Source organism: Ascidiella aspersa, chromosome 7 (assembly GCF_963924565.1).
Source record: "Ascidiella aspersa chromosome 7, kaAscAspe10.2, whole genome shotgun sequence".
NCBI classification, from domain to species: Eukaryota; Metazoa; Chordata; class Ascidiacea; order Phlebobranchia; family Ascidiidae; genus Ascidiella; species Ascidiella aspersa.
In genome coordinates, this window is record NC_139453.1 from 7076913 (window position 1) to 7148482 (window position 71570).

General features: G+C 37.8%; 4 protein-coding genes and 1 non-coding gene across 5 annotated transcripts in view; 2 read left to right on the forward strand and 3 right to left on the reverse strand.

Moving 5' to 3' along the window:
* The first annotated feature begins 2341 nt into the window (after positions 1-2341).
* LOC146137476 (uncharacterized) lies at positions 2342-14270 on the forward strand. The gene is made up of 9 exons (XM_083394025.1): positions 2342-2735; positions 4057-4197; positions 5169-5325; positions 6030-6164; positions 7167-7303; positions 7915-8122; positions 8846-9018; positions 12189-12470; positions 13189-14270. Exons 1-9 carry the CDS (start codon positions 2361-2363, stop codon positions 13399-13401), a joined length of 1821 nt encoding a protein of 606 aa, XP_083250151.1. The 5' UTR covers positions 2342-2360; the 3' UTR covers positions 13402-14270.
* Positions 14271-15640: 1370 nt separating this feature from the next.
* Positions 15641-32904, reverse strand: LOC146137477 (uncharacterized). The gene is made up of 12 exons (XM_083394818.1): positions 32256-32904; positions 30879-30922; positions 29557-30284; positions 28537-28725; positions 25281-25503; positions 24173-24347; positions 22870-23007; positions 21866-21978; positions 20565-20705; positions 19763-19924; positions 16791-16894; positions 15641-15980 (listed from the first exon to the last, which is right to left on the reverse strand). Exons 1-12 carry the CDS (start codon positions 32902-32904, stop codon positions 15746-15748), a joined length of 2901 nt encoding a protein of 966 aa, XP_083250944.1. The 3' UTR covers positions 15641-15745.
* On the reverse strand, positions 27235-27353 carry LOC146137478 (5S ribosomal RNA). The gene has a single exon (XR_014501545.1). It is a non-coding gene; the product is annotated as a 5S ribosomal RNA (ribosomal RNA).
* An 11576-nt stretch (positions 32905-44480) lies between the features above and the next one.
* On the forward strand, positions 44481-49805 carry LOC146137479 (uncharacterized). Its single transcript, XM_083393873.1, has 4 exons — positions 44481-45008; positions 46227-46511; positions 48143-48238; positions 48831-49805. Exons 1-4 carry the CDS (start codon positions 44919-44921, stop codon positions 49113-49115), a joined length of 756 nt encoding a protein of 251 aa, XP_083249999.1. The 5' UTR covers positions 44481-44918; the 3' UTR covers positions 49116-49805.
* Positions 49806-51147: 1342 nt separating this feature from the next.
* The window catches only part of LOC146137480 (protein MTSS 2-like), a 57794-nt gene continuing 37371 nt past the window's right edge, over positions 51148-71570 (reverse strand). The window contains exons 7-16 of the mRNA XM_083393596.1: positions 70354-70514; positions 61193-61357; positions 59854-59957; positions 59253-59328; positions 56486-56692; positions 56043-56172; positions 55218-55610; positions 54782-55015; positions 53273-53464; positions 51148-52665 (exon numbers count right to left, since the gene is read on the reverse strand). Coding sequence (XP_083249722.1) covers positions 52205-52665; positions 53273-53464; positions 54782-55015; positions 55218-55610; positions 56043-56172; positions 56486-56692; positions 59253-59328; positions 59854-59957; positions 61193-61357; positions 70354-70514 — 2123 coding nt within the window. The 3' untranslated portion in view covers positions 51148-52204. The remainder of the gene's footprint in view (positions 52666-53272; positions 53465-54781; positions 55016-55217; positions 55611-56042; positions 56173-56485; positions 56693-59252; positions 59329-59853; positions 59958-61192; positions 61358-70353; positions 70515-71570) is intronic.

The following is a 71570-nucleotide window of genomic DNA, read 5'->3' on the forward strand; positions in this document are numbered from 1 at the left end:
CCTGTATGGCTAATCTGGTTTATTTGTCAAAACAATAATTGCCTGGCCAATTTTCTGAAACATTGAAAAACCTTTAAAAAAATATTTAAAAAATAACATTTTAAAAAAAAATTCCGAAAGATTAAATGACTAACAATAAAGCAGCAACGGTATATTCATTGAATAAAATTTTGCCGGAAGAACAATTTTACAAAAAACAATGCCTGGCAGCACCAGTATATTCATTAAATGGCTACCCTATCCAGGTATAGGGAAAGCGGGACGAAAAAACACGTGACTTATTTTTTAATTAAGTGTGCCAGAGAATTCTTCTCATTTCTTGTCGGTATGCTGGAAGTGACAAACGGTAGCGGAGCGCTAGTGCAGATAAAAGTAAAACAAATAAAGCACAAAACCAGCAATATATCTCCTGAACGAAAACAAAGCGATTGTTGCCATTCCTAGAGGCGACCGCTTAACGAGTCATTGCGATGACGCAATAAAAACGCGTTTGAACTCACACGGCAGATTCTGGAACTATGAAAAACTCGTGCAGAGATGTTTTCAGTTCATCCCCTTGAAAGTTGCGTGCCTCTAAGTGGCCAAAACAAACAGGAAATGCTTTGGTTCGTTACAAAGAAGCAAAATTCTGCGATATTTGTCCCAATATCAAAGACTGGCGTGGCTTGTAAGTTAGCGACTCGCGTGCCAAGACGGTAGTCGTGGGTAAATGTAGCGTGGTGGCGTTTTTAATTAGCGAGGAAAGTTTTCAACTATCAAAACAGCGCTCAGCGGCGGTAAAGCAAAATTTCTGAGTGTCGAGTCGGGTTGGAGTCGGACAGGAACCCAAGCTGATGTCATTTTCGCTTGCTCTCTGACTAGTCCTACATGTTGACGTCGAGTTTTTCACATGGTGGCGTTTGAATAAATCCGCGAAAAAATAAGATAGATTAGGGCTTTCCAAGCTTTTTAATCTGCCGCACCTTTTGATTTAACTCTCAACGGCCCTTTAGGACGAAAAAAAAACATCACGTTTCTCGTTGTTTGCTTGTGCACCCTCTTATTAAAGACATGTGCTACTCAGTTGGGAGATTTACTTTTGCATAAGTTATGGTTAGGAATGCAACCTACACCCCTACATCTCGTTGCGGGAAGGAATTCGAAGCGGTTTTTAACTGTAGACCTGGACAACCTGTGGTGGCACAAAGCAGCCTTCGTGGGGCAAATATAATATAATATAATAATCTCTTTTCAATATGTAAAAACATTTTATTCACAGCAAACTATCGCAAACTTTAGCAAGGCGACAAATGACTTAATGGATTTTAAATAATCATAATTTTCTAACAGAATCTGTCAGAATCCCAATGGTAAAAAACAAACGATTCTGGTTGCACACAGAATCAAAATATGATGATTTTAGTAGCAAAATATATTTATTATATAACATCCCAATAAACTGATTTTCGGTTTACTAAGTTCTGTACTTAGTTTAATCTTTTTCAATTTAGAAAATTCCCAGTAAAAAGCAAGATAACATATACTATTTTGGCAACTTCGAATTTATTTCCGTTATTTCTCACGAAGAGCATTACAAAAACGCCCTGAAAACCAACAACAGAAACTGCCTAAAAATGTAAAAGCTAACTCCCCACCCCCAATAAAATGAAGAAGCTCATTTAACCAAAAAAGAATGAAAAAAGCCCCAGGCTATATAAGGTCGCAAACTACCTTGTTTCGTTCCAGTACAAAGTTGCGACACAACGTGACAAAAAAAAAATGAGGAAAGTTAAAACAAACGAGAATTTTGGTTATAAAAAAATTACAGTGTTCAGCAATTCGTTTAAATATGAACGTCAAAGCCTGATAGGTAGAGTAAAGCGACATCATCTAAATAATGTGTAAAGAGTTCAAACTTATGATAAGAGTGCGTACCAAAACTTCATTATTAAGAACTTGTCGATTTCTTGACCTATGTGGCTTTGAAGTTTGTTTTAACGCTACATTACAGATCCGCCCGTGGTGTATACTCGGCAATTCGTGTTTCAGCACAATTAAGGTCAATTCAGAAGCGTAATGATTGGAGGTTGTAGTAAAACGTAATAAAAATATCGAATGCCATACAGTAGTACGTATCATTTTAAAAGTTTCGAATAAATCTTCGTTGATTTTCGATGTTATAAATGGTTAAAGAGTTCGAAACGTTCGAAATGATACGTACTTCTGTGTGGGCTGTGATATTCTTATAAAGTCAATTTACCTGGATTGTTTAAATTAAGTTTAAAAAGTTAAAATTTTATATAAAAGGCGGCATATTGCCCCGAACTAAACGAAGAATTTTTCTATTTTTTAGCTTTATAACATAAAAAAATTCAAGAAAAATGGTCTCGCGGAAAAGCCTAGCCGTCATTTTTGCCGTGTGCATTTTTCTGACTCAATGCGAAAAGGCGGAAACGCTCCGTTTAAAGCGAACACCGACGATTCCGCAAGAAACGGGGACCCGACTTACAGTAAACAACGCCACACAAACAACGCCGTTAACCGACAACCGGTTCGGACAACGGGCAAAAGGCGGAAACAACGAAACGCGGAACAGAAGGCCGGAATACGGAGCCGAAATTGCGGAAGGGATTTCCGCAAATGAAGCGCGAGGAATGAGAAGATCAAATGTGCCGGAGAGCGCGAACGAATACGGCTCTGTGTCGCGACTTCAGCGCAGCAAGACCTTTGTAACGTGGCTGGCAGCCTTTGTTCAGGTTTGAGTTTGAATTGCGTTTTTTAAACTTCGAAGTTCTAAGTTAAGGTTTATAGCAGGGAGCACATTGTAAGTAGCTCGGTAAAGTTTAATGCAGGGGTAGGCAACCTACAGAGCGCAAGCTGCATCCGGCCCGCCAACTCAAACTGCGCAGAAGGTCAATCGTTGTATTTTTTTGTGTATTTTAACTGTGTAAATGGATAAAAGTTTTTTTGCACACTAAACTAGATTAGCGATCAAATTTATCGCGTTTCTCTAAAGTATTTTTGTTATACCTTTCCATTGTGATAATGGATGACGCTGTGTTGACTTGAGCATAAAATCAAAGAAACGCGTGTTTGTCTTTACAAGTAGGCTAATGAGACCGATTTTAAAATGCAAAAAAAAACTAGCTACGCCCCTTATGTTAAACTAAACGCTTTACAGAAGTATCAGTTAAAATTCATGACGGCTCGCCGGACCTTTCTAAGTTTGGGTCGGACCCGCGACTAGGAAAAGTTTACCGACCCCTGGTTTAGTGTATAGCAGGCCTACACAACACATAATTTACAAAGTAACATGATATGAAAATTCATGTTTTATATTTCAGAATATTTTTCCACTTGCCCGCGGCGTACCGGGAAGCGCAGGCAAATCTGATCACGTTTTATTGTTCAATGCTTTTAGTTAGATTCCGAAAGCGTTTTCTTCTAAATTTCAGGCCGAGATAAGTGGTTCCTAGTGAGGGATCGGTTACAGGATTTTCCGCGGGTGCATTGGAAGTTAGGAAAGCTGTTTTAAAAATATTGCTGGAAAAAAGGAGACTTTTTATTTCAACCACAGTTTTAAAATGAGACATTTTTAAGTTGAATACAGTTTTAAAATGAGGCTTTTTTAATTCGGCTACAGTTTTAAAAGACAGGTAAATAAAAGCGTCCGTTAATTTAACAATGTCTCGTAAATAGGTCAGAGTAAAAAAAAATCGGAAAAGGCTATTCACCCGTACATCTAAGTAGTTCAAATCAGCATTTAATCACTAACGGGTGCAAGGTAAACTTCCTGAGGTTACTTCCCGGCTAACGAATCATTTCAAATCGATTTTCTATGCAAACTCCGAAAAATACAATATGATATTACCACCATCCAAATTCAAACGCTAACCCTGGACCGTATTGGTGCAGGCGTAAAAAAACGATCAGGTCAAATAGCCGTAAAAAATGGGAACCACTGCTTTGCGGCAGATTTAATAAACACGGCGAAAATCACATCAAGGTTTTTTTGCAACGTTTTAAAACAAATTAAATTAAACAATGTAATACAAAAACGCGTACAATAATCCGCAGACCTTCATCAAAGGCATCAACTGCAAAGCGGCGAGACGATATTTCACGAGCGAAGCGCGATGCGAAATGGTGAAACGAACACCTTTCCACAACATGAGGTTCTACGGCACACAACGAGAACTCAACGCGGTGTATTCGGTGGTGAGTTGATAGTGTGATATAATGTAGCAGTAACCTATGCAGCACTTTAAGCTGCGCCAAACTTTGTCCGCAGACACAGATACATTTCGTCACCGCTGAAAAAAATGAGAGACCACAACTATTGCTTCAAACCATTAACTGCTAGTCTTCTGCTGTAGTCACAAAAATAAGACTAAAATACCTTAAGTAAACACTGTCCCATTTGCCCAAATTGCATACCTATACTAAGATATAGTACTGTATATAGTAAAATACGGCAAACTTTGTCATTCTATACCAGGGGTGCGCAATCTGCCAGATGCGGCCAATGCAAATTATGCGGCCTGCGACCTATTTTACAAACAGGTCACTACGCCATTCTTCATATTTTTTGCCTATTTCAACTAGTGAGAAACAAATTTCTTAAGTTTTGTTCCTGCATCGAGTGCAAGTTGTACTTGGACAAATTTTTAATTGCAAAATACGCTAGTTTTATACCTGATCAACAGTCGTTGTTGTTATAACAAGATGCGTGAAGTCTACAAAATTAATTTAACAGATCTTTCTGAGTTCAAAAAATGTTCTCTATAAACAGCAAGACTTAAAATGCACTTAGAGCGACTCTATAGATACCTCTTCGATAACTGCGCGCGCCTTTGTAAAATTAATTTAATAAATAAAAACAGCAAGACGGGCGTAAAAAAAATTATATTTAATTTGCTAATATTCGAGATCAAATAGCCACACAGCTTGGAATACAAAATCAAAGACGTTGGTTGTAACTACATCTGTTAACTTAAAATAACTTTTAATCATGTTTTCTTTACTTATTTTGTCAATCTACATCAATCAATTTCTTATAAAATCTCATTTTAGGCCCTACACTTCAAAAAACTGTTATTTTTAAATAAGTTGGACCTAAAAAGTTAAAAAATATCGCTGCTAAAAATTTGAAAAAAGAAGCAACTGTCACTCACTTTTTCTTATTAAAGGCGATTCCTGAAGGTCGTTTGCGCGACCTTGCATCTCACCACGCGGTGGCAGTAGTGGATCCCTTCCCCTCTGCCAGCTTCGGTCACTTGGTTCTTGTTTTTTACGTCGACGGAATGACAAAGCTGGCCTGCTTCGAACGAAAGGGATTGTACATGGGTAAGGTTAGGCTTAAACATTGGGGCAGCTAAATGAATGTTAAATTTTTACATTGAAACTAGTTATTTGTCGATATCTCACAATTTCGATTGCGCGTCTTTAGTTTCTTGGCCAACCATATAGTTAACTAGTTACTTGCAGTCAACGAAATAAATAGCTTCGAGGGGCACGTCACCATTTCAACCTATACATTAACAAAGAATATAGTCCGTACAATTATTTAGTTTTAAAAACTTTTAGGCTGCAATCCCCTTGACAAAATTTAACAAAACTTGCGCACCCTTTTCTAATATTATGTTTTGAAGCCACAAGGTGCACATCATGCTTGTTACTTTCCGTGTAGAATGATCTACATTATTCTAGCAGTGCTTACATTAATATAAACATCGCTAAGCGAAATAGGACGCTTAAATGTTAAACTATGAAAATATGCAAAATATTGGTAGGAATATTAAATCCGATACAGAAGTCGTTCTTATGTTGAACGATTCGAAAATGATGATACTGGAAACGTTCAAAATGATACCTACTTCTATATCGGCTTTGATATTCTTACTACGTCTTACTACAATATGAAAAACATGTTTGATATCTGCGGCTTACATTTTTTCATAGTTGTCTGCGATTTTCGTCGGTTATACGTAAGCCTAACACCTTTTTGCTGACCTAATCGCACGTCAAGTAACCCGAAGTTGTTCGTACAGGCGACAACCTGTGCATCAGCCAAGCGCGAAGGTTCAGATGTCGCAATCACTTCCGCAACCAACTGACGCCCGACCAGGTCGCCAAGAAGTGCGAGATCAACTTCATACCGACAGTTTACAACACACAGGAGGAAGGTATGTAAGCTTAGTACGTTTTGTTGCCATACCGATACCCACAAATTTTGACAAAATCCGATCAGACGCCAAATTTCGTCATATGCTCAAACGTAAAAGATAGATAAAATTAAAACATTGGAAATTAAAAAAACACCTGCGTTGCGAAAAATAGCGAATGATGGCAGAAAATTTTGTATTAAATACCACACTAGTATCGGAAGAATGGCGATACTACAACTTGGTTTCGGGTATATGTATGACCTCCGACCCGATATTATAGGACATTCCTATCTGAAGTGACTATAACAGCCCCTTGTAACCTAACAGTGGCACATAAGGATGGTGATTTCAAAGCGTCCCTCAGCATGATGTTCGGTAAATCATAAAACACAAGCAACGAAACAGAAATCTACAATTTAATAATGGTTAATCTAATGCTTACGTGCACCAACAATGCCGTGTTTTAAGTAATGCAGCCATGCTCAATTGTATTGCGGCTGATCGCAATTGCTATTTTAACAACAAATCACCAATTTACATACTTTATTCGGCATTAACTTTCTAAAACAAATTATCTTATAATTATAAATTCAATAAACACCCAATAATAAAAACATTACGTGTACATTACATGTACATTGTCTGCCTTGGGAATTTATTAGTGTGAAATAAAAACAATTTTCGGAATAATGAAGTGTGAATACAACTGAACTCGAATGTTTTGCAGTGCTTCTTTCGAGCCTGTAGGCAGTGACCTTACGCAAGTAGCATAACGTGTACCATTTAAAAATAGGAATTTGCCCCACCAGGCAACACAATATTGGTGTAAAAAAAGTTATTAAACGACGTCTATTCATCAGGATAAATAATTAAAACGTCGGTTATACCGCCGTTTAGATCAAACGAATTCTATCTATTTACACATTTTGGTTTAATATATTATACCAGTTGAATTCTCTAGAAGGTTCATAAACTCAAATTGTGATTTACATATAAAGTAAGCTGTTTGTTCTGTCATAGGCCCAACAAGAGTCCAACAGCTTGAGTGTATTCCTTACCTTGCCGGTTTTGGGTCATGTCCACTGCAACTTGCTACCGAATCAGAGATCATTGAGAACTGCGAGCTTCAAGCCAACTCAAAGAGGTGCTACGTTAAGGTAACTTCGCGGACTTGTGACTCTTCTAACGTTTCTAGTAAAACTGTTTATATTTTAACCTCAACCTTAGGCGGCTTTTGACAACACTTGATAAGCTTAAGATGATTTTTAATTTCGGATAATTTTTAAAATGCGATTTAAATAGATAAAATTTTGCACTAAAAACTTTGCTCTACGAAAAAAATAATCAAAACAAATTACGGGAAATACCCGTTAAGATAGAAATGGACAATTAATTAGTATAATTTTATCCAAAAAGGGGTTACTAAACATTCCAACAACAGTCAATTTTTCCGAAAAATAATTTCATTACATTGTGAAAAAATATGTATAGATAAGTACTAAGTACATAAATGAAAATACAAAGAATTTCGTGAAATTTAGAATTATTGTTATAACTAGCAAGTATTCAAGTCAAACCCACTAATGATAACAAGACGATTTTAATCAAATTATCAAGGGTTTTTCTGACAAATATGTATTCAGCGCCGACGTTTCTATCATATAACAGGTAATCTTCTTCAGGGCAATAAACTTGTAACTTTACAGAAGGGTATATATACAGTGAGTCAAACGACCAAAAACAAAATAATTAATCTTGTTCTGTTCAGGAGTCAAAAGCCCCAGAAGCGAGGTTGCCGCTGTGTCGTCTCTACGCCCGGTGCGACCACGCCGTGACGTTGTTCGGAGGGTGGAATGACGTCACTATGTTTACACGTCACGAGGATCACCTACAGCGATTTTACACGATGCTGAAGAGGAACGGATTCAAGAAGCAGAATATACAAGTGTTCTATAACGGCAACGGCAATGTTCCACGTGGGTTGAAATTAAATTTTTTTAGACTTGACTTCGAACACAATATAAACCAGTGTCATAAACATGTCACTTTGAAATGACTTAAGTCCAAGTCAAGTCATTTTAAATAAATACTTAAATAACCCAATATATATTAAAAAAACACTTAATGAAAACCCTTTATTTCAACCCAAGCCAATTATCTTAAAGACTAAGTCTAGTCAAGTCATTTTGTCTAAAAGACTTAAGTCAAGTCATTTGAAACCAGTGACAAAGTGCACTTGAGTCAAGTCATTGACTTAAGTCACTACAACACTGATATAAACTTATATTTTTTTATAATATGACATATGACGCTTAAGAAGATAATTTGCATGGAAATTATTTACGTGCGATGTCCAAATACCGTGTTTTGTATGTTGTTAAGATTTCCTCTCGTTGAAACAATGTGACCATGAGAGTTTAGAACTGCCACACTATCGATCACTATTTAGGCATGCATAATGTTTTGAAAAAAATTGCAAAATTTAAATAGTTTTTCTTGGCCATTGCGGTTAAGTAAAGGCAATTATTCAGGGATATTTGCTGTTCCTAAATTGTGACAAAAACTGTTGGCAAAATTAGTTACATACTGCACAAAGGGTATTATTTGCATTGTCTCTAGTCATACAGATTTTTTGTTGGCTACTTTCTTGCATAACACTATTGAAACTGATCCTAAAGCCGAGCTTCTTAAAATCGCAGTGGGTGACTCCTACCGCCATGGATTACCAGCAAGCAGCAAGAACGCAATCCGTAATCACATCACCACTCTTTGTCGCTCTGCTGTCTGCGTCGACTCGTTCGTGATTTACCTGAACGGACCTACAACGTCGGACGGGTCGATTCTGCTGTGGGACAATAACGGAGATGGAGAGGTGAGAATGGCAGTGAATTTTTAGAGTGGGTGGTCGGCAGAAATGCACCTTTAGTGTGGAACGTTTTGGAAGGTTAAATTAGAAGGTAGTCTGGCGCTGGTCTCAAAACCTACCACATCTTCGTCTGGGGGTTTATATTGCTAACATGATTTGGGTTTTGCAGCGAGTTGACCATTGGGTTTGGGTAAGTCTCGTATTAGTATTATATTTATTCTCCCATATTTATTTCTTCCGTGTAATTTTTTCGGCGCAGGTCTAGAATTCTACCACATTGTGGTTCGGGGGGTTATATTGGTAACATTCTTTGGGTTAAGGTGCGAGTTAGCGTTTGGTTTGGGTAAGTAAACAAGGGTAATTTGATTCCGACATATTTGCAAACGGAAGGCCTTCAGTTCATTCACAACACTAATTACAGCAAAGATTATAAGTGTTTTTTAAATGATCCTTGGGGACCACATGGTGGCCTATTTATAGGTTCATGTATATTTCTTATGAAGTTATACTTTTGTTGCTGAGTAGCAATGATGTTTTACCGTTTCAAAAAAATTGTTGTAAACACGTCATTTTAAATTGACTTCAATTGAAGTCAGGTCATTTGTAAATGTCCCAGTCAAGTCATTTGTAAAATAACTCAAGTCCAAGTTATGTCCTTTTGCATAAATAAGAAGTCAAGTACTCGTTATTAGAGCAGAACTTCGACCAAGACAGGAAAGTCTGAAGATTATTTGCCAAAAAGTATTGAGAAAATTAGCGTCGATCTCGGGACGTTCTATACGTTCCAGGCACCGAATGATGCATCGATTAGAAAGTGTACATACACACAAAGTCACGCAACCCTTAGCGTTATCTTAACTTTCTCCAAGCCTTACTTACGCAATGGGCCAGCTAACAGCCTACAGGTTGTGTCTGTATATGTTTCCCCAAACAAGATATTCCTGGAATACGTCAGTCGTCAGTGCACGCGCGCTCGAGACTGACATTTCGTTGTTTAGCTTTAGCGTCCGGTCACGCAGTAAGGCATTTACAGAGGGATACAGGATCTTCAGAAACCAATTAGTACGCAAATATGCAACTGAAGTTGGGTCTAATCGCGAAAATAAGCGTTTCTTTGGTTTAAATTAGCTTTTTCATAATTTAGGAGACGGGCGCATAGGGAATAAACGAGATTAGCATATTTCGCAATAAAATGGCATTTGTAGATCAATTTAGCACAAACCGTGTTTTTGTAGAGTGTATAAGTTCACACGCCGCCTTTTTGCTAAAACCTTTGGCTAATGACGCTTTCGGGTCGTGACCTATAAATCTAGGGAAAGCACATCTACATCATTTTGGAAATAATGTTGCACTGAATATGTGATTTTTGGAAATCACCTTGACCTGTACAAGATGAATGTTGACCCCAATTCCTAATCAGTAACAGCAGAAGAGTATTCTGTTTGAAAAAAATATATTGACGATGCCTTTGCTGGCGAAATATATAATTATATATGTCGTTTAGTATCTATCAATAGTGTCTAACCTGAATAACCAGGCTTAAAAGTTTGTTAACAATATGTTAAGCTTTGGGTACAGTGCGAAAAATGAATTCCGTGGTTCTGATAAAATCTTGGACAAAACTGGACAACCACCAGATTGGAAAATACTTAATCAATAGGAAAAACTTTAAATCACGTGTGGATGAAACAATAACTACTGTTAGTTAGAATAAAAAAATATTGAGTCCGCGAGAAGTCAAAAAAACATTTGCATAGCCTACACAAAGTAACATCCTAGATCATTGGTTCTCAAACTTTTTAAAAAACAATACGCAACGGTCCTCTAGCAATGTTTCAAATTGCTCACGGTCCCCTTAAAAATATACACAATTAAACACCAACTAACACGTTGTTTTTAATGGTGTCAGTAGGCTTGGTCATACCGTATTTAATATTGTAACGCTAACTAAATCACTTTACTTAATAGAAGTAGTCACGAACAGTTTTGAAACAGTGGTCTCACAACCCACAGTGGCAGCACAGCAAGCTGTAAAAACGTAATTCTCATTAGCACAACACAATACTATAAAAATTTGTTAGGTGCTTTGCGGTCCCAGAAAATTGTCTCGCGGACTCCAAAAGGACTGCGGACCCTAGTTTGAGAACCACTGTCCTAGATCCATATATTGACACGTATCCCCGAATGCCCGTCGTGCTAACACGTTGCACGTTACGTGTGGCTCCTGGAATGTAGATTTTTGCGATACGAGGATTGTTTAGGGTGTTGTGGTACAGTCGATGATTGCCATCGAGGTCAGATATGGCGAAAGATAACCAAACAGGTTGTAGTTTGTTAAGCGGGAAATTTAGTTTGGCTACGTTATACAACATTCAATCACAACGAAAGGTTGGCACGACCTGTTTAATGGAAGACTAAAAGGCTTATCCCCATATTAACCACCAGTGTAGCCATTGTGACGTCCAAGTCAAGTATTTTTGAATGGTTAACAAGTTAAGTCCCAGTCAAGACATAATTAAAACAAGTCAATTGCAAGTCAAGTCCTTGTCCAAAAATGAAACGTTAAAGTATTAAAATTGGCAAGTTCGTCCCATTATGAGCAATAACTCAAGTAAAAATGAAAGAAAAACACAACATATAGCAAGCAAATAGCTCAATGTGCAAAACTTAAGATAAATAAGCCAAATTTATAAAATATGCTTAACGAAAACATTTCATTTTCAAGTCATTGGTCCAAAAGGCTTAAGTCAAGTCAAGTCTTTTAAAAACAGTGACTAAAGTCAATTCACTGTCTTAATTCTTTGCAACACTGCTAACCACGCTTCCTTGTTTATCTAATTTAGCACCAGCCTATGCAAACTAGTTTCTATACAGAGAGGCCCGCAGACAATTTTCCAGGGGGGCAATACGAATATATACACACAATTTAGCTTAAATATTACACATATAAACAATAATAATAATCGCATTTAAAATTCCAGGGGGGGGGGGGGGGGGGCAAGTGATTAAAGAACTTACAAACACTGTTTCTTGTTTAGAAAATACAGCGCTCGCAAAATGCGTAGAATGCGCCTTGCCTGTCAATCACGACATTCAAGCCCCGCCCTAATTTGCGTTCTAACCCAATTTTCTAAAAAACAAACTTAACATCAATAATATTTTTCCCACAAACTCAGGCCCAACCGACCGAGGCCTACAGCGTCGACGAGTTCCTTGATGACGTCACAGACTGCGAGGCCAATCACTTGTTTGTCTTCGCCGAGCAGAGCTACGCCGGAATTATGACGTCACGTATGCGCGCCCGGATCCAGAACCCGGTGTACCCGGCCACAAGGGCCTCGTGGTCCCGCGTTGTGCTGCTCTCTAGTGGCGGAGAGTTCGAGTACTCGTGGGGCGATGACGTCATTAGGCACTGGACCGGCCTCTCGCCAATGCTGCCCGTGTCATGGGCCTATGACGTAAGAAACTGCTTGGTTATATTTTTTAATTTTTGAATTTCAGCATTTTGTGCAGAAGCTGGCTTGTCTCATCGCTTTAACTTAATGTTAAGCTGTTCTCCCGGATTTTACCTTGACTGTGGTTATTGGGAAAAGTTTATTATCTTTAATATGAATGTAATTTTAAATTATCAATTCATATTAAACTTAAGTATAGTAAAAATTATACATTTCCCGTGGTTAGTGTTTCATGCTAAAGATAATAAATTAAAACGGCGCTTGTCTAGAATCCGAGCACTTTTTAACAGTAACGAAACGAGCTGTCAAAATTGAAATTACAAGGAGGAAATAAATATGGTGGAACAAATATATTAATATTCCTTGACCCACCCAAACCCAAACGCTATCTCATACCCTAATACATATAATATTAGCAGTGTAAACGCTCGGACGAAAATGCTAGCTTTTTGGACCGAGATGGTTTGGATGAAGTCTGTTATGTTACAATAAGAAGTGTAACCCGATTAACATATGCAAATCAGAATGTATGATGATTTTGGTTTGTAAACCAGCGCCGAATTTCTTTCATGATCTGTGATAGGAAACACACAGCACAGAAAAATATTATATCTACTGTATTTAAATTAATATACTTAATTTATAAATTAATTTATACAGCGAAAACTATAACTCTTGCGTTGTGTTCTAAAGTAATTTATAGTTTCCTGCGAATTTTCAGAACATCGGCTACACACACAGCACCACCAATATGCTGCAGAAGCGACGGGCTCAGGAGTACACCTTGTACGGGGCTCCCATCATTTACGGGTTACCCGTACTCGCCGAAAATCCGACTGAGTTACGACGCGAGTACATGGGCTGCCAGGATCTACCCGCCGCTGAGTGGATACTCGAGTTCAACTCGGAATTTAATGAAGCGAGTCCCGAGTAGACGCGAAGCGATTTTCCGAGTTGCTTTATAAACAAGGACACATTAATGATCTCAAGAAGTGTTTGTCAACATAATTTTCAAGGCAACTTCAATGCTAAGCGCAAATTTAAAGGCGAAGGTTTGGCGACCATATTCCTTTTACTGAACTTTTTGTAAGATTAGAGTTAACAAAATACACAAAAATAGTTAATAAATTAAAATTTAGTTGGTATGAGTCATATCTATGTTTTACTTTAACCATGTGAACTTTTGTCCGATTTCGGGCCGCCACTCATATATGGTCAAGAAACACTGATCATAAGGTATATTCGCTGTCGCTTGTCTATAATATTTTTATAACTCTTTCACTTTGGTTTCATGTTGAACGAAAATAATATAACCACATAATATTCTAAACTTTAAAAACATTTCGAATAAAGAGCGAATGCGTATAACTTTACCATGAAGTAAAATCCCCAAAAGTGTTGATAAAAAATTGACAACCCCCTTATTTTGCTTCAAAAATTACAAAATTAAAATATCCTAAACTATTCCATTAAGAGATCTTAACTTGTATTTGTGTTGTTATTTTTTGTTGTTCGTTCTATTGTTTCAGCCTAGCGTAAAAAAACAGGTCTTGTTTTCAGATGTGCCCAAAAATTAAACAGCCCTACTTTTAGGCAAACAGAACTATTTTCTAAAATAGTTGAGACATGATATCTTTTTTCTGCTTAATCACCACCCACAAGCCAGTTACGACCGATTTTTGTCTTCAATTTTATCTTATCGTTTGTACAGTTTCGTTTTATTGTGGATTTTTGCTGATATTTATTTATACGTTCGTCGTCAACTTTTTAAGGCTATGTTTGTTTTTCGCACCTCTGCTTTTCGTGACCAATAAAAAGCTTGTGCCGGACAAGTTGTATACAAACAAAAGGATAAATATACTGTTGCTACCTGGCATATGGTATACTAAAAAGAAGCTTTAAGTACCGACAGAGCTTCTTTTATAATACACATTAGGATCGAATGAAAGTTAACATTTCGGAATGTAAGAGAGGATTTCAGTTGCTAAACAGTTTTAGTTTAAGCTGACAAATTGGACTTTTTGTCTATTGTGAAATGGCAGTCTAAAAAAACAACGCGTAAATTATGAGCTTGTATAGTATACGTATTCACGCGATTGTATTTCGTATTCACCATAGATAAAATAGAAAAATGCAAAAAGAAAGGGAAAAGAGGAAGGCAGTTATAAGCAATATACGAGTGCTAAAAACACAAAACGAGAAACCTTAGAACATTATCAATTGCACCGTAAAACCGTACCCTACAATTTTCCAACATAATCGTTTTTGCAAAATTGACAAAATATTCGACAACAAACCACCGAACAGAAATACTGTCTCATTCAAAAGTTCGTAAAGCCAAACACGCATCTACCGCAAAGTTTTATCATAGGAAATTCACAGTTTTCGTCGCCTGAATGCAAATTACAAATCTACACCAATAATTCGTAGTAAAGAGATAGTCCTTGTAGATTGCAATATTTCTTTGACCATAAGCAACAAACTTAAATATTTGAAATAGTTTTAACATCTGCCCTTATTCTGCAATATATATCAACTTTATATTCATCCCTTAAAATCTTAAATGATTATAAACTTGATTTAAAACAGGAAAATTTAGAATTTTGTTTTATCTGACACTCTTTAATACTTTAAGATAGCAAAGTCCGATATTTGTCTGATATTTAAGGCAAAACGCGCTACCGACACTATACCAAATGACGTCATTACTACATCAAACAAGCAATATTGGTCAATATGAAATGTTAAAACGTGATGTTTTTGGGTGGTTGGACCAAAAAAACTTTAGCGCTAATAAACTTAACTTCAATGTGAATATGCTATTGTCAAAATAAATATTTGAAGTTCGAGAAAAATTAAAATTAGATGGCAAGCCATGCCTTAAAAGCAAAAAAATAATTCGGTATCGGATGGGCAACGATACCACCCTAGTATCGCGCGAGTACCACTTGGAATCGGGTATCGGCTGCGATCTGACAATATCGGACATCGGTATTTTGTAGGCTTTTAAAGAAATACGCTCAATCCTTAGCAACAAGATAATAAATAAATAAGCAATATCGAATCACGACCAGCTTGTCAACTTGTCTTTGTCCATGTAAGTCTTGGATGTATTGTATTTATAGTTTTTTATAGTTTTTTTTTTTCTATTAAATTGTACAGATAAACTGGTGATGCCATTTACTTGGCGAAATGCATATTTATATTAAAAGTTTTCCAACTTGCTGAGTGATTTTTGTCGAAGCGGTGCGCTTCTCAAGCTTTTATCGAATCGCGAACTATCTTTTCTGGTTAAACTTAAACGACTTCCCCTTTAAAATCTCTTTGATCGACGGCTGCTTGACCGTCTTTGGTCCCGGTTCCGGAGTATAGTAGAAGTAGACCCCACAGGGGTAAATGACCCCGTCGTCCCTGACCAGTAGTAGGGGCACTTTGATGGTCTTCTTCACGTATTTCCACCCCGGCTGGATCTTGGAAATTCCCGGCACAAAACAGACGAGACAATTCGCGCACCTGAATATGCAAAATGTTATTTTTGTAGTTTAAATATACGATACACTGACAATGAGTTCTTCTGGTATTTAATTGTTTAAACGGCGTTTTGGTTAACTATCCAGTAAGCCTTCATCAGGAAATGTAACAACACCATGATTAAGGCATCCTGGATAGGTGAAATGTCGGTAAACAAATAAATACCAGAGGAACTTATTTTCAGGGTATGCTATGTGCCTGGTAGCAACAGCATATTTTTTTAGACGTTGTTAGATTGAAATTAAACGGCCACTGAGCAATGGACAAAAAGAAAACATATCGGGGTAAGTATTTTAGTTAAAACGCAAAAAAACAAGATTTTTTCAGTGGTGTTTCTGGAAACCACTTTAACATTTCAATTACAACTATAGAGTTTTTTATTTAAGCAGATGTTTTAATGGTTTAATTTATTGTTTACTAAATGGTTCAATCTTATTGCCCGAATAGGTGGACGTCTTATCGCATCCCTTAAAAAAAAAAAAATAGAAAATGTTTGGCAAACTTAGACTGTCCAAAGTCATAGTTTCAAACTACACGTGAATGTTTTCGTTTAAATATAAAACCTACATCACGTTTTGGTGTAAGTTTAAGACGTAAGTTTATGACGTAACTCGTGACCTCACGTTTTCCGTAACATTGTAACGTTATCCATGAAAAAAGTTCTTTGCCCCTTCTTAACCAGAAATATCGGATCCGAAAAAATCCGTTTGGAAATGTGGATAAACCTGCCCCCCAGTAGCCGAGTATAGTTATATTGGTTTAGTTTTTCTTTGTTGCCATTAAGGCAATTACCTGAACATTGTGTCCGCCTCGACGTCGGCAAACCAAACCGTCATGTTGGGGGCAAAATTCTCCCCTGCCAGTTCCACCATCGCCACTTCGCCGCCACCATTGATCTAAATACGCACAAAAAATACCATTTAAGCTGGGAAATTTCTGTTTACTCGGCTTAAAAGGGTAACGAGTATCCCATCATAACCCGCGCACTGACTAAACATCTAGATTTAAACATATTCGGAACAACGGTATACACATCAAAAAAAAAAATGATATAAAAGAAGCGGTGGTAGTTTCCAGGGTGCGGCGAAATACTGTTAAGTCATTTATTCAGCTGCCGTCTGGTTGAGATTCCATTCGTGTTAGGCATTTTTTACAAGCATTAAAGGCGAAACAAAATTCATTGAAAAAATAATTAATCGTAAATACATGACAAACAAAAAAATGCGAAACACATAATATTAAACAAAATTAGCGTTAGATTAAAAACATGCTTAACATTTTACCGCTAACCCGGCGACCCAACGATATTTTTTAATCCTTATAGGCAGAAAGTAAGTATGTAACTCGTCGCACGGTTAATCTAGAAACGTCATGATGTTTAGGTTTTCTATGACAAACGTAGAGAAACAGTGGTCCAAAAAGTTGCATAAATTTTTAGGTCCGAATGAAAAATGTTTACTATCACAACAAACCTTGCTTTACATAAGTGAGTGTTTTTTTTAAACATCGGTCTTTGTGTAGTGACGTTTTACAATTTCAGGCTATTTCTATTTCAAGTTATACTTTTAAGATAGAAAATAATTAAAAAAAAAATTGCAAGGGGTTTTATTTTTCTATTTTCGTTGAGTTTGTATGTCTCATTAATTTAATAACAAATTGGTACAATATTGGTCTCACATTTTGCGATGTTTTAGCAATTTAATTCCAGTTTTTGAAGCAGATTAGTCTTCAAGATCACGGGGAAAACAAAAACAAAGCAAGAAATAAAAGCACGAATTTTCAATATAATCGACATCGAATTTTTTGTTTTTTTACGTTAATTTAAATTGCTACGAGGACACGTGCATTATGTTTCGAAGTACAACATAGGTATTTAAAACAAAGGTTCATTTGAATAGCGTTGGATACATTGTCATGTGTGCTTTTTTCCAGTGTTTTGCCAAATGATTCACTTGCCTTATATCATCCTAAAACCGAACACATAAGAGAATCTTGGGTTAAAATGCGGCCAAAAAGCTGTTATTGTGACAGACATATGTTAACGGCGCAAGTCGCACGACTCGACTGTAATGGTAAACACATCGTTTTGTAACAAAAAACAAGCGTCAGATGTGGCCCGAAAGTGCGTCACAACTTCCATTTGACGAGTTACGCCGCTGAATTTCGGTTATCATTCCAGGACACGGTTGTTGCTTTGGCAGTGACGTCTTGTTTTTTTCTTTCGACGATATGTTCCACCATCCTTTCCACAGCCGTGACAGGCTGGGTCCTGTCATCTCGCGTTATATGGTGCACTTATCAACACCTTCACACCCCCGGGGTTCGACTGAAGTATGCCGACTTGTGGACCCTTAGATTGCGGGTGGCCTTGGCTTGTTTTGCCTCGCAGTACAAACACAGGTGATATGATTGGGGGATGCAAAGCAACGGAAAGATACATTACTGGAGAGCTGTGTTGTTACAACATTGTTTTCGGCGACCTGGACATCTTCACAAGGTTTTCAAACTTTCAGCGACTAAACTCCATTAGCGCTTGTTGATAATTATGGGTCGCACAAAACGTAATATTCTTGGTAAACTTGGTAAACTTGTGACAATCGGCAACATCTCAAACGACACGCTAACGTAGTGCCACAACAAAGATGCAAGGTATATAAAGTTTTTATGTTATTCCAAGTCATGGACTAATGGATTTGCGAAGTAAATGGACATATTGCAAGGCAAATTTACCCAGTTAGAGCCGGTCAAATAACCAAAATTATTGATGAATTTCAAAGCCACAAATGTAAGTAGGTCGACATCTTGATTAAGACGTTTCGATACGAACTTCATAAAATTAACTGAAACATTAACTGAAGATGATGCAAGTTCGTACCAAAACGTCTTAATCAAGATGATGTCCATCTACTTGACCTTTTTGGCTTTGCAATACATTATCAATAATTCCGTGCATAGTGTACCTAAAATTATTGATGCTGAATATAAAAATTTGCATTTTTTGTATAATGGTCACGATCTAAATTTGACGTCACGTGTTTTATCCTTGTTTCCGCGGTTAAAAAGCCCTACTTAGATTAGCAACGCCCAAAAACGTTGTGACCGACTTGGGTGTGACCAGCACGAAATAGGCGAGGGCATAAAAGTTAAAAACAACATGCTACGACCAATGATGAGTAGAACACTTTTAAAACTCAACGCTGCACCTTAAAACTGGTCCCGACTAGACCAACATATTTAAAACCACTGCGCCACGTGTTTTAACGATGTCTTCCTTATGACAAGAAACTACGACTAAAATAAAGCACTTAGCCTTAATTTGCGCACGATTGGCAATATGGGCGAAGTTCAGAATTAATGTATTACACAATCCTTAGTACAACGTCTTTAGCTTGATGCGTATATTGAAACGTCTTTACCAAAATGATGTCGATTTTTTCGACATTTTAGGCCTTGGATGGGCAACCTATGGCACGCAGGCCAGATCCTCCCGCCAACGCAAATCATGAGGCCGGGGAAATTAATGCTGCACTAAGATAACAGACTTTAATAAAGGAGATAAGGAGACGAAGCGTTAGTTTTTAACCTTGACTGAAAAAGGTTTAATGACCCGCTCAACATATTTCTAATTCTTTCTCGGATCATAACGACGTGCTTTGCTCAAACAAAGTATACCCGAAAAAAACGAATTACCTCCAAGCTACTGGCAAAGTCGGAGGAAGTTACAAAAATGTTCAGCCGTATTAGCTACAAAAACCGCTTTTTACCTCCAAGTTTTTTACGACAGGTACCGGTGTGACAGGTACGTTGTTGACAAGGTTAAACGCGCTGTCGCTCCAACAATATTCCGACTTCTCAGTGGAGATGATCGTCCAGCAAGCTCCATCGGTCAAGCAATCCACGTTAGGTTCACTCTCGTGGGGTGAGGCCTAAAGGCAATTCAACTTTTAGAACTCAAGAGACAAATATGATTAGCAGCATTTGGATTGGCAGCATTGCTAGTCCAAACTCATTAAAACTATTGACTTGTTCGCGCAGGATCATCAAATTCATGTTTGTTGCTGGTAAATTGTTTGTTTTTTTCAAAAAACTTTGTGTTTTTTGTAGTTCGTTTTTTTGTAAAACGGCGTTGGTATAGCACAACAATATTTGAGTATTTTTGTCCCAGGCATAAGTCTATTAAATGTGCTGGCATTGGCCCACGATAACGGCTTATCACAGTGGTAGTATCGGTACTCGTCCGATACTAGGTGGTAGCAATGAATTATGTAAACTTGAAAAGTTAAATCTATTGAAATTATTGTAGGTTCACAACTGGGGGTAACTAAACTCTCAACCGTAAAGCGATTTTTTGCCTAATAACCTGAAAAAAAAAGCCTTTGAATGTTTTAATCTGGTTTGCTTTTCGAAGCATACTAATGACGTCATTTAGTATCGGATCGAATCGCGATATTTTCGTTCAAAATTTTTTGGTATCAGTATCGGAATTAAATAGCAAGTATCCATCATCCCTAACCACACGCATTTAAAAGTGATAAAGTAGTCAACTCCTAATCCATTGTAAAGTACCTTGTAGACGACTATCTTCTCCTTGAAGAGACACAAATACTGGCGGTCGGTGTCCTTCAGGTAGAGGGCGCACTTGTGCAGCTGGGACACAGGCTCGTCGCTGTTTAGAATCGCGTTCTGTCTGTCCACCTTTCGAATCACCTGTGTGACGTAACAGTAACACTGATTTTTTAAACAGGCGACGTGTAATTATGCAAATGTGTAGCGAGTGTTATAGTGTTGTAAGTCAAGTCGCAGTCCAAATCGTCAATTTTCGAAATCAAATTCCAGTCAACTCATTATGAGCAAGTCAACTTCAAGTCATGTCTTTGACATAAAAACGATAAAAAAATTAAGTCGTCTGTTTATGAGCAAAATCTAGAAAATAACCAAAGCGCAATATATGGCAGTCAAAGTGTTTTACGTGTAAAAATTAAGATAATAAACCCGATCTTAGTAAAAAAATTAATAACAACACTAAGATCAGCCCAAGTTGTTTAACACAATGACTCAAGTCCAAGTCAAGTCATTTTGCCCAGGACACATAAATCAAGTCAAGTCATTTAAAACCGTGACTTAAGTGGTCAAGTCATTGACTGAAGTTAAATTAAGTCATTACTAGAGATCGACCGATATCCATTTTTTGGACCGATACCGATATCGATTTTTTTATACACCTGGGAAATGTTCAAAACTTGAATAAATTGAAAATGAAATCCTAATAATGTTTTAGTTTATACACCTTTATTAATTATTAAACTATTATTTTGCATATTAACTTGGCGTGATGGTAAAAACCAAAATGTTTTTGACAAAAAATTGATAAGTTGTTTGTTGTACAGGAAATATTATATCATATTTTTGTATTAAAATATCGGCAAAAGTATCGGCCTACATTTACCGATACCGATATATCGGTCTATCTCTAGTCATTACGACAGTACCAAGGACCTCGTGAAAACATGTATTTATATTCTTTAAAGGTTTTTTTTGTTTCTTAACAAAATACCGGCACCAAAAAGAGACAAGCTCAATAAGGGGATTAAGTAAAGAGCCATACAACCACAACTAACAACTATAGATGGGAGTAGATAGAACACAAACTAAAACGAAAAGGCCCATAGGGGGACAGACTCCTAAATCTCTAAATCGCACCTAAATACCACTCTAGGTCATGTCTAAAAACTTTTAAGTTGAAAATTTTTAAACGATGTTTACATTTTCTACAAAGCTCCGGAAAAAAATTCGGTCTGAAACATACCAAAGCAACCCAAAAAGAATAACGGCAACGAGATTTCTCCCGAAAAAAATTTAGAACGTACCAGTCTTGGCAATGCGTATCCAGTGACTGAACACACGAGCTTTACTGTGGTTCCGTAATGTATGAATCCGTCCTCAACTTCGAATTCCTCCGCTTCTGGCTGCTGGTTGTCCACTGGAATATTTAGTTACTTATTTTTGTTTTCTTAACAGTTCATCTATATGATTTGACAGCGCATTTAAGCAGTGTCTTGTTGTTGCTAGGAATAACCGATAGTATCGGGATTTACCCGATAGTATCCTAAATCCCGAAGGGAAAAACCGGCACACATCCGATACCAAGTGGAAAAATCGGTACACATCCGATAGGGTGGTATCGGTGCCGATACGATACCAAAATGATATGAGAATTCTAGCCATGATTTGCGTTTCAAATAAATAATTTGCCTTAAAAGGTAAAATTTTCAAACTACGGTACGGAATTAACTTAACTTCCTAACGATAAAGCAAATTTCGGCTTAATAACCCGAAATAAAATCCTTCTAATAATCTAATTTTGAGTTTATTAATGACGTCATTTAGTATCGCATCGAATCGCGATAGTTTTTGTCCAAAATATCAACTATCGGTATTGGAATAAAACGTCAAGTATCGGACAACGACTTGTTGCCAAGTTTTACAGCAGACTGCAAAAAGAGTTTAGCATTTTGTGCGAAATTTACAAAAAGCAACAAACACTAAATCTGTGTCGTGTTTCCAAAAATCCCAGAGGTATTTTACCCTGATTTCAATTCAGATGTTAAGACTGTTTATAAAAACAGATATAAAACAATATTTATTCCAATTATGAAAATGATGATGCCTATTAATAAGGCGAAATTTATATTTCTGTAAAATTGTATTTTTAACAAACCGTCCTCGAACATCATTTGATACGAAATCAAGAATCTTTATTTACATTTTATTATCTTCCGGAGATTCCTTACTTCCAAAAGTTATTAGCTGATTTGAATTACTAACAAAAAAGTTTTATTTTTTCGAAGTTGAAGAAAATAACGAAACTTACGCAGATGGATCGCGAACGCCCCCCAGCGGGAAGAGCTTGCCCTGTAGCCGTCCTTTGTGACGTGTAAATAGCGAGTGGACACGGTCTGTGACCTCAGCCGGTTGAACAGCGACACCTTGCTACCAGATGGGATGCAGACTGTAGAAATAATTAGAAAAGTTGGGGGTAAAACGATAGAACATCGACAGAGTAAATATACAGAGATGTTATGTCAGGTAACTTTCGGTAGCTTTTTTACCCAAGCTAAAAGTGAAGGAAAGCCTGGTTTGTCAAGAATTCCAACAAAAGCCTTAAAGATAAAATTTCCATTATTCAGCTCAAATCTACAAGCAAGTGAAACATGGTACAAAAAGCAAAGTCCCTAGAAATATTAACCCTTGATTTAGTTTCAACATGGTGTGGTAAGACAAACACAAAAAAAATGAAGTTTCATAAAAAACAAGTTATTGCTTATTGGAACACGCAACAGACGTATCCGATGCTTCCTGATTCGATATCAAAGTCTAATATTTCATGAAAAATAGTCATAAGGAGGTGTAAATTTAGTGTAAGGTAATATTAAGAAGTGCAAGGGATTAAATGTCATACACTGCTATTGAAGTACAGAGAAATATTTGGGTTTGTAGTTGAGTATTTAAGTTAACCTGGGTTAAAATATTAAATCCACCTGTTTGATAGCTTGGGAGCTCTCAAATGCTCGTATACCCTATTTTGAATATTCCTACCAGGACTGTGGAGTCGGGTTCGGACTCTGGACTCGAGTAGGAACGCGTAACGTAAGCCTACCAGAGTCCCGAGTCCAACGTGCTCATGCTCAGTATCGAATTCGAAACTGATATGGCCGTTAAACTGTAAACTGTAAAGGTGAAATAGCATATTATGGAATAATTTCCAACCATGTATTGTGGCTGGATCAATTATATGAAACACCTACGAGTTTGGGTTCAAGGATTTTTTTCGGAATCTGGTTCAGTTCAGGCTTCGGTTCGAAGGAATTTAAAAGTTTCAGTTCAGCTCCGGTTCAACCATCGATATTTCAAAACCGGTTCATAAAGTTACGGTTCGGATAAAATATAATTTGCGTTAAATCTCAAAATGTGGGTCGATAAATGTAGAGAATAATCTTTGAATTGTAAGTCATTTAATTTTAGTTTACGTAAAAAGGTGAAATACAGGCTGTAAAGTAGGAACCGGAGTCGGACCGGGTTCATTTTTTGGACCAAGTTGGACTCGGGTTATTTTTAACCGTCTCAGCAGCCCTGGTTTCAATCCCCTAAACAAAGCAGGTCTTGTTCATTCTTACGGTCGGCGTTTTTGACGCTCTGTTTCTTCTTGCTCGGCTTCGAGATAACCTTGATCCTCTGAGAGTGGAAGAGACCGATTTCAGATCCGTCGCCGTAGAACATCTTCACGTGGATGTCAAAGTTCTTTCTCTTGTCCGAGTCGGGAGTGTGGAGAGTCCGAGCCGCCGCGTAGTTCTGAAGCAAACGAGTTAAAGAGTTACTGAGTTAAAGGCCTATCCAATAAATAATATGATTCATAGCCTAGTTCTGCAGCACATGTATTAAGAGTTGTTGAGTTCATAGCAGTGTTGTAACAATTTTGAATTTGACTTAAGTCCAAGCTAAGTAATTTGGAATAAATGACAAGTCAAGTCATAATTAGAGCACTTCAACTCCAAGCCAAGTCCCAGTCAAGTCATAATTAGAGCACGTCAACTCCAAGTCAAGTTCTTATGATAACAATAAAACGTTAAACTAATCAACTCGTCCGATTATGAGCAATAACGCTTCTAAAAAAATAAAAAAAATAAAAATGCAACCAAAAGCATGCAAAATGTTTTATGTGCAAAAATCACATTAGGATACAAATTTTATAGAAAAGGGTAATGAAAACTCCTCACTTTAAAGTCACATGTCGAAACTACTTAGGCTATGTCAAGTCAAGTCATTTACTCAAAAACAAAGGTCAAAGTCAAGTAATTTGAAAACAATGATTTGTCAAGTCATTCCAACCCTGATAAATATGGCTACTTAAAAAAGTTTTTCTAAGTATCAACTAACTCCGTATTTCGGGTAACCCTCACGTATGAATATTTTTTTCAGGTAAAGTAGGCTACTAGCGTGAAGGCAGATTCACACTAGACGCGTCTAGCGTTAACGTAAAACGTTTTTAAAAAACGCTTTCGGTTGCGGAAAAGTTGAAATATTTCAACTTTGACGCTTTCGGTTAGAGCGAGGAAATTTGCCTTTAACGCTGGCAACGCGTTATGTGTGAACTGGACGACGCTAGCGTTGGACGCCAGACGCTAACGCTGGACGTTAACGCGTCTGGTGTAAACCTGCCTTAACACTTAAGTTCGTCTTGGTTTATCGTTTCGGAACATTTTTCGGGACCTTGGAAAATCTCACCTTGGCCGGAAGATCGAGGTAAACCTGCTGGAGGTCGTTATCACCTCCTCCTACTCCCATGAACAGGCACACCTCGGATGCTCCAACTCCGGAGGATGTTGCGCTCGAAGAAGAGGCGGCTGGGGAAGGGAGAGGTGTCAGAGATGAGGAGGTAAGCTTCCTCCGTTGCTTTGTTTTCCATCCGGAGCCCAGGAGATGGACGCAGGGAGGAGGACAGAAGAAGCTGGAGAACAATAGGATTTCAGGAGGATTTAAAACCAGGGAGTCAAACCGTTTAACTTTTTCAGTTCAGGTTCAGTTCGGGTTCAAGGATATTTTCGGAATCCGGTTCAGTTCCGGTTACGGTTCGGAGCAATTTAAAAGTTCCGGTTCAACTCCGGTTTGACTAAATTTATGCTAAAGTGAACCGCTTTTGATAACAGGGTCGGGTTCGGTTAAGGTTCAAATTCTTTCAAAATATTCGGTTCATTAAAAACAAATGGTTAAGGTTCGGTTACTGTTCGGGAAAAACTCTACCAAAATTGGTTCATAAAGTTCCGGTTCGGTCGACTCCTTGTAATAAAAAGGTATGGCTGTTTTTTGTCATGGTAAAATAATCCCTTGTCATTGTGTTTCAAATTTCTAGAAAAATGAGAAAAAAAATCAGTAAAAAGTTCTCTAACATCTTGGCGCAAAACGGGCTACTTAAGCTCTTATACATGATATTATTTTTTAAATTAATGGATCTGCGAAATGGAGGATCTATTTTCAGTAGCCTGGGACACTATATTTGCTCGTTTATAAACATGCCACTTGAAGTATTTTTTGAAGCACTGCAATAAATTTGCTTGGTCAATATTTCAGATGTTTCACTTTAGGGCAGAGGTTTTCAACCTACTAGGCCATGGACCAGTAGTGGGCCACTACGCTGCTTTCAGTGGGCAACAGAGCTTGGCATACAGCGATATCAGAAATCATGTCATTATGAACATATAAGAGTCCGACAGATAAATAGCAAACACCTCGACCTACACTGTTATGCTTGTGAAATTATTTCTTTTTACAGTGTGTTAGATTTCTTGCCTCCCAACGTGTGACACGGATGTCGGGAAGGTTGTCCAAACGTAACAATCGGCTTGCTAACGTATTATTCATTGATACGTTAATTGTTTTGTTTGCTAACAGTAATTTTGGCTAGTTTAGGACAGTGCTTTGTAACGAATGGTTTGCTTGCTTTGCTCTGTAAACAAGAAAATTAAAAATTGCTTTACATGTTCTTGGAAGTGATAGCCTAAATTTGGGTAAAAATTTAATTGACGACAACGTTTAGCTGCTTGGTTGACATTGCTGGTAAGATCTTGTTTAATGCTTTGTTGTAAAGTTATAATTGGAAACTGTGGTTAACCGGTGGCCATTTTGGTCGTAGCTGACTAGAGTAATTATAATGTTTGTGAAAAAACGTTGACGTATTTTCGAATGACGTATGTTGCAGCTGACAAAATACAGCAACAACCCTCTCATTAAATTTGTATAAATGTTTAGCCGATTAATCTTATTTCAAACTTGGTGTTTTTTTATTTAACGTTAATGGGCCAACGTCATTTTTAGTAATTTAGTGTGCCGTGAGCAAAAAATGTTGAAAACAACTGCTTTAGGGTCACAACAAATGTCACTTAATCTACAATGTTTCCGTCTATTAAGTTGTCCTTAACTTTATGTTTGCGAATTTCGACATGTTACCGAAAAAAAACAGGGTTTCAGTTATTTGATATGCCCTTCTTCAACATAGTTTTAAAAACTGTTAGCTTACTGGGTGTTTTGTGTGGTATTTAACAAAAATGTAAAAAAAATAGATATAAACTGATTTCCATGAAGAGCTTTAAAATGAAAATTATTCTGGGGTGCAAACAGTAGTTGCAGCCTAGAATTTTCGTATAACACTTTTCATTTTGTTAAAATGGTATTTGTTTGCAAAAGCCTACAACACCCGGTATTCCCAGGCGGTCACCCATCCAAGTACTAACCGGGCCCGACGTTGTTTAAGTTCCCAGATCGGACGAGATGGGGTGGATTCAACGTGGTATGGTCGTAGGCAACAATGCACGTGAACGATGTATTTTATAACTCGCGCGCATAGCCTAATGTTCATTTTCGCGGGATTAGTCCGATTGTTTGGCTTATATTGTCAAAACTTACGAATTTAAAGGATACGAGACTCCCTAGGAACTTTAAAGAAAATAGCATATTGGTCTAAATCAGGTCTTAACTAACTGGGGGTCACCAGTAAGTTCGTATAAATTTCTATACTGAGTGCTAGTGCTACATTTATAAAATTGTTATTTTGTTTTTGTTTTTATATGCTAATGCCAACCTAATGCAAAACAAAACCCTTAAAATACGCAATACTTTGCTTGCCAAAGCATAACAAGAAATGTTGTGTTGTACACTGTTAAACCTAGGGGGTCGCGGAAAGTTTAAATATAATAAAATGGGGCAAAGACTGAAAAGTTTAGGGAGCCTTACTCTAAATAACGGTATTTTACAGCAATTGCACTTTGTGGAGTTTATAAGTCACATGGCGCAACATGTGATATTAATTGGACAGGCTGAATAGACTCCTTAATACAAAAAACATAATAAAAACTTAGGCAAAAAAAATTTTGAAAAAAATGTAGTGTGGGGGGCAGTTTCTTTAAAAAAAATACCGGATTCTGTTCCAGAATGTATAAAAACTAGTGTAAAACTAACATTAGACGAGGCCAACCATAATTTTCCTAATCCGAAAGAAGATAATTTTGCCAGCAAGTATAGGCTACATTACAAATGGAGTTTGGCATTTAAATAATTGATAAAATTGTTTTTGATAGTTACTAATTACACAATATATACAGCAACAAACATACAAAAAGAGCAACTTTATGTGCCAGATTTAGATCATAAATATTTTGTGGTTTCCTTGAATGATAGGAAAAATATTAGGCCCTTAACCTGCTCCCAAAAAGTCAAACGTTTAACCAAGTCCTTAATTTGAAAAGACAAATAAAACAGTTCATTAGAAAAACGCAAAATACCGAAGTAGAGAACTTTTGGCATTTTTAATAGTGTCCCCGAAGAACCATTCTCTTAACTTTTTAAAACTCTTCTAAAAGAGGACATATTATAGCCCTACTGTACAGCAATTAGCCAAATTTGTAAAGACCATGGTGATTAATGAATCAAGTATAGCTCAAAAACACTATTATAAGATTTCAACGCAACTTAACAAGCAATAAATTACCGCTTTTCGGTGCCGTATGACTTCTGTGCCACCCTGGCGTGCAGAATGACCACCTTCATGCACTCGCGCTTGCGCAAGTATCGCCGCACGATGTCGTGCAGGAGCTTCTTGTCGGGCATTCTTTTTTCCATGGCCACTCTCATGTCGTTACTGAGGCTACTGCAAATGCTGCTACCCACCGAAGCCGCCCTGCAAAGGGTAAACGTTAATAAGGGCTTGACTTGCTATTATTAGGCCTACATCTCTACAGTGTTGTAATGGCTTAAGTCAGTGGTTCTCAAATGGTGTACATTTTCTAATGTTCAAGGGTGCCGATAGATATTTGACAATTTTTAAGAATCTAATTTTTGCTAAATCGGTAAGCTTCTTGATACAACTGTTTATGTACGATCAGAGACCATTACATAAAATTACATTTTCCTACATGTTTTAAGTTGAGTGTGTTGTTCCAGTTCCAATTATAGTGACATTTCAGTAAAATACTTAAACGAAAATTCCAGTCGGGGTGCCGAAAATATATTTATTATTTTTGAGGGGTGCGGTAAGCCATAAAATGTTGAAAATCACTGGCTTAAGTCAATAAGACTTAATTTGCTATTATTTCATATCTAGAGTGTTGTAATGACTTAAGTCAATGACTAGTGCACTTAAGTCACTGATTAACGCAAGACGGTAATTTTCCTAATGTGGATTATCTAGTCTAGACAATAGCATTTCACATTTTTTTACAATGTGTTAGGGTAAATCGCGGTAGTCTAAAGAAAAATTGAAAATAAAGTCACGTGAAAAAAAGGGAATAACTTTGTTGCATCAAGTGCCTTTTAAACTGTACATTCCTCCTTAAGCAAAGTTTTACCTGTACAAATTTAGGAAAAGGCATCCGAATTAGTCCAATATGAATTATTCGTAAAAAGGCAACTTAAAAACAGTAAAAATTGACAAATCATTAAAACACTGGATATTTAGATCCATTAAATTCGCCTTAAAAAAAAAAAAAAAAAAAAAAAGCACGCGTCGTACCTGTTTTCATCTATGTCCGAGCCCGGCGTCATCAGGGGGGTGTTGCCGCGCAGGGGGGTCGTGGGTATGACGTCATCGTCACGCAATGCGTCAAACTGGCGTTTCGACTTGGGGGAAAGCCCGGACGAAGTACCCCGACCTTGAAAATCGGAGTTTGACAGTTTTCTTTTCCTCGGCACATGTTTCTCGGGGTTAGGACTTTCCTGGGGGTACAGTGATGGGGCTTCTGATTGACCCAGGGGGCGGGGATCTCCCAAAGGGGGTGAACTCGACCCTAAAGAGCTCACAAACGCCTGATTTTGCTCCTGAAAATCGATTGAGTTTGAAAAGCTCACGAATTCTTGAAAACACTGAGCGCTATTTTCTCCATTGTACTGCGTCTTGGCCTCCCCGCTCAAATAACCCAAAATTTCCGCGTTCGCAACCGGTTCGCCTAGGTCACGAACCCTCTCCATGACGTCATCACGCTGGTCATTAACAGTGATGTCACAATTGCCGTTGTTGACGGGCTGCGCGAGGTAGGTGGCCAGTTCGTCGTTGGACATAATCGCGGAGATAAATTCGTCGCCTTCCTCCAAATCTCTGGCCACCTCTATACCGGCGTTCTTCGTTGCCAGGGACAACACGTCTTCGAAAGGACCGCTTGAGGCGCCCGCGAGCAGCTGGTCACGTGATGAAGAGTCATGAAGGTCGCTTGGTGGCGCCACGGCGGTTAATGTTGCTGATTTCTGATTCGGTAAAAAACAAACGGTTAACTGTAAATTATCCTACCCAAAAGTAATATAATATCGACTTTATTCCTTTGTGGAACTGAATGTGTAAAAATATAAAGATATCTCCTCGCCCTTACAGGTAAATAACGACAATGACTTCAAATAGGAGCAAATATTCTTTAGACTATCTTGTCTTGGTCAAAATCAGTCACGAATCAGCTCTAATCATTTAAAAGAGAAACATATTTCGCACAAAATAAGGCATCATTAGTCGCTTAAGTCGAATGAATCATTCATTTGACTTAAAAGACTGATGATGCCTTTTTTGTGACAAAAAAAAATATTTTTCGTTTAAATGACTAGAACACCTTAATGACTGATTTAACCGAGACAGGAAAGTCTAAATAATATTCGACATGAATTGCTAGTAGTTATATTTTCACAATTCAAAAAGGTAGCTTAGGAACGTGTGTTTTACAATTTTAAACTTGATACACCTTTTTATTTTAGAAGCAAAACTTTTTGTGCAACACACCGACAACATTTTTTTAAATGTCAAAACCATTGAAAAATCCAATCAAAATCAAACAACACCTACGAAAGTGTTACCTTTGAATTTATGGAGAGATCCATCTCGTTTTTGTCGGAATTACCTGTGAACAAAAACTACAGTTTGCTGGAAAACCTTGGTATTGTAAATATCAATTTAATAATAAAACTCTTTAAAACTGAGTAAAACCAGGATCAGACATTTTTTAAAGGAATATATATTTCGCCTAAACTGGCACCGGTTAATATATCAGTTAATATAGCGTCAGCGCAACAGTGATCGAGTATAAACCTGCTGTCAATAGTTATGGATTCCATAAAGATACGCCCTTTTATATAAACATCAATTTATAATTTTGTGACAATCTGGCTGAATGATGTAGTAAACGCAAATCGCTTTAAATATGAAAAAAATTGTTCAATCTCGCAAAAACAATACTTATACTTTAATTCTGCAACAATATCAGTTTTTTAATGAGCACTATACCTGTTCGAATGACTGCTTCTCAAATTACTTGTTATCTAACCTAACATAGCAACAACGGACTATGATAAACTAACGTTGTTTAACAAGGGAAGTACTTAACGAGGGGCTCAACAAAAAATGCGTACAATTTCAATAAAAATGTCTTGCGGCCAATGTGTTTTGTAAATGGATTTGTACATTTTTAACCTATACCTTACTTAAGCATGGTTAAAGAGTTCACTGTTTATAATTATTGCTCCTATATTTTTAATCCCCTCCCTTCTAAAAATGTCCTAAACTGGTACCTTGTAATAGGGCCTTAATGCAACGCCCATATATGTGTGTGTGTGTGTGTGTGTGTGTGTGTGTGTGTGTGTGTGTGTGTGTGTGTGTGTGTGTGTGTGTGTGTGTGTGTGTATATTTCTTTGTTGAAAGAGCAAACACGGTAGTTTTATTTTAACTTCGAGTTTGGCCACACTTTTGCGTGCGTGTATTTGTGTAGAGCCTTCGCCGCATATAAGTCAACACTGTTTTAAGGGCTAAGTTTACATGTTTGCACAGTAAGGTGGCAGAGGGGGTAAGTAAGCTGAAGATCGGATAAATAAAAAACGCACTTGGTCACTTCAAGTTAATTAGGCCGCACCCAAAATTGTTTGCGCAAATTTAAGCCAAAGTAAACACACTAAGTGACTAAGACAAGCAAGACAACAGTCTACAGTCTACACATAATAAAGCTCATGGCCCATACAGAAGTAGGTATCATTTTAAACGTGTCAAATATCTCTTCATAAATATTCGAAACACTTAAAATGCTTCCTGCTTCTGTATGGACTTCTTCCTACACTATCCAATAAATGTAAAGTTGACTTTGACTTCAGTAGGACATAGATGCACTATAGTTATCATCAAATAAATCAAACCCAGTTGGTAGTATCTATTACTGAACGATTTTAAAAATTGGCCGGTGTTACCTGCAGTTGAACGTTCCAAAATATTGTGTTGTTTCTCAGTCGTGCCATCTGAAAAACGATGCCCCGTCCCCGTGGAGTGTTTAACAGGAGGTTGATTTATCATCTCCCCACCATCGCCATATTCAGGACCAGCACAAAATCGACCAGAAACACCGGAATCAGGAACAGCACCAAAACGACCAGAAACACCAGAATCAGGAACAGCACAAAATCGACCAGAAACACCAGAATCAGGAACAGCACCAAAACGACCAGAAACACCAACATCTGGACCAGCACCAAATCCTCCAGGTACAGCAGCACCAATATCAACAGCAGCTTCGGCGACACTCTCTAATCTACCGTTGGAAAACCCGCCACAAGTTATTTCTCCATCTTCGTCGTGCAAGATCGGAAAGGGCGTCTCCAGAAACCTTGTACCGGGTCTCGAAGGCATCAGGCGATTTTCAAAGTTGAGTTCCGGGGGTCGCAGGTTCGAACCCGCGCCCGGCGACGGAAGCGATCGAACCCAGGCCAGGGTCGGGTCGTCCTCGTCGGCCACGTCAAACATTGAGTAGCGCTGCTGCGATGACGTCATGACGCCGTGTGACGTCATTGAGGTGGGGAGGGGCGTCGTCGGCGCCATTGGCGGCAGGAATAGGTCCGACATGCGGAACTGATTGAAGTTCCTGGCCAGCCAATATAAGTGTTTAGTTGTTGTTAAATCTCGCACGGGAATCGCAACCTGTGGAAACATTTAAACGGTGAAAAAAAGTTCTTTAAGGGCTGCATTTTTGTTATTAAGGCCATTTTTGTATCGCCCCCGGTTTGATGTGCACAGGTAAACTTGGGAGAAAGGTTTGAAATGCATACCTAAGGTAAATAAGGAACGTGAATGCTTGAAAATTGCGGTGAAAAAAACTGACATTTAAGCTGTAAGCTCATAAAGAATCTTTTCATAATTCCCCCCCCCCCTCTCCTTCTCAAATTTTCAGCCATCTTTTTTACATTTTTTTTTATTTTACTTTTTACATCTAAAGGCCTACACTAAGATAAATCTGAATATGCAGAAAAAACGTATATATAGAGTATTTATTTTTTTAACACCCGCCTAGAACCTTAAATACATGATTTTGATCTCTAAAAGATTTGATCATATCATGCTAAACGTCGCCTGCTACATGATACCCATGCATCTTTACCTTTTTCTAACGTTTTTAAAACTGAGTCGGAAAAAACGATAAAATGCTCTTGGTAATCAAATCGACGTCCTGTAAGGTCTTTTTTACTGGCACACTCAATCAGAAAATCGTTAAAATGTCTACAATCTAACAAATTGATCTTCCCACATTTTCAATTGTTTAATATATATATTCATGCGCTAATTCGAGACAACGACAAAACCCAATAAAACAAAAACTACTTTCCTAAACCTGCACTAGATCCTCACCGACATACAGCCAGTCGCCACAGGAATAGTCAAACAGAGGCGGTCGAGGTATTGTCGAATAGGATACTCTCAATTAAGGCGAGACAATAGCTTCTGAATCACGGAAAACGTACTTCGGGCGGTGCCCACGTTTCTGCATCGGGAACGGGTTTGATTACTCCCTTTCGGCTTGTGTAGGGCCACGCGCTCCACAATAGGGGCAACAAGAGGTTAGAATAACTTACACGGAACAAGGCGACTTGCTATCACCCGATATGGCCGGCGCGCGATGCGTTTGTGCGCTGGAAAACAACAAGACCCTTGGAGTCCTAACGTTTGCGATTTCTCGAAAGCAACTGGTTTGGTTTCGATTTGATGGACGAACGAAATAAGATACTTCAATGAGCCGTTAATCAATAAACCGGATGACGTGTGTATCTGATCATCAAACCTTGATTTTAAACGATGATGTATCAATAGCTATGTGCAGTTATGTAATGGCTTAAGTCAACTATAAAGTCAATTACTTTACTTAAGTACACAATTTTCACTATTTTTAAAGACTTTCTGAGACTAAAAACAGAAATGCAATATAAAACGTAAATTCCATAAACAAAAACAGAAAAACGTGTCTATATGGATTGTCTCAATAACTGCAGACAGTGGTTAATCGTGATTGAAAAGCAATTACGCAATGCTTAACCCGTGCGGCAGAGCGATGGCCGATCGATGCTATATCGCACTTCAGAAAGCCTATTGTTTACACAGCCGTCGGATGGAGTGTCGGTGTTGCCCTTAACTGAATCACGGTAAGCATAGAACGTGTCAAGCAGTATACACTGTGTCTGTGTCCGTTTTGCTTAGTCAAGTACTAGAATGAACTGTATAAATGCCACAAAGGTGATGTGTTTGACGCTATAGGCATTTTATCCGATATCAATAACCAATATTGTGGACAAAATTATCTTAATCAAATTCGATGTGAAATGATGTCATTATTATGCTCAAACAAGCAAAATATATGGAGTTTAAATGTTTAAAGGCATTTTTAAGGTTGTGTGCTTCAGTGTTAAGAAGCTTAGCTAACTTCGGTTGTTCTTACTATTTTTTTATAAATCTATGTTTTCAAGGTAGAATCGTTGCGTTGAAGCAAAAATCATAGCCGTAATGCCCATGTCATTTTGGTATCGGATCGGCACAGATATCACCTTAATATGAGTTCCGATTCTACCGCTTGGCATTGGGTATGGTATCCAATCCGAGATCATTGGACTAGCATAAGTCAAGAATTTTCAGCAGCGCATTCAGGTATATTCTGCAAGGAATGACATATGTCTAAAAGCGGAAATGTAAAAGGTGCTTGCAGATATCGGCATATATTCAGTGCGGCGTTCAAAACTATTGGAATTGTAAATTTGTATTTGACCTACAATAGGTTACAGTCCGGATCCTATGCTAATCAATATTATTTAAGTAGATTATTTTCAGTGGTACTAATTCATATCAATCGCAACAACAAATATCTAACACGCCAGGAGATCTAAGGTTGCTTCATTTTTCGTTTTGAGTCGAATCGCTAGCTAAGGGTAATTCACTTATCGGTTGTAACTCTTTATTCAACGGGACAAACTTTAAACTCAATGTCCAAGGAGCTGTTCTTTTTAACATAAATGCGAATCAGGTGTTTCAATCTACTGAGTGAAAGACAGTTATGTTATTTTGTTCAGAAAGATAGAGAACGATTTACACGGTGTAAAACAGGACCAGAGTAAGCTGATGTCATTCAATAGTAGTACGATCTGACATAGCTTACGTAGCCACCCTGCGGTGAATTAATCAAGTTGAACACTTTTAATTCTTAAAACCTGTTTAATGCGTTTGGCGAAATTAGTGACTAAATATTCAGTTAATACGCCAAACAAAAAATGTAACTTATAAACACCAAACAGGTCCTTTATTTTAGGTTTTAGATTGTACAGGTGTTACCTTCAATGCAAAAGTTACAGCAAAGGTATAGATTCGCGCATAGTGCAAAACGACTTTGTATTGTTATATCAAACTTAATAAAAAAAAGTTAACCTTTTATTTCCATTATTTCATGCGATAAGATGCACGACGCCTTTGGGGCTAATAAGCCATCCTAGAAGCAAAATGGGATTCAAAAAAAGTTTGCATTTACTCTTAAAATAGGAAAAAATACAGTGTGGGGGAAGGCATGACCAAATAGCCCTCTGTGGTTTAAAAGGTTCTGAATATGATTTTATACTACCGTTATGCATCTTTCACTGACTATATGTCTCAAATGTCAAATCGTTTTACAGCAGTTGCAATATCATTTGTCCAATCCTGAAGCTATGGAAAATAGCAGCAAGTCAAAAAAGTGAATGAGGTCTCCACACGGGATACGTGCTGAAAAAGCTGAATACGGCGAATGCAGGAAACTTGCACTGGAGCTTGATTAAGTGACATGTCGTCCGACACTGTATAGCGCGAATAACGGAAATGCAGTTGAGGGCTCAGTTGGGCAGGCAGGGTCATGCTGGAGGACGTTCAACTGCTGTAGCCTACTGCGCATTCAGCCACGAGTATAGTCAAAAGCCACCACGACAGAAATTATGTTGGTTTGTTAGTGTATAGCAGTGTTTCGCAACCTTTTTTTTTAGATTGCAGGACCCTACAGAAATTAGAAATAGTTCGCGGCACCCTTGATCGTATTTTTGCTGAGTGGTTAACTGTAACGTTACAATAAACGAGATTAAAACAGCACATTAACTGTGCAACAATGTTGAAAAACTTTAATTTTTTACACCTTTAACGTACACAGAAAATTGTATCAAGAAGCTTACCAATAGAGCAAAAAATTGGATCGTAAATAAGTTAAAATATCTCTCGGCACCCTTAAACGTTAAAAATGGCGGCCCAGAGTGCCGCGGCGCACCAGTTGAGAACCACTGGCGTATAGCATTATAAATGACAACGAAATGTCATTGAATGGCTAAATTTCGCTCGCAAGTTATCCATTTTATTTTACCCATCGAATTGTTACCAGTAAAGTGGCTATGTTAAAATAAGCTTATAACTCCGGCATGCTTTGCGAAAAACGGTTTAGCGACCTGAATATGGAAACCAGATGACACGTTTAATATGTAACAATAAAAAGTGTTTAATTTAACTGTAACTGTTGTATCTATACAGCAATGTACATACTGTACAGGCTGTTGCATGAATTTGGGTTATGTAATTAAAAAGACTATATGTCGAACAAGAAACCCCGTTAAAACAGGAAATGCGTCAGTTTATTTTTAAATGCGCGAACCCTGTATTGCTAATGTCTTCTGAAAATAGGACGGATTTCGATGTTTATCTGTCGGAAAAGAGAACGAAACATAATAAGGAAATCGTTGCATGGTTTATGATTTAAATTAAATTATTTTTTATCCATTTACAAGGGAAGCTTTAGCCACATAAGCAAGGCATTTCTTCAAATGTATTTTTAAACGTACATCCTTCTCATTTTTAGAAATTGAAAAAGGAAAGAGGCTATTTTAGAACCACTAATGCATCTTCAAAACATGGTTATAAAATGACCTTGTCGCTTTTCAAAGTGGTCTTGTTACGCATATACGTTAAACTGCTAGCCCAGACAGTGTGGTTAAGTATAGGTGTGTTGCAATCGTTTGCAAACAATAAGCGCCCGCCAGTTGATATAGGACAAAGTGCAAGGACCAAATTGCAGCTCGTTATGCATATCTAACATGAAGAGACTTGGTATGGCTGCTTTTCTGTGATGTATGGTTTATATTGGGTCGATATAGCGTTTTGTGCAATGTAATTAACTCTGGCAAGAATATTAAAGCCCATACAAACGTAAAGATGTTGAAAATGAATAAAGAGTTATTCAAAACGTTCAAAATGACACCTACTGCTGTATGGGGTTTGATATTCTTGCTACGTCTTACGACAACCTCCAACCATTATGCCCTAAAATTAGCGGTTGGTTTGACATTTTTTTCTGATTTATAAAGGATTTAAGTCTTCGAACGTGCAGCAGAATGTACTGAAAGTTCAGGAAACAATTAAATAGGATCTTAAACGGGTACAAATAGCCCTAGCTGCTGTTTAGCCTAATTTGCATCAACTGAGATTCAAGATTTGGTTTCATTCAAATTGTTACCGCTGAAGGTACTATTTCGGGGACTCCTCATATATAGCTTATGGCCTACATAGACTACAAGCTAATAGCTTCAGTAAAAGCGCAACAGTACAATTTCCTTTTTCGTTTCAGGTGGAAGACAATTGTGGCTAGTTGTCCATTAGTAAGTATAGAGTTGTATTGAAAGGAAAACTTTTATGTGTTGCTACCTCCCAACAATCGCCCTGTAGTCTTAATCACGACAGGAAATAGTTTGACGAATACGTTGCTCGATTGCAGCGCCGAACAAATGTGCGATTGTGTGTGCTGTGAGGGTATTGTAGCCTAATAGGCAGGCTCTGTCAAAGAAAACAAATTGCCTGTGATCAAACCTGAAGCGTACTACAGCTCTAATGAAACCAGAAAAAGAGAAAAAGGTGATTTTAAATAACCTGTGGTTTCAGAAAACAGTTCCTATTGCCATTTACTTAGAATACCCCGAAAATCTAAGACCAGAAGTGAAGGTAAAACAAACTATGGCAGAAGTTGGCGTTTTTGTTTTAATGAGCCAAAGTTGTTTCCGGTTTTAGGTATCTAGGTTTATAAACGTGGTTTGGATTCAGCTGTTTTTTGGCCGGCCCAAACCCAATAAACCTGTTTTTTAAAACCCAGCTGAAATTAGTTGCGAGCCGTTTTTTTGTATAAAGCAGTGATTCTTAACTGGGGTGCTTAGCACACTGTGGTGCCAATTTTCAAGCTAAGGGTTGCCTAAATGCATTTTAGATTAGATTCGGATTCCAATTTGATTTGAGTATAGTTCTTGATTTAATTGATTGTGTTAGTGCAATAAATCAAAAACAAATTTCCCTCATTTTGTCCAGTAGATGTGGGCTGTTTTTTTTATATTAAGCATCACAGTAAAACTTCTGAGCGAAATGCTAATAAAAGGAGGGTACAACCATTTCATTTTTGTCTGTAGGGTACCTTTCGCCTAAAAGTTGGAAAACCACTATTGTACCTTAAGTGCTAGCCTCACAAAAAATCTCAACTTAGTATGTTTGGCAAAGCAAAGATTCATTTACGTAATGGAAAAGTCAAGCGCACGCCCAGCAAAAGTAAACCGCGAGTCGTCTCAGTCAATAACAAACCTCAGCAAGTCATTTAGGCAAGTTTACGCTTGTGCTGAATGTAGTTGAACAGACCTCTCAGTAGGGCTGATTAATGAATAACTCGCGACGGCTTGCTGCCTGTGCTGAGGTTGTTGTTATAGGGCGCCTGGCAAAAATGTGGGGCGGTTACAACGCACCGTTAGACGCCAATGCTAATTCGCGCGGGCCTAACTTTAGTTTCAAAGGCCATTACTGTAGTTTCGGGACATTTTTTTACTTTGGCCAATTAAGTCAGTGTTTTAAATAACTAGACTTGAGTGTTTTGAAAAAGACTTATGGTAGACTTAAGTCCATAAGTCAGATTTGGGCTGAAATTTAGTGTTTTGATTGAATATTATTTTATAAAGTGGGTATTTTTTACTGAAGTAAATAAAACGTAGTCTCATGACAATATTTTACTTTTGGCACTTATGTTTGGAGACTTTTGGAAAAAAGACTTACGTCAAAATACTTAAGACTGAAATTTAGTAGCTATTTGCATTAAATATTGCTTTATACATCGGGCTTCTTCATCTTAAATTTTGAACGTAAAAAATTTGTTTCTATATGTTGCGTTTTTGTATGTTTTTAGTTGAGTGAATACCCATTATTGAACGAGTTGATAATGTTCTTTTAAGTTTCAGTATTATGTCACAGACTTGCATTGGAGTTGACTTGCTCCTATGATGACTTGCGATCTGTTAAAATTACTGGACGTGTACTTAAGAGTGTTTTTTAATAACTTTTTTGAAACATGGAAAATAAGAAGCCAAATTGATTGATGTAAAATGTAACGGAATTTTTTCAGCGGTAATATGAGGTAGCCAGTTTTCTGTCAGTTTACGTCAGTTTTCGGTATTGAGGCTTTCGCATAATTAGATTTTCTAATGCGTATTGATCAGGCGCCTTAATCGACTGAGCATAAGCCCCCAAAATGAAAAAAATATAGGTTCGTATAATGATACACATAGTAAAATATATTTTTCGTGATAAATCGCCTAAAGCTTAGTGCTGTATACAACAGACTATGTTTTAGTCGACGTTAGTTAACAATGATTTAAATTTTTTACAGGCAGAATGATCCTAAATTTGCCTGCGCAGCTGTTTAGCCATTTTTGGGGCCACATCAAGAGTTCAGTTTACAGATATTACAGTAATTGAAGAGCAATTTCTGTAACTTCTATGATAATGATTAAATAGAAAAACTTTATAGTTCAGAGGTATCCATATAAATGAGCTAAAAAAGCTTCAACGCAACAAAAAAACATTTTTACCGAAAAGTAATTACGGATTTTTCTAGACAAGAGATTCATTTTCTACAAATTGACTTGTCACCGAAACAAGGCTCGTTTTCAGTCACGCCGGTTTTGTTACGTCACGAATGAACGAGTGTTGCCTTTGTTACGTCACGAATGAGCGCATTGTTGCCGAAACCGCTGACGAACGACTAGCTCAGTCAATTTTAACCGCTCTTAACAGCCTACAGTCAGCATCACGATCAACGTGACATGGCACTATGGCAGTATACAAGCTGCTGTCGCATAATCTTGGCGCAGTATTAAGTGTGTCCTAAAGGCAGACTTGTGGTTTCGAGAATTTTAAGTTCAGTTGGTTATCAAGGACGATACAAAACATTGACAGTGGAAATACCGATTTTTTAGAGTTTTCTCGATAACAAAGTTGCGGGTATTTCCTACCTGGCAGTTGGTGACTGAATATTTTGTTAAACTTTGAAACAAAAATTCCACGTGTCTTAAGCTACAGCTGGCGAATTTGTTATGAGGATTTTTTCATTCGTTAAACATATGTGACGTATTTCGTTGTGAAGATATTTTTGTATAACTCGTTACGAGGACTTTTATGTTGTATCTAGGTATGATAAGTTTTTTTCATTCGCTATAACAAGATTAGGTCAGGGCAGTTCTATAATGCCAGCACTTGGGACCACAATATTTTAGCGCGATTTGTTTAGCGGGCTGCACACTATATAATTTAAGCTGTCGTCCTAAAATTTGTTTAAAACTTATTGTTTTAAACATTTTGAACATATGTATTTTGGTTTGGCATTGTTGTTACGCCAACAATGTATCAAGCCTAATGGTACGCAAATGAAAAAAAAAATTGGCGGAACTATAATAAAAACAACTTTTAGCGGGATAAATCAAATGATGTCGGGGATCAATTTGTACCACTCTGATTTCGATTTTAGAATAGAATGAAAACATGCGATAGATTACATACCTACGTGCGATTAACCCATGTTTATATCAGCCAAGACCTTAAGTTAGGTTTCAAAAGCATTAAGTATAGGAAAGTTTGACGCAAGGCAGAAGTGACTGGCCAATAAATAGCCAGGAACCAGTGGACCGAATCGAAGAGAGAGAGAAAGAGAGAAAAAGAGAGTTCGGGCGGTTTTTTAAGCTAGTTGTTTACTTCTAGACTTTACCCGGCAATTCTTGGGGTTTCAGTGTAAAGTGGACAAGGCTTTTATTTGTTCAGGCAACTAACAGGCCGCGATTTTTAAGGGTTCCCAGAGACAAGGAATTGCACTTCAGCTGACAAAGGGGGCTCCTTATTGCTTGGCTGGACGCGGTTCAATTTCAAGGGTTTCTGATGGCCTATTCTTCTGGGCTTTGTACTTAACTGCTGGCAGCATTCATTGTGTGGGTTTCAAAGTGCAGCTGTGTTCGGTTCGCGTAAACGATCAAGTGAAATTGGTGCTGGTTGAAAAGGGAATAGTGAAATTAGTGTTAGAAGGTCCTGTTCAGGCTTTGTTCCCTTGATAAATAGCTTTTACAACAAACTATAAGGTTTAAAACACGCTTAACTCGCTACGATTATGAATTGTTACGGTTGATGTGGTATGTATAGCCACGCGTGGAGATTTGAAAATAGTTTTACGGTTAGATAAATCACTTAGTCGGGCTACACGATCAGTACCAGCATAATGCTCTAGCGAAGCTAGCAATACAGGCCAGACACTATTAAAATAAGGTATTCTGCTGAAGTGTAAAACAGATTAGTTAAAACATGTAGGAGAAAGTTGTGGAAATCGCGTTTTTAACACCCGTACTAAATGTTAAACAGCAGTGTTTCTGACACCACGTTGGCCTTCTACGTGTTACCTCAATAAATTCAATCGCATTTCCCAAACTCTTACTTATGTGTGCTAACTTTTCGTGTGGAATACATTTTTCGAAGTGGGCATATAGACGTAAAGGAGTTTTCGATAACGCTACGGGGTTGCTTTTTAAAATGCCGTGTAAACCAATCCTTAAACACACGTGTTTCATTTTTTTTTCTTATCTGCTCCATTTATGACTTGACTAGGTTAAATAAAACTAAGTGTAAACACAATTTTCTTGCTATTATTTGTGCTGTTTTGGTTAAGTTATTATTCATAATCGGATCAGTTTACCAATTTTAATAGTTGGGACTTGACATGTAATTTATTTAAAAAAAACCTGACTGGGACCAAGTCATTTCAAAATGGTTTGTTTACAACACTGGTTAAATTTGCTAAAGCGCCTTGCTTAATACAAGTCCCTATGAGTATATGAGTTCACAATTGCCAGTTATGTGGAGTGACGTTCCTCGAATTAAACGCGGTAAAGCGAAATCTGCAGGTCACGTTGTTGTTTTAATGCGCGTCAAGCATGGCGCCATTAACTCGTAAAAAGGCTAATTAACCAGTTGAACGCAGACTGTTTCAGCCCGTGTCTTTACCCGCAGAATATCATTGTCATAACTTAGGACTATGTACTAAAGACAAATATACTGTAGTTATTGCAATGATTGTTAAGAAAGTCTATCAAAGGGTCTACTCTACGCAGTATAACATTTTACCTTATTCATCTAAGACTGCCAGGTTAATGTTGTTTTTTGCAGTTACAGTAACTTTTGAGCCAGGCGAAAAACTTGTTAATTACTTTTAGGCAGTGTTTTGTTGCAAATGCAAAGTGTTGTGCACGAGTCATGTTGAAATGACTCAATTCCCAGTCAAACCCACATGTCTTATCTAAATCATTTTCAATATTTTCAACAAATAACAAGTAAAGTCCCAATCCGAGTCATTGTCATCAAAATAAATTTGTAAAATTTATAAAATTAGTAAACTCGTCCAGTAACAAACATCTAAAACAGACTTTCTTAACCTGGGGTAAATTTACCCCTGGGGGTAAATTTCCTCGTTTTAGGGGGTAAATCCAAGGATATGTATTCAAACTTTGAATATTCGAATACTGTTTTCTTTAACTAACCTATGTGAAACGGCTTCTCTGCATTGCCTAATACTATCAAATCTAAAACCGACTTAACATGTTGACTTTGATATTCGTTGTGCATAATTTACTGCTTTACCAGACATTGAACAACTCGTTGCCACAATAACAAGGGCAGCTGTCGCGCTGAATATAACTGATGTAATTTTTTACTTTCGTTTTTTTAATAAATTAGGACCACTTTATATATTAGAGTAAATTTAATATTCATTTTTGTTAAGAGGGTAAAACATACAAAAAAGGTTAAGAACCCCTGATCTAAAATGTAACGTTATGATAGTAATAGACAACACTAAAAATTCAAGAAACCGTTCGTATTTCAAAGGGCGAATTTGTATGCTTTTAGATTAAAAATAACCCGAGCCCCGAAAAAACGGCACGTAAAGCGGAACTGGATTCAAAAAGTTTTTAAAAGGCCGTTTGGCATTGTCAATTTTTTGCATTCGCTGTTTTTCCAGCAGTACTTTTACACAATACGGTCACAAAACCTGTGAGATCACCAAGGCAAGTTTAGTTCACTGCTAGCGACTTACAAAACGAGTCACGTTTCGTAATGTCGTGATTAAACGTGCTGTTTATCATTCATGCGGTACCACTGTTTTCTATTTTTGCTGTGTGCTCACAATGGCCCGTATTGTGACGCAAAACAAAACAATTGTGACGTTGTACAAAATTAAGTGGCGACGTTAAGTTAGGGCTTGAAAGGTACAGCTAACTGATAGCCTATAAAGTTAAAACTAATGTTTTTCAGCTTAAGGAAAGTGTGTTATTTAGCTTTGAAGCTCATAGTTATAACTTTCATCGTAATCATGTTTTTCATAGCTCTAGAACTCCTTTTTACCGGAAAATTGGCAAAAAATATTGTATTTCTTTTGAACTGGCTTTTAAACTGGATAAATTGTCTAGGGTGTGTTAAAAACTGTAAAAACGCAATCCAGCCTCTTGTAAGCGATTATGCAGCAACTAATTTGAGATTTATGTTTTATATTTATATTTTGTTATACACCTAAATAATGAACAACTAAAAGTATGCGTCGTATTTAACCTCCATAATTAGAAATGTTTTAGTCGCGGGTTAATGTAAAGTTTTAAATTAGAATGTGACGACAATCGTTTTATTATCTACTTTATTATCGGTGGGGAAATAAATAGTACAGTAGTTACGAACGCCAGATTCGAATTTTTGTTAAACTATCTTTTACAGAACATTTATTTCGTTTAACTTTAAAATAAAGATGAATTACTTTTGAAGGGTTAATTAATTTCAGGAGTAGGCTAAATAATGAGATATGGTAATGAACAAAAGACTACCAACTTCGTGAATTAAACAGCGTATTACAAACTTAATAAATATATATCGCGTTCTAGGTACGACTGTTACGGAAGGCTGTGCTTTATTAGTTGTAAAAACAATTGTTGTGTTTTTAACTTCGTTAAAGGAGAAAAATGCGAGTTTTTTTCGTATCGTTAATGTAAATCAATAAATCAAACGGTGATAAGAACTCTTAAGACAATATTTGTTAAGTCAAATAGGGACTGTAACTACAGGTTGTGTCTGTTTAAATGTGCAACAACAATATTGTGCTTTTGGCGTCGTTATAAGACAAAAAATATTGTGTTCACAGGGCCAATGTAGGTAACTTTGTAGCTGTTTGTAGCAAAGGGTGGTTGAAGGAACACTTTGAAATCATTTGAATGACGCACCTGTGTGCCACAAGCCTACCCTGCAAGCATATTTGTCAGTTCATCGGAACGCCACTGAACCTAATCAAACTTATCCAGATTGTAAGTAAAAGGCGATTTTAGCCAATATCAATTTGGCTGGACAGATTCTATTTTGTATGCTTTTTGAATTAGGGTGTTCATGGATCTCCTTAAGCCAGTTCACGTACCCCAAATGGGTACATGGCCCACAGTTTAAGAACTCCTGGTTTACAGGCATAACTTTGTCTTGAAGTCGTACTGATAATAAACTACCCCCACGATAAATACATGAGAAATACTCACCCTTCAAACCAGGGCTGGGGAGCCGGAGCCGGAGCTGGAGCCCGGAGCTCGGAGCTAAGCATTTTCTCTGGAGCCAGAGCCGGAGCCGGAGCCATTGTTATTATTTTTGTGGAGCTGGAGCCGGAGCCGGAGCCATTTTTATTATTTTTGTGGAGCTGGAGCCGGAGCCGGAGCCCTTTTTATTATTTTTGTGGAGCTGGAGCCATTTTTCAATTTGTGGTGCTAAAGCTAAGAAATTATATTTTGTTCCATCTCCAATGTTAGTTAGCCAAAAGCAATTTGTAAAACTTGCCATTGAATAAGTGACTGGTGGCACCGGAGCTGGAGCCGGAGTCATTGGGTGTGTGTTTGATGGCTCCGGAGCTGGAGCCGGAGCCAAAGGATATGAGTTTTACTACTCCGGAGCTGGAGCCGGAGCCAAAGGATTATGTTTTACGACTCCGGAGCTGGAGCCGGAGCTAATGCAATTTTGCGGTGGCTCCCCAGCCCTGCTTCAAACAGACGGCACCTGCTGAAGGACTAGAGGCAGTCGCTAATTACTTTCTTATCGTTTTGTTGCTCGCGTTTATTTCTGTTTTTTTTTCTTTTTTTCCTTTCCATTTATTGTACGAGCGTTCAGTGTCAATCACCCTGACGAAGGCGGCTTGTATAGGTTGCCGAAACGTTGGTTAACAATTACAATTACCAGAGAAGCTGTTTTTGATTTATATTACCATGCCTGGTAGCAACAGTTTATATAAGTCGTCACTATTATAATCCCAACATCCGAATTGTTAATCCTTCGCTCCAGATTATCATCTTGATCGATATTTGCTCTTAGTCCGAACTGTGTTTTATTCCGTCGTTATTGTTGTTCGTATATTGGTCTTATGTTTTGGAGCCCGCTTTTGAACGAATTAACAATAAACTATATACCCTGACACATAAAAAAACTCACCCTTTATAAAGTAGTCATTAAACAATCCTAACATCCTAATTGTACCTCCTTTATTCCAGATCTTCATCCTGATCGACCTGATCGCCACCGAGTCAGTCTTCCTCTTCCTAAACTCGATTCAGGTCGACTGGAGGACCGGAGGATTCCTGAGCTTCGACCTCCAGAGAGTGATCCTCTGTCTCACGCTCCTGACAACCTCCGCAAGCCTCGGAGTCTCGTGGTGGTTGAGGAGGAGCAAGGATGAAGAGGAGAAGAGATGCAAGTCCTGTGGAGGAGCGGAGAAGAGTGGAAGGATAAAGTGGAACAAAGGGACGACCGTGGATAAGTGCGACTGGGATTTCGCGGTGAGTAGTGAGTCAGGGAAGATAAACAAACGAGTATTGCTAGTGCTGGGATAAGGTTTACTTTTGCGAGTAATAACAAATGTTGCGAGTTAGGCATGTCCGATACCCGATATTTTGGACAAAAAGTATCTCGATCCCATCCGATACCAAATGACGTCATTGCTATAGCCAAACAAATACCAAGTCAAATGCGATTGGGATTTCGCGGTGAGTTTAGCGAGTTAGGGATGATAGATAAACGAGTATAGCTACTGTTGAGATAAGGTTCGCATTTGCGAGTAATAACAAATGTTGCGAGTTAAACATGTCCGATGAAAACGTTTAAACTAAATTTCCGATATGTGTCCGATTAAAAAAAGAACTATCATAAACTTTAGAGCATAATGGTTGGGGGTTGTAGTAAGACGTAAGAAGAATATTAAAGACTACGAATGATGTTGAAAATGAAGAAATAGATATTCGAAACGTTCAAAATGCTACTAACTTCTGTATGGGCTTTGATATTCTCGTAATACACCTGAATGCGGTCGTAAATAAACATTTCTCGTATTCAACCGGTACTCGCACCTTGGCGTATCCGCACTAAATACAAAAACTGTACTAAAACTCGCAATCAGAGATCTCCGATACTTGACATTATATTCCCGATAGCTAATACCAAATGACGTTATTACTATGCTCAAACAAGCACAAATGAAATTGAACAGTTTAAAGGGATTTTTTAAAGTTTTTACGTGAAAATTTGCTGTAGGTTTAAGAAGTTCAGTTACTGTTATTTGTTAACCGATCTTTTTCTGATAAATTCACCTTTCAAGGTCTTTCCCATATTTATTTAGTTGGTATGGGATCGGCAACGATACTAGCACTTGACATCGGGTATCGGCCCCGAACCGATATTATCGGACACCCCTAGTGGCGAGTTAGGGATGCTAAATAAACGATTTGCTATATACTGTTGGTATAAGGTTCACATTTGCGAGTAATAACATTGCGAGTTTAAAAGTTTCCAGCACACTGTTTGTATTTATTGAGGATGCGCTAAAGAAGGGGTAGGTTTTGCGAATTGAGTTCGACAAATGTTTGCATTGAAGTATACGAGAGCATTATTTTTAATCAGATAAATTTAGAAATCAAGTTTCGTTAAAAGATACCCATCACTAAACAAAACATTTAGTGTAAGTCTAGAGAACCTATTACCACACATATCGGGAATTTTATTTAAACGTTTGTACCACACGTTTGCTGGGAACGCATTCATTATAAAAAGAAAAGGTTACAAGAAAAAAAAGATTGACTATACATTTTAGGAATGCTCTATAAATAAGGGAAGTTTCCTAGGAAATGGTATTAATGTGTAATTTTTTGTCCTACTATAATGACATTCTGAGCGTGAAATTTTTTAACACTTTTCCTGTTTACTGGAAATGAGTTGGCTACTATAGGGCTCGGTACAAGTATTGGTCTTTTTAGTAGCTTAATGGTATAAGTTAGATGTTTTATAAATTTGCAATATGTTGTTTGTTGATCGGAAGTAATTTAAAGTTAGGTTGGTTTGTCGCACCTTAAACCTTTTAAAATCGATTATAGATAACGCAATCACTGAGTTCGTTGTTTGCATTTTTATCTTGTAGGATTACATCCATTCCCTCCTAAGCGCCTCATCGTTTATCGTGTGTGCTGTTTGTATGATAGCCTACGTACCAGACGACTATCAGCATCCCGTAGAGGTAATTACCTATTAAATATATTTCTCTCTTATGGAAATCTAAATCTGCGATTGTTGCATTTTTGTAAACGATAATTTTTTGGGAGCATAACAATTGAAGGTTGTATTAAGACCTAGTAAGAACATCAAAGTCCATAAGAATTAGGTAGCATATTGGACGTTTCAACTAACTCTTTATTCATAAACATAGACTATGTAAAATGATACCTACTTCTGTATGGGCTTTCATATTCTTACTATGATAGTTTAATTTTTTTCATAATTCATTAAATAAGTGCGAGTTAGTTGAAGCACCCTTCGGGAACCGTAACTGCGCAAAACAATTATTCGAAACGTTTAAAATGCTACCTACTTCTGTATGGCTTTAGTATTCATTCCACGTCTAACTATAACCTCCAGCACCGCATTATACACCAAAGTTTATCTAAAGTCATACCCTCCTCAAACAGCCCAGATATATTTACTACTATTTTTTAATTAGTATTTTTCATAATTTATCGAAAAAGCGTGAGTTAGTAAACGCACCCTACAACATCCTGCGCAAAACAATACGCTCATAGCACTACAGTATACCTTCGATTTATTTTCAAAAGGTGGGAATCAAGGTTCTCAGCTTTCTCCTTGACCTCATCCTCTGCTTGCTCTTCACAAAGTCGTGCATGTCGTCCTACTTCCAGTACTACGGACCAGGCGACCTGTGCGAATGCGAAGCTCGACTCGTGGCCATCTACGACAGCTCAAGTGCGTCGTCTAGCGGTGGCGGATATTCGGACGAAACGACCGCCGACGAAGACTCGTCGCGCATTTCGCTGGTCGCCAAGAAGTCGAAGCGGAAAGGCGGAAAGACCTACACGATGCTCGACAACGAGACTTCGTGACGTATAGGCACGTCGAATTGTCATGACGTAGGCACGTGGTGACGTCATTTTCAGTAGCGAAATGACATCGACAGTTGCGTAGCCACCGTACTGTCGGACACATCAGGGTGCGCTTTTGTTGTTTTGTAGTGTTTTTTTTCGCGCCAAATTGACTGTACTATGACGTCATTTGAAATGTGTTCACTGCACTATGACGTCGTATAAAATCCAATGACGTCACGTCGATACGCAGATGTCTTGCCTTTTTGAGCACTTTTAGAGAAACTCGCCTATCGGTTGTTATATTTTCTTTCTTTACTTGTATCGTTTCTCACCAAATTAGAAAACAAACAAAAATTAAAAAGTGTGTGTTGCTAGAACCATCCAACCATTGCACTACTAAAATGATTTTCGTTTATTTTTGATCAAAACCTTTAAAAACACGCTTTAGCAAATTATGGATCCTTGCTTTCCTTCTATATTACCTTTTTCATTGCTATTTTGTACGTTTTACATTCTTCACTTCGCAGGTGCCTAGCTTATTTCTTCATCAGGCCTTAAGTGCAATACACTGAATAACACGAATTATCAAGTCTAGTTTTTGTTTCGACTAGTTTTACATGCCATTTAGTTTGTATTTTGCCCGAATAGAGGTTCGCAAAATCAATTATAATTTTAAGATGACAAACTCCGAGGAAGTGAACTGTTTTTTACCGGTTTTGTACAAGTTTTAAACGTGTTTCAAATACAGTCAAGTCATGTGAAAACTGCGGTGGTCACTACAACACTAAACAATGGACATCACTATATACAACAGGACTATATCTAGTTTTTGGTAATATTAAACAAACGTATTTACAATCCATAAAATTATTTTAGATTTAAATTCGACATTAGAAAGACAAATAACTTGCAATATTCCTCGACTGCGCTAGTGAAGTCAGCCATTGCACAATCTTCTGTTAACAAACCTAGATAAAGCTAGACAGTTTTCAGTTTGGGATTTGTTGCACTTAATCATTAGGCGACGTCACAAAAGCGGAATTTGCCGCGGGAAATCGTGCACGCGTGATTGGATAAAAAACGAGACATTTTGGTTTTATCGTGTTCGAATTGTTAGCCTTGCCCATTATGGTTGTTGTGGAAAGAAAGCCATATTTGTTATACGTTTAAACTTTAAAACAAATCAAATAGAAAAAAATGCTGAAAAATATAGGACCGTGGATGTTTTTTGTTGTATTACCAGTCCAACATGATGCCTTACAAAAATACGTCATTACAGGTACGAAAATACATATTGACTTGTCTTGTACCCATGTTTTGAAAACAAGTACCAAGCTCACCGATCATCTATCAGACGTTCAAAACACACTATGGTTAACATCAGAGTTCAGCAAACTTTTTTCATGAAGGGCTGAATAACTGTTAAGGCCAGGCTAGATATCAAATTTCGTGCCGAACATTTATAATCTGATTACCGCGACCCTGGTGACCGTAATTTTGTGATCCTGCTTCAAAAAAACGAATAGCAAAAGTTTGGTGAACCATGGAACATCTTCTTTTATTGCTGCACCAACTAACAGTTTAAACTGGACACACAATCAGGACCAAGTCTTTTTTTAAATAAAGTGTTAACTAACGACCAACGTAGCTTTGAAAGATTAAATAAAAATAGTGCGTTGACACTTTTGAATGAGAATAGTGTTAGTACTACATGTTTAATTACTACTGCGACTTTCGTCTATATAAGAAGTTCTTCAAACTGGCGAGTGTTATCTGATCGTTTGATGGTTAGTTGTATTACTTTCTTACAGTTCCAAACTCGCAGAAATCCGCTTTAGGTAACCATAACAAAAACTGACGGTTTTTCTCTTTTATTCATTTCTGGAGCGCCTCGTACAATGTACATGAATGCCGGGGTGTGTACCAAAAAAAAAATACTTTTGAGAAACAACGAAAAGGGAAAGTCGCTACCGCTACAACACAAGCAAGCGGGAAAAGAAGAGAAGGTAAAAGGGGAAGGAGCGTTCGCGAAAGTTCGCGGGGTTTCGCAAAAGTTCGCGGAGTTTCGCGAAACGCGAACGCGTCGGCCGTCAAACGCATTTTTTCTTATATACAACAGGTTAAAATGAGCCTAAAACGTAAGAGGCGGGTAAATGGAGAAAAAACGACGGTGGCCGCCAAGGGTGGGCCAATTAAAAGCGAAAAACAATCGATGACGTCATCATTGGCAAAACGTGACGTAGAAACCAAGCAATGTGGCACGAAATGTGCCGAAGTCGCCGTACGTTTGAACTCTAGAATAATTTGAGCGCGAGTCGAAAATAAAAGAAAGAAAAGAAAAAAAGCAGGCGTCGCCGCATGGTGGCGCCACGGTCAAACGAAATAAATAATAAACGGGGCTCGATTGAAACGTCACAAAGCGAAAAGTCCGAATAATAACAATAATATATTGAAGCAAAACGGAAGAGCAACGCTTTATTGTCCAAATATGTTTTTAGGTAAACAATTTTATTTTAGTTTTCTTTGTAATTTAATGGTTTGTAAAAAAACTTTTAAAATAAAAGTTTTAAAACTGATTCTAAGGCCGAAATCTGTAAGCAAGATAAATCAAACCCTTTTAATTGGCATTCGTTTTTATCCTGGTTAATTTGTCCATGGCCATGTGTTTTGCCGAGAAACATCCTCAATTACATCACCCAGCTTTGCTCGAATTGATAATTCCTTATTTAAATTAAACGACGAGGGTGCCACAATATGAGTTACTGAAGCTTCACCATAATATCGTCATCTCACAGTCTACAAAGACATTTTCCGACGCAAATACATTTTCTGGATAAATGTTAGTTTACCAAGGCGTTGGATTGGATTAAAAAAAACAACAACATTTAAAAGCGCTTAAACCTGGCCTTCTTTCTTCGCACCTACACTTCATCCCTCGACCACAAATTACCGCAAATACTTTCGCATAACAACCGCCAACGTCCACAAACCACCGCAACAGCATCCGATCCTTGTCACGCACGTCACAGAGGCTCTGTGACGTCACAAAAGCGCGTGCGTGCTTCAAATCGAGCAATGATTTATTTTAATCTTCAGCGAAGGCGGTGTCATTCCTGTATCGAAAAGGGGGCGACCCCTCTCAAGCGCGGGTAAACACCGTTGACGTCACAGGTAGGACTGGTGGGTGACGTCATACCGGGGGCGTCCCCTTGCTGCTTGAACTTGAGCGTCAAGTCCCTAGCGGCGCTGCCTAATGACTGTGGGTCGCCCATCTCTGGCAGCGAACCAATAGGAGCGCCGTTGTTGTTATTATTTGAATTTGAGTTGTTATTGTTTGAATTGTAGTAGTAGGCGCTGACCGAGGCGGCCCGCTGCTGGCGCTGTTGGGCGATTTCGGCCGGGTCTGGCGCCCTGAAGGTCGACATGAGTTTGGCCACCGGGCTGGGGGGTACGGTGGGGGTTTGGACCGGTTTTGGGACATTAGAAGTCCGTCTGACCGAGTTGAATTTGCTGGAAGGCTTGCGACGAATGGTGGCCGTGCCAGGGTTGTTGATCTGGGTAGATATCACTGCGGAAAGAATACGGGATTTTACAAATTTAAAGCTTAAAGTGTTTTTGTTTGTTGCAGAAAAATGGTTAGTTAGTGTTGACATCTTCTGCAAAGAAGATTGGCAACAAAGCCGTTAACTTGAAGTTTTATTAGGAAAAGGCAAGAATGGTTTGACTTGGACTTATTTTTCATTCCTGGACTTGTACTCTTTTTGAACAGACTTGTTTTAAGCACTGACAAAAGTCCTACAAAAAACTGTACTCATTTAGCATTAAGTAGAGTTTTATCGACTATGTTGGAAATAAATAAAGATTTATTCAAAACGTTCAAAATGATATCTACTTTTATATGGGTTTTGATATATTCTTAAAACGTCTTACCACAACCTCCAACCGTAATGCCCCTAACAATAAACCATTCAAACTATCACCAACCAGCAATTTACGCTGACCATATGATGCATAGCTAGAGATGAATAAAAAAAATCTGCGTTGTCATTAACTGCCGCATTCTGTACTAATCGCTGTTAAGTGAAATTCGCCAATATCGTTTTCGCATAGTTTCAAATTTACCACCAATTTTTTTACAATCAACCAAATAAAAACATCATTTTTTTGCAACTTACTGGTCCCGGTCGAAAGACCAGCGGTGGAAGCTGGTCTTCTGGTGCGTGGATTGCCATTATGGTGTTCGCGGGACCTGGGCATGGTCGAGTACATGTTGATCTGCTGGTCCATGGCGGGAAAGGCTGGTGGCAAGTGCTGGTTGTTTTGCGAGGATGGATGGTCGTCGCCGTTGGTCGAACCATAGTCGGTGTCTGCACCAAAACATTTCAAGTTAAGCTAATTTGCCGCAAATTTTTAAGTTGGTGATTGTTGCAATCAACTGATGCATAATGGTTTGAGGCATTGGTTGGACGTTGGAAGCGTATCAAAGCCTATGTATAAGTAAGTGTCATTTTGAACGTTTATACAGTAGATAACTCTTTATTTATTTTCAACATATTAATAAGGCACTGATTCTGAATATACTCTAATACAGGGGTCGGCAACCCCTGAGGTGATTTTTCAGGGCACGCCAAATTATTTAACGCGCTCGTTAAATCACCTTAAAAAATGCAACCATTACATCACTATCACATCATTAACATTATTATTACATGAATAACACTAGCGCCAACTAAACTGTTGCACACATTTCTAGTTCGATATGCAGTGTTTGTGTCACAAATTAGTGTCTTAAATGGTGTATTTAATATTATTCTTTTGTGGGCGTTATACTTGTTGTCTACGACTAACCGTTTGTATTAAGTCACAATAAATGCCCTAAAATTGGCGCGATGTTTACTGCGGTAAAGCAGGGCATTCTACATTAAAGTACGTACGTGTGTTTTTGTGCGACTGAGAAACCTAGCTTAAAGCGAAACTGTAAGTTAACACTTCTAAAGTTACCGGCTGAAAAACGTTGAAGCGTATTCCAAAGTAGCGGGCACAGTATTGTGTTCGTGACAGTTTGTTTTTTTCAGCAGGGTTAAGGAATCTTTACAGAATTTAACTTATGAAATTAGGTTTAATGGCGTCTCCCAAGATACGTAAATTAGATGTCAGATGATTCGCAACTTAGATGTCAGTAAGATCACAGCAGGGTTGCGGAGTCGGACTCGGGACTCAAGTAAGACTAGGTAAAACTACCCGAGCCCGAAATGTGCGCATGCGCATAACCAAATTTCGAAACTATTTTCCATGAGCCCTACAAAGGATTGCGGATTATCCATCTTGTTTTATTTACGTAAATCGGTGAAGTAAAGGCTGTTGAGTCTGAGTCGGACTCGGTTGTTTTTAACCGACTCCGCAGCCCTGGTTGCCAGTGCAAAACCAAACATACAAAAATGTGCACGCGAGTTGGTAATATTTTGAAATTATTCATAATTTGGCACACTGTATACGAAAGGTTGCCGAACCCTGCTCTAATATATATCTTTAGTATCAGTACCTTCTCAACATGTTGAAAATGAATAAAAAGTTATTCGAAAAGTTCAAAATGATACATACTTCTGTATGGGCTTTGATATTCTTACTACGTCCGTAAAAGTTTATAATACTTATTTTTTTTAAAGTGGCGCACAAACGCTTACCATGCGATGCTATGGTGTCTTCCGAGCAAGCTGGAGTTGTATTCTGACTGCTGTAGCCGCTACTGCTGCTGTACTGAAGACTGTGGTTGCTGTTCTTTCGGCCCAAGGTCATCGAAGCAAAGTCACCCGGTATCGGGGTGGGGGCTGTCCCGTACAGGGGCTGGGTAAGCTGGGGCTCCTTCTTGGGTAAAGGGATATGGGTAGGGTCCGGGGGACAGTGGCCGTTGGACAGTACTGAAATAAATAGGTAGATTGAGGTATAAGGAAAGTAAATGCTGTGTGAAAATAAAATTGGAAAAATTGGAAAAAAAGTTCAGGTTTTCCAAATACTTTTCAATATGTAAATTAATTCAAAGACATTCAAAGACGTTGTGTTTGTGGCAACCCTGGGGTAGGTTGAGAAACACTAATTTAAAACATCTTAACATCAACTTACGACTGGGTGGGGGCGGTGGGAGGGGCTTTTCGGCGACGGGGGTCACTTCACCCATGTCCACTTCCAGTTCCAGGGGGGGCGGGGGCAGGGGGAACCCATCTACTACGTCATCACCCAACTCTTCCACATTCGGGAACACGAAGCTGGCTGGTTTCGGGGGTCGGGCCGGGGACTTGGGGTCGGGGTAAAACTGGGGCTCAGATTGATGACGTAACACTGGGGGCCGGTGTCCGGCGACGGGGAATTCCCCGACTGAGAGGCGGTGGTGGTCGGTGGAGTGGGGCTTGGGGGAGACCACCGGGGGGCCGGGGTGCTTGTTGGGTAGGATGGGGTTGTGGAAATGCTTGGGTGAGGAGGGGGCCTGTTGTTGAGGTTGTTGCTGATCGTAGGGTCCTAAAAAAATGATTATTTTTTTAAATAACAATTGTTTAAGTTTAAGGATTCGTTATTTGTTGGATCTTAACAGCGTTTTTTATCTGGGTAAGGTTGAAAAAATAAAAAAAAGTCGAAATTTAAAAAGAAAATTAATCGCTATGGAGTTTGTTGTTAATGATCAAAACAGCTTTAAAATTGATGACTTTTTACAGCAAGTATATAACAAAAGTTTTATTATCGAAACAGTAAAGTTAGAGCCGAACCAGGGACTCGACGAAATCGCACATTTAACCGGAGTCGGGTTCGGGACTCGGGTTTATTTTTTTGCCAAGAGTCGGACTCGGGTTATTTTTATCCGACTCCACAGCCCTGGTCACAATAGCGATTTGCCTTAAAACCTTAACCGAAAGGCAAAGATTCTAGTCATAACAAAAAACTTTTATATCATACCTGGTCTGGACCAATCTTTCCAAGACAGTGGTCGGCCTCCGTTAGACGGCGCCACGGCGTCGGGTAGTTGAGTCGAGTTTGGTCGAGATCGGATGATCGGTGAGATTGAGTCAGTGCCGCTGTCAGAGTTCTGTTGCGTAACAATGGTGTAAAATTTACTTAAAAAAATAAAATACATTTTAATATTATTTTTTTTATGTAAGATGAATACCTTTAGTTGAACCAATGAATATCTAGTTACATGTTTGAAAAGTCAGTAAGCAAAGAATAATTTTTGTAAGGTACTAAAATGTTTCTACATGGATTTTTTGACACTAAGCGAAACCTGCCTTTGTTTAAAAAAGTAAGAACGCTAATTTGATTTGATTTCTAAAGTTATAAGAAAGTAAGCCCTTACAGACTAAACTGTTTCGAACCATTAAAGACCACTACAATGAATGTACCTTGTCTAGGGGTAAGGGGGGTTTCCCGGCCAGGGGTGCGCCGGGGTCAACTGGGTTCATCGTCATGGGGATTCCCTGGGACACGAACCCCGAGTCGTGTGACGACACAGATGATAGTCGCGCCACTGTGGACCCAGCTGGGGCCGATTTGCAAGAGGTGGGGCTACCGTGACCCGCTGTACCCATGCTGTTCGCTCGACGAAAGCTCTGCGACAGAAAACGGGGGTTAAATGGGAGAATTTTTTACCCCAGAGGTAAGATTGCTCAATCTGGGTGAAAAATGGGATAAATTTATATCTTTTACGATCTGCAGCAGAAAACTGCGGTTAATGGGTGAATTTTACCCAAGAGGTAAATCTGCTCAATCTGGGTGAAAAGAGGGAACTTGTTTTATCTGGGGTATATTACATATTTCTTGATGGTTGTAGGGTCAAGTAGAAGGTTAAAACAGTACAACACACTCTGTAGAAAAGGGCAGGATTTAGTTCTTACCGATAAAAAGATTTATTTGCCAATCAGGATTACAGCCTGTTGTAAATTTATTCCATCATATTGCCTTGAACAAAACGTATGCGGAAAGTTCAAGTTGAAAAATTTAGAGTATCTCAGGAAACAAAAATTTAAACCAGGAGTTTATTTTAATCACGAAAACGGTGAATTTGCAAATTCGGGGCCACGTCCTTATAAATATAGATAACAAAGGCATGAAAAAAAGGGGATGATGAAATTTCAAGCTTCTGAAAAACAGTAGAAATAGTGGCGAGTCTTCAAAAAAGCCGGTGTGCTTTGCAAGCAACATTATTCTACTGGCCTTGTAGATATTGTTTTTCAGGCTTAATCACAGTAAAGTCAATTTCTCAGTTTCCTTAGCACTTGCAAGTGCTTTCTTAACGTAATCAAAAGCCTATCCGTCACACACGATTGGCTGCTATTGCTGGTTTAGCATACGGAAGGTTTGGGACGTTTCATAGCGCTCTAATTTTCCGGTTTGCAGCGCACAGGAGGTTACGCAACATTTCCCCTGCGCCAATCTTTAAAGCGGAAGATGCCGGTTTTAAAACTTGTTTGTGTTGCAAGGCGTTCAAAGGATGATTCACATAGAACCGAAAAAACATGACGAATTTAGAGCGACTATGACAACAACTGAATTCAACCTATTTCAACGCTGTTTTGGGGTTAATCATAATATGTCTTGTTATTCTCTGTTTTCAAGTTGGCATTTCATTGACGTTAGTTATTAATTTTAATCAATTTTCAATCCTGCATTTGTATTGATCATATTATGTCTTGTTTTTTTTTTTTTTATGTTTTCTAGTTGGCATTTTATTGGCGTTACTCGAATTCAACCTATTTTCAACCCTACATTTGAATTACTCATATTACGTCTTGTTTTCTTTTGGGTTTTTTAGTTCACTTTTTTTGCCGTTACTTGAATTCAACCCATCTTTTTGTTTGTTTTTCAGTTTTATTTTATTTGCTCATTCACATTTCGCATTTTTTATTTGCGAATCGCATTTTTCGTTGCTTCCTGATTCAATGACCGTATAGAGGGGGATTGAATACATAAATATTTTATTCCTTTTAAATCGGCATTGTAAACGCCAAATCATCAAACTTAACGACAGCGCAGTGTCCACCAATATTTGGCACTAACAAAAATTTCAAGCGATAATATTATGCACCACTCACAGTTGATGTAGAAGTGTCAAAGCGAGTTTTAAACCCTTCCAGTCTTCCACATACTATGAATGGAAACCAACTCCTAACTGATTAAACTTAAAAAATAGCTAATTGTCAATTCTGATCACGGGGTTACCGTATTGACTATACATCAACATTGTATTGTATAACTGTATTAGGCCGATTCATAATAATTCACACTAGATAAGTGCAACAGCGCGCGCATAGATAGCCGACCAAAGGCATTGATTAGAAATAAGTGAAATCAGCCGACCGTCAAGGATTTCCGCGCAAGCAAGCAAGGCGTTATTCGCTGGAATAGATTGGCTCGCTGTATGTTACACACAGGCATGTCTTTTTTCGCGGTCTAGGCCTTGCTTGGCAGACTCTGTCGTTTTGACCTTCATGAAAGGCTTCGGTTGAACAATTCGCACGGGGCTTTACTAAATCTGTGATTCCTAAACTGTGGAAAATTTTGGAATTTCAAATCATAAGCACGTCGGACTTGAATGTACACTTTGTTATAAGAAAACTAGGGCCTAATAATATAAGATAACTAAGTAATAAGATTGGGTTAAATTTGTGTTGGATTATTATATAAGATGTATTCGGTCAAGTGTTCCGCAATTTTTTTCAGTTTTTTGCCGCAAACCAAAAAAGTTTAAAAAATAAGCGATTTTAATACGAGCAAGATGCTACTACAAACGGTATATTTAAACAGTGAGAAGATACAACTAGTACAGGGGAAGGGGCAACAGTTTTCTAGTCGCGGGCCAAAACCAAACTCAGAAAGGTCTCTGTGGACCGTTAAATTTTAACTGTGTAGACTTTACGCATCTTAAATAACAACCGTAACGACTGTTAATTAGGGATAAAACTGGGGTATTTTGCTATTTTCACTCGATGGCGAAACAAGATTTGCACAAAACGCATAAAAAATGCTTTTATGTAGTTGAAATAGCCAAAAAATATGAGGAATGGCTTCGTGGCCCTGTTTGCAAGATATGTAGCGGGCCGGATTTGGCCTTGGGCCGTAGGTTGCCCACCCTTAGACTGCTATATAGCAGTATCAAAAATCGATTTTTACCTGGTATCTATGATGGTAGGCAGAACCGGAGTTGTGATTCAAAGAACCGCTCGACATAGAGTCCGAGCTGTTTAAGCTGAAACAAAGAAATTCAAGTTTTTAAATAAGTTACTCAATGTTTAGGTGCGCGATGCCGTTCAGCTATTGTCAATCGCTATGAGATGGAATTTCCTCTATGCATTTCACCATAAGAGTTTTCTAGAAAAGCATAAGTATGACGTCATAAAGCAGTGTTTTGTTCTTGGGCGAACTGCGTCCTTTAAAAGGCCGCTGCGGTGCTTTATAGATTGTCTAATGCGCTTAGTTCCTTGCTACATTGCAAATGCTAAATTTAAAATATGTGCGCGTTAAAGAAGACGAAAAAATGTGAAAATCGCGTTCTGTTTTATATTTCGATGCTTTAAAAATATAAGAGCTTTTAAAATTAAAAGGCTAACACATCAAAATAGAGCACAGTGATAAATATATTCAAAGTTCATATTTTTCTTTAAATCTATTTCATATTTTTAAACGTTTCCGCAAAATCGTTTTATTTCGCAAATCATTTCAAATACATTCAAAGATAGATTTGAAGACTTAGTGACAACCCTTCAGTATTTACCTGCAGAGTGACGACTTTCGGCTTCCGCTGAGACTTGGTGATGCGGGGGGAGTGGAACCGTTGAGGGAAGAGCCGTAACCTCCGTTTATCAGTGGAGAAATGTCCTGGAGAACGGAAAAGTATAGTTGTTCGCATTGCTCGATGAAAAAAGCTATGATTGTTTTTTTGACACTGGAACAGAAGTGCTTGGTAACGAATTGCAAAGCCAAAAAGGTCGAGTAGATCGACATCATCTTGATTAGGACTTTTCGATACGATCGTTTTCGATTCGAACGCTCTAATCAAGATAGTGTCGACCGACTCGATCTTTTTGGCTTTTGCCAGTCATTATCAAGCTGCATAACAGATCCGTGCATAGTGTACCCAACAGAAGTGTTCGTTACTACACTATTGATTGTAAATGAGGTTTCACATCGGAGAATCTGAAATAGATTGCCGAGGTTCAGATGATGTGGTTTAATAAAGAGGCGCAACATTGCGATTAGGTTTAATGTGTTACGAAAGTTAGAGGAATCTTGGGTGATTTTTCGTTTGGAAGAGATTTCAACGAGAAAAATATTCTATTACAAAACTCTATAATAAAGTAGTTAAAAAATGTTTTGCAGACAAAATATGTTTTCTAAACTTGTAATCTAGGTAAAAATAAAAAGTAAAAAAACAATTAATAGGTGTGGTATTGCATACGCAGCAGCATTTTTTGTACTTTTTCGGTAAAATTGTAATTTTCACTTCAAGTTTAAGTGCACAACAGTATGCTTACTGTTTTTTGGTTTTGGTGAATACGTGAAATATTGCTGGATATGAAATGCGTTGATGAATTTTGGGGATTTAGGATTTAATTAGGGAGATATTTTCTAGAGATCCGATATATCGGTTTACCGATAATATCGGCCGATATTTGACTTCTACCGATATATCGGTATCGGTAAATGTAGGCTGATACCTTGGCCGATATTTTAGAAAAATGTATTATATATTTTCCTGTACAACAAACAACTGACCGATTTTTGATAAAAAAAATTGTTTTAGCATCACATGCAAAATAATAGTTTAATAATTAATAAAGGTATATAATTATAATAAAGCATTACTTGGATTTCATTTTCAATCAATTCAAGTTTTGAACATTTACTAGGCACATAAAAAATCGGTATCGGGTATCGGGTATCGGTTGACAAAATTGTAAAAAATCGGGTATCGGTATCGGTCCAAAAAAGCGATATTGGTCGATCTCTAATATTTTCCGGGCTTTAACTCTTATTTTACTACAAACAACCCTATAAAGTCAGCGATATTTACCAAGAGCATAAATTGTTGGAAAACATTAGCAATCTCGCACCTGTAATGGTGAAGTTGGTGAAGTGTTGCCGTTGCTTCTGATAAAGTCCTGCACCAGCTGGTCGGTGGAGGTTGGAAGTTGCTTGGGATTGCGACACAGCCTCGAAACGTCTTTGCTTAGTTCGTGCATTTGACTCATCTCGTTCATCATCGAAATTTGCATGTCCTGCAGACGAAAACGATAATGTTAGACGCATGTCCTGCAGACGAAAACGATAATGTTAGACGGGTTAGGTTTCAATAAATGGATTGAGCAACTTTTTGTCAGGGAAAAAAATGTTTAAGTTAGATGCTTTTCTTGATGGAAAAAATCATAAAATTTGAACTGGTTTGGGACATTATTTTAAATAAATTTAAGCAATTTTTTGTTGCAGGGAAAACTGTTGGTACTTTAGATGTTTTGGTCATTCGTTTCAAAAAAATATGTGAGCAATTTTTGTCAAGGGAGAAACGTGGTTAAAGTTAGATGTTTCAGTCATTCATTTTTTTCAAAAATATTGGAGCAAATTCTTGTTTTGACGACGTAAAAGGTTCGAGTTGGGTGTTTTAGTTATTCATTTAAAAAAAAACTGAGCAGCTTTTGTCCAGGGGAGAAAAGTGGCTGAAATTTAGATGTTTTGGTCATTCGTTTATTACAGTCTGTACACTTTGATGCACAAAACTAAGTTCGCCACAATACAGTTTTAATTCCGTCGATTTGCCAAAAAGAAAAATGTTTGAACTAATAGTTTTAAACTTAACATGTTAAACCTTGTGTGCATTGTTTACGTTTCGCGTTTGTAATTTCAGCATTTTTCTCGTTGAGGGTTATTGCTCCTACTTGGATACTCGCAATGGGGTTATATTTTATTCATGCGCGTTGCACTTTCCATCGCTGCCCAAAGAAACCTTGACATCTGAATCAATAAAAGATATGTAACTGTGACTATAACGCCGCCAAAATGCCACGTGATACGTCAAATATGAACCAAAGAGAAAATCTCGATCTGATGCTATCACTTTTGGTCAATCACATGCAAACGAACTCGTATGGTTTTCCAAATCTGACAACTTGTGAACCTAAAAGCACTCTTAGTGTGGTAAAATCCAAAGCAGTGAGACGATCATAACAACGTCATTGACCGAATCGGTATTCCAAAAAAAATTCCCTGCAATTAATAGGATCAAGTTGAATAGACTCCCAATAGAAATGAAGTGTTTTTCTAGCCTGGCCTTGCTAGCATGAAAAACCTTAATTGATCGATTGATTTTATAAGTCTGTTGAAAACTTACGTTGTACTATAATATGTAAGCTGTTAGAGTTGATCTAAAAACGGCCGAGAAGGGATGGATCACTACAAACACTTGGAAATAGAATTAGAGCAACTAGACAACATATCAATAGATAGAAATCGCTCTTTTGGTGTAAAAGAAGTTATAACCGACGTTTGGGCAGCAGATATCAGCTGACCTCATTATGATTAATAATTAAAACGTCGTTTACACCAGAAAAACAACTTTTATCTATTGACACTCAGAAGAAAATTTACACATTTTGAAGGTTTCATTGGCAATTACGTGATATCTTTCTAAAAGACGATATAAACCCCTACAAAAACAAAAGACAAGGGTAGCAAACGTTCGAAGCAACAAAACGCAGCAAAGCGCTGACAAAAAATGTCTTAAAACCCGATTAAGATGGACATTTATTAACAAAAAGGCCAAAATGAAATCCATTGTTCACAAATAACCCGAGAACAACAAGATGACATTTTAAAAATCAACACAAATGTCGGTAAAGGTAGAATAAAACACAAAATGAGGTCGATTGCTTTAAAAAACAACGGCTTTCTGTCAAATTTTCGTGCAATTTGGTCCAGGTGCTCCAGAGCCGCAATGCAAACCTGTCAACGGAGTGAAAAGCGGCTTAAAAGCACGGCCTAAACATGGGACTTATTTCGAAGTTACAGTGCATCTTAAGCAATAAAAAGCTCGCTTTGCGCAAACTAAGGCTTATCTGGGCAACTGATCGCAATAAATCGATATCTACGCGCGAGAGACAACGACTTTATCGAGGAAGGCTTGTCACGATTTCGGCTTTAAGGCTTCGTGGAAGCAGCTTTAGCAGTCTTGTGGCAGATTTATCTCGCGCTCGCGTTCCTAACAGTGGTTAATCGTAGACCAAAGACACAAATGCCCACAAACACGGGATGTTTTACATAAAGTTCGTTCTTTTCTGACCGAAAGGCGTTTTTTGAGGGGGACAAACATGTCAATTTAAAAGTTTATACGAAAAACTTAACAAAAACAAAGATATGTACCAAAACATAGATTTTCGGCCCACATAATACCATGGCGAAAGGTTAAAATAAAATGGGCGTCTATCTAATTTTTATATAGTTCGAAGAATTTTTTTTTGATTCAGTCTAAAGAAAACTTCCCGCACCACTTTTCATTCGAGTTGGTGTAATTTGTTGACCATTTCGATTTTCCGCCAGAGGGAACCACGAGTGAAACGATTGTTTTCGAAATCTTCTAGATTACAATTAAATCGCGTAACACAACAAATCTTCGACGTGTTATTACGTGATTACGTTGCGCTTCTTCGAACCTTACGTAAGATACCGTTGGATTAAGCAGTTTATCCGTGAAGTGAATCATACACGTTACACTAGCGACAAACAACTTAACCGTGAACCTGTACAAGTTTACGAAAATTCGTGTTAAACTTCGAAGAATTGGCGACCGTACAGGTCACAAGCAGGCTAAAGTAAATAGGAAGTCAATGACGCTAAGTTGACTAATTAATGAGGATGCAAGATTTAGCCTTAACAGTATGGGACAAACTTGCGGGAGGGCTTAACAGTGGTCCGCAGTTTTTTTTTTGTTTTTTTTCAAGGACATTAACCACAATTAACTTTATTTCAAACAGCTGAAACAGTAGGAAGTAAGGAAACTCTCGCAGACAACAAAGTGTAAAAGAAAAATTCTTGTTTTTTCATCAGATGATCTTAGACCTTTATCTGTTTTTATAAACAGTCTTAGATCGTTATTTCAAACAGTGTATATCATGTTAATAGTAGGTTTTTTTTTCAAGGGTTAATAGTGTGTATCGGAATATCTTTAATTTTTTTCCAGTTTACCCAAAAAAATATTATACTTGGATCCTAAAGCACGTGGTATCTGTTGCTTGGGAATCGTTAAATCCGCCTAAATGTTATTTTTTTCCAGCAGAAAAGCGAAGATTACAGAAGAGGCGCAACTAAGATCTATTTTAATTGGAAAGGGCCAAATTATAATTAGCCAGCTCCTGTCAGCTGTTGGTAAGCCATTAATCGATTGTTCTCGATTTTAAATATAGTTTAATTTGGTTGAAGAATAAATACACACGCGTTGTTGTCTGGTTTTTTATAAGTTCATATTTATTGACAGAAAAAATCACTAAGTGGAGATAAGTTGTAGCCTTTAAAGGGCAAACCTAAATCAGTCGACACTAACAGGATTTTCGAATGAACTTAAAACTATTTAATTAAGAACGAAAACGCGGCATTTTTCTCGGTGTAACGCAGCGATTTCGCGCCACCTCAAAACCTCAGTAAAGTAAACAGTTTTGCGCTGAAAACACAGCGCCGTAATCCCAACCAGTCGCGTCTTTACATCATACACTTGTAGATGGGAAGATAGGGACATCCGGTGAACAAATTTTGCGGCTCGTTCGAGCGCCAGTTCGCGTATAAGTGTGGGCTACAGACTTTACGTCTTAATCCGCCGTTGTTAGGTGTTTTCGCTCGGCGAATAGACAAACCGGCCGAGGGCTCTTTGTGGCCGCTGCAACGTACACGTATACACGTACACACGCGTGGGCATAAATTATTAAAGGCCGTGGCATGATGGAATGGGTTTGAGCGGGTTAAAATTAGGCCGTATACGACTTTGGGAACGGAAAGAGGGCTTTGATCGTGTGAAGTTTCGTAAATTGACGTGAGTTTTACGTATTATGTATGACTTTAATAGTTGAAATTAGCTTCGCGATTTGAAATTGAAATCTTGACAAGCTTTCCAAAAGGGAGTACCACCTGATTTCCAGATTAAAAATCAGACAAATATGGCTACCAATCAAGATATGTGGATAAGGTTAACTTTTAAAGCTTTATTTTTCTTTAGGTAATAGCTTTGAGTGTTGAAATTAGCTTCGCGCCTAATTAGGTGAGATTTTTCTGGTGACAAAACGGGTGAAAAGGGTTTTATTTTATTTATGCGTAAACGGAAACACGATATTTGCTTTTTGAAACACATTTTCTCGAATTAGGCATCTTTGGGGATAAGAGGCAATGGTCAAAAAACGTTATGGGCAAAACACTACCATAAGAAAATCAGGTGGAACTCTTTAAAAACAATTTGTAAATCAATTTTGACTATAGATTTCAAAAAGAAAGATCCACCTGATTTCCAGATTGATAATTAGACCAACACAATTTACACAGCTACCAAAAAACATATGTGAATTAAGTTAACTTTTAAAGCTTTATCATTATTTACAGCAGATTTTTGGTTATTTTCGTAAGATTATTTTGTAAGACACCCTGGAAGACACGAGCCTAGGCCTAGACTGTTATTTACTGAGGATACAGATATAATTATATATATAGAGATTGATATATACATCTGAAGGAAAACAAGACAAGGAGAAGTTATACCATCGGTGTCAGCTGCGAAACCTGTATGACATGAAGTATATTTGACTCCGACGTATAAGTCAGGATATGTCAAAAGAAAATCAGCATAAGGATTTCGGGGGTGAAGTGAATTCAAAAGTAGCGAGCATCAAAATAGTTCTGCCAATTGTGAAAAGGCACAAACACGTCGCGTTTTTTTTAATTCACATCACGGTTCAACTGCGGGCGACGTACGTACAAAAATACACACGAGGTCGGTTTATTTTGATGTTTCTCAACTTTATTTGCGTCGACCCAAATATTAAGCCAAAGCATAACAACGAAGCTTTGGCGACCCAATTTCGTTTACTTATCTTTTCGTAAGTGAACAAAGCACAAGGCTTTAGCAAAAATCAATTCAAATTTAATTATTATGAGCCATGGCTTCGTTTTTCTTTCGCAGTTTTCTCAAACATTGGAAAAACCTTGCTTGAAACCAATCTAGAAAAAAATCTATTCTTGTGAACTACCTTATAGAGACAATAGCATTAATAAATTGAAACTTCATTGATATGAGCCATGTCCGTTTCTTTTATATATTTTCTCAAATATTGGAGAAATCTTCGCTCAGAAAAAAATCCAAAGAAACATATTCATGTAAAATACTGTGGAGTAAGCGACCCAACCAAATCAAACGGCGACGCAACTTTCAGTCGCGACCCATTTTGTTGAGAAACACTTGTTTATATTTCTACTTTGACCTAATGAAGCTCATTTGTGCTAAAGCTTGTCGAGAATTCAGTACAATTTGTCCTTATATAGTGCCACCTGATTACCCTACTGCAGTGGTTCTCAACCGGGGTTCCGCGATTATTGTGACATTCTAGTGTTTATTGTGACATTCCAGTGTTTCACCTATGAAAAAATCTTGTAGGGGTGCCGCAATCTATTTATATTTCAGAGGGTTGCCGCAAGACATAAAAGGTTGAGAACCACTGCCCTACTGGCTTATTGGCATCTGCTTTCAATTAGGAGCACATCCCGACTGTTGGAACTATAATTTACGCACCTGAAACTGGCGAGCAAACATAGATGCACGTGTTCTGTTTGACCTGAATGGTTGACGTAGGCCGTGGTCTAGACGAAGCGCCGTTAGACGGTATACGCGTCTCACTCCCCTGTATTTTGCGTTGGACGTATTTTATTGCTTCGCAGGTGCGATAGTGTATTACGCGCTGTCGGGTTAATTTAAGATCGAGATAAAACCGTGAATTTAATTGAGTTTCTGTTTGCGTAATTTAGACAAACTGAGGCATGACTGGGCCATATATTTTGTGCATATTTTTATGTACTGCAGATAGATTCTTGATCGTTATAAGATATATAATAGGCATGGAAATATACTGCAACATAACGAAATCTGTGAAGTTGTAGTTATTTTTTTTACCAAAAAATTGATCGATTGAGGTTCAGTGAAATGACGGTAATCATTAAGCTTCATGAAAAAGGAACATACCGACACCACATTACGTCGTAAATATGCCTTGTCCCCAATCCACTTAATTTCGTGCAGCAAGTTAGTATTTTTGTTACGATTAAGGTTTTTTTTTTACTTTAAAGCATTTAGTTTAAAAGGGGCTAAAACTACACTTCGTTACAGTATTTTGTAATATGGACCAGCAAGTTGGAATTTTTGTTACGATTAAGGTTGTGTCGTAAAGACAAAAGTGTTTAGATATACGTGCAAAAGAATTTTCTACTAAAAAACACCAGTTTTTCGGTCCTCACAGATTTTCTCTCGTCCAAGAGTTTCGCAACCGATTAACAACCTTGGCGCCGTTTATTCAAGACAGACAACAAACAATCAAGCAAGAAAGTGACACACTTCTCCTAAACTGCTGCCTTCTGGAGTTTTCAGCAGCCGCGAAACTCTTGTTTCAATCGTTTAATGTTTAACGGCTTAACGCTAGCGAACGACCGGCGCAAATAAATCGTCGTGACGAAGCATTACAAACTACAAAGGGTCACTTGTTTTTTTATGAAACTACATTTGTCCGAAATGCCTTTGCATTGTGCTACGAGCACTCCTGAGGTGATTTTTCAGTCGAAATCGCCAACATATTTTTAATCTACATAAAACAACTCGAATTTGGATAAAAAAACGATTTTAGTTTATTTTTGAAGCAAACAGTTTTCAAATTTTGTTTGAAATGATTTGAGATCAAGTTTTAAATCCTGAATGAAGTGCCAAATTGGGCTACTGGACATTCACGTTTAGCAGTGCTGTAATGACTTAAGTCAATGACTTGACTTAGGGCACTTTAAGTCACTGTTTTCAAATGACTTGACTTGACAAATCTTTTGGACAAATGACTTGACTCGTAAGTCATTTAAAAATTATGTTTTCACAACACCGACGATTAAGTAGTTGAACTATTTTCATAGAACGACTACTGAAACCTTTTTTTCCGGTAAAAAATATATTTACATTTTTTAAACGATCGAAACGTTTGAGACTCATCTAAGTATCGCAATAATGACATTAAAAACGTTAGCAAGGCTGTCGGACCAATTAAAGGTCGAATTTGTTGGGCACCAGTCGAAAACAAGCGACTGCTGTGATAAAGGCAAAGTCCAGCGTTTCTAAAGCGCTGAGACAGCGTGCAAATATTTGCTTGCTGCAGAAAACTGTGTTTGCCGTCTGTTCAACATCGTTTGCCAAGGCTGAATGCGTGACAAAAGTTTGCATGCGTTTGCAGAAAGTCAGGTTTTTTATAAACGTTTTAGAGGAGTCCATGATATGTAACTTGTCAAGATAACTTTTTCTGGGTATTTTAAATGCTGAATATTACACCCAAGGGGTATTAATCACAGCAGGGAGACGATCATTGATATTTATAAAAATCTATGCTTATATACGTTCTAAAAATGTCAAAAGCCAGAAGCAGGTAGTATTTTGAACGTTTCGAATAACTTTTTATTCATTTTTAACACAGTGAGTAGGCACTGATTCTAAATATACCCAATATATATATTAACTGTAGAATATGTGCCTTCTCAATATGTTGAAAATGAAAAAAGAGTTCTTCGAAACGTTCAAAATGATTCCTACTTCTGTATGGGCTTTGATAATCTTACTACAACCTTCAATCATTATGCTCCATGCTTATATAATGCCAACGGATCTATTAGAATATTATAATTCGTAACTTGCGTAAAGTTGCAACTTGCCATCCCGGTTGCAAATCCAATCAAATGTTGGTTTTAGTGCAAATTAACACACAAGATCATTTTCTATATTCTGTTGTGCTTTGGCCTGGCAAAGGGAACAGATAATGCCAGTTTTGCTTAATAAAATGGTAATATCGTTTGTCAAAACACTTGGACTTTAAAGCTGTTAGTTTAGACGGGGCTAAACTACACATCTTTCGTTAAAGCATATTTAAATGTAATATAGCCTTTAAAAAACATAGTAGGTCAGTAACGTGGTTATTTCGTGAAAAAGGGCGAAACGACCAAACACCAAGCATTAAATTGCACCACGTTAATTTAAAAGGGGGCCAAAACTACACTTATTTTGTTATAGTATATTGTTAAACGTTTTTTAAAAAACATAGAAGGTAAACAAAAAAAAAATTCGTAAAAAAAGGTCTACAAGGCCAAAAAAAACAAGCATTAAATCGTACCACTTGACCTTAAAACAGCATTCTTTCACGCACTAAGAGAAAGGGCCAGGTCACACGCTTTATCCTATTAAGGCGGGCGCAGGCGATAACGACAGACCAAGCGGCAAATCGTTAAGAGTCATAATTGCATACCGGCGAATGACTCGGGCATACCTGTGGCGAAACACCAGTCGTGATCATAGAACACAGTTTATCAGTCAAGTGCTTTCACACACATTGCGCTAAAGTACTATAGGGCCTGTAGCATTGGTTATTGCAGCGTGTGTTTGAGAGGGTACACAACTATACATGGCCGTAATTTGTCACACGATAAGTCCTGGTTTGAACGTTTAAACAACTGGTTTAGGAAAAATCTCGTCAGCTAATTGAAGTGCACCAAAGTTTGATAAATAGGGGCCATTCATTTTTATTTACGCTGCCTTTTTTTGGCTTTTTTGGCTTTAAAAACCTTTTTTAATAGTAGTAAGACTCGAAACTAAGCTTTTACAGAAAATATTGAGCAACAAATATAAACAATTACTACAGCGGATAACAACACAACCTTTTGACAGTTTCCAAACAGAACCACAAAGGTTATAGAAATATCTAAAACAACTTTAAAGTTGATCTTACGATATGGATAAAATATCAACAACTGGAAGTGCTGAAACAGGCTTAGATTCCAATATAAACAATAAAAAAAATAACATTAAGATTATCTTATGAACTTTCCAATAGTCATAAGGTTCGCCATTGTCGACAATTCACAAAAAAAATCCGTTCCAAAAAACATAAATAAAAGAAAAAACAGAAGAAAAAATCCACTTACAAAAAATAAAGAAAAGAAAAAAAAATCCACTCACCAGAACAGGAGCGAGCGAGTTTGCGAAGAGGCAGACTCGAGTCCTTTCCTCCACGAGGAGGTTGCGAAGAGCCGATTTCTCATTTTCCTCCAGAATCGTCAGTCGCTCATTGACGTCATGCATGGTCGCGTTCAGCTGGAACTGGATATCGGGTTTGCTGCCTGCGCACAAAACACTGTGGGGCTGATATCGGGTTAGCATTCGCAAAGGGGGAAAATGCTGATTTTAGGAGAATTTTGCGAAAAATGACAATTTTTGGCAGATTTAGCGATTTTGGGCGAAAAAAATGGGGATTTTTGGCGAAAGGCGCCGGATTTCATTATTTGGCTCTTTTTTTATTGCTGTTAGTTCGATTTCAATTGTTCGTTCATTGCTGTTAGTTCGATTCTGAGCACTTCTGGCTTTCAAGGGTTACGTCAGCGGTTCTCAAACTTTTTTCTTCAACGTCTTTGAAAGAAAAACATGGACGTGCGACGCAACCAGCGATAGAAAATTTATTCATTTTTATTTATTTATTTGTTTGTTTGCAACAGAAAATAACCCTCCAATCGCTGTCGATTTGTAGTAACAATGATTTCGAATGCACATGTTACGGGATAATGTTAATATCTTTGCAAGCATTCGATTATCGCGGTTAGGTTTGCATATGAAACGAAATTATTGTGCGAAGCCGTTGAAAAATTGAAAGGCACAGTTTAAAAACCACTGCTTTACGTTATTTGATGGCGGTAATGTTTGTGAACAGAAAAAAAATCCATGTTGGTCCGAGATTTAAGAGCGATTTCGCCAATACACTTCTTTTTTTACATTGTTTTCAATTTAGGGGTGTATTTTGCTGAAAGTTAAATTCGGCGAGGTTTTCTCGCGTTAGAAGGTTACGTAATCGAAATCGATGTTGTACCTTGTTGACTTGGAGAAAAATAAACACACGTTTGACCCCCCAACCCCCTACGCTACAATACGAACACACGAGACGGGTCCCTTTAATGATATCGAGAGAACCTTCTCGATTCGACAATAAAAGGGCCGCGTGGCTTATTATAGCCCCAATTTAAGCCCCCTGCCGGTTCATATGAGGTAAGTCATAAATAACAAAAAAGTCTAAAGACGGCATCACAATAGGTAGAGGCTTAATGGACTGTAATAAAAGTGTGTCTAGTCAATTATTTTGGTCGCAAAATGATAGGCCGTTGAGCCAAAACGTCGTTGGAGGTATC

What these genes read in the sequence shown, in the direction of transcription:
- LOC146137479 (XM_083393873.1), top strand. Translation starts at nt 44,919, where the DNA reads ATGACGCACCTGTGTGCCACAAGCCTACCCTGCAAGCATATTTGTCAG. An exon ending in TAATCAAACTTATCCAGATT is followed by an intron (nt 45,009 to 46,226) that starts GTAAGTAAAAGG and finishes CCTTTATTCCAG; the next exon opens with ATCTTCATCCTGATCGACCT. An exon ending in AGTGCGACTGGGATTTCGCG is followed by an intron (nt 46,512 to 48,142) that starts GTGAGTAGTGAG and finishes TTTATCTTGTAG; the next exon opens with GATTACATCCATTCCCTCCT.
- LOC146137476 (XM_083394025.1), top strand. Translation starts at nt 2,361, where the DNA reads ATGGTCTCGCGGAAAAGCCTAGCCGTCATTTTTGCCGTGTGCATTTTT. An exon ending in CAAAGAGGTGCTACGTTAAG is followed by an intron (nt 7,304 to 7,914) that starts GTAACTTCGCGG and finishes TGTTCTGTTCAG; the next exon opens with GAGTCAAAAGCCCCAGAAGC. An exon ending in CGGCAACGGCAATGTTCCAC is followed by an intron (nt 8,123 to 8,845) that starts GTGGGTTGAAAT and finishes TTAAAATCGCAG; the next exon opens with TGGGTGACTCCTACCGCCAT.
- LOC146137477 (XM_083394818.1), bottom strand. Translation starts at nt 32,904, where the DNA reads ATGTCGGACCTATTCCTGCCGCCAATGGCGCCGACGACGCCCCTCCCC. An exon ending in ACCTCGATCTTCCGGCCAAG is followed by an intron (nt 24,348 to 25,280) that starts GTGAGATTTTCC and finishes CGTTTGCTTCAG; the next exon opens with AACTACGCGGCGGCTCGGAC. An exon ending in GAGGCGGACACAATGTTCAG is followed by an intron (nt 15,981 to 16,790) that starts GTAATTGCCTTA and finishes TTGCATATTCAG; the next exon opens with GTGCGCGAATTGTCTCGTCT.